Source organism: Nycticebus coucang, chromosome 8, assembly GCF_027406575.1.
Source record: "Nycticebus coucang isolate mNycCou1 chromosome 8, mNycCou1.pri, whole genome shotgun sequence".
Classification (NCBI taxonomy): Eukaryota; Metazoa; Chordata; class Mammalia; order Primates; family Lorisidae; genus Nycticebus; species Nycticebus coucang.
Window position 1 is genome coordinate 10,924,999 of NC_069787.1, and position 71,002 is coordinate 10,996,000.

The 71,002-nt window shown below is 47.9% G+C and overlaps 2 protein-coding genes across 2 annotated transcripts; one reads left to right on the plus strand and one right to left on the minus strand.

The window, feature by feature from the left end:
• The first annotated feature begins 8,810 nt into the window (after positions 1-8,810).
• On the plus strand, positions 8,811-28,471 carry OXTR (oxytocin receptor). Its single transcript, XM_053599345.1, has 3 exons — positions 8,811-9,458; positions 10,281-11,348; positions 27,546-28,471. The coding sequence occupies exons 2-3, from the start codon at positions 10,427-10,429 to the stop codon at positions 27,791-27,793; spliced, it is 1,170 nt and encodes a 389-aa protein (XP_053455320.1). The 5' UTR covers positions 8,811-9,458; positions 10,281-10,426; the 3' UTR covers positions 27,794-28,471.
• A 6,340-nt stretch (positions 28,472-34,811) lies between these two features.
• Positions 34,812-49,166, minus strand: CAV3 (caveolin 3). Its single transcript, XM_053599346.1, has 2 exons — positions 48,963-49,166; positions 34,812-35,561 (listed from the first exon to the last, which is right to left on the minus strand). Exons 1-2 carry the CDS (start codon positions 49,074-49,076, stop codon positions 35,220-35,222), a joined length of 456 nt encoding a protein of 151 aa, XP_053455321.1. The 5' UTR covers positions 49,077-49,166; the 3' UTR covers positions 34,812-35,219.
• Positions 49,167-71,002: the final 21,836 nt, after the last annotated feature.

Consider the following 71,002-nt stretch of genomic DNA (forward strand, 5'->3'; position numbering starts at 1 on the left):
CTGTGTCTCCCTGTTTCTGACTCTATCTCTGGCTCTGTCTGTCTCTCTGTCTCAATGCTTGGCTTTGGAATCCAGCCACCATCTTCTGAGGCAGCCTGGGAACCCAAATATAGGCATTCTGACCTGCAGCCCCAGCTGAGGTGCCATGGCCATCTGTGTGGGAGGTCAGCCTCACAAGCCATACGGTGATTTCAAATCCTCCAGACTTTGTGTTGTACCAGCTGATGTTGAATGCAGCATAGATGATCTGTCCCTGCCATGGCTGGACCCACATCATAGTTTCATGAACAAAATAAATGTTGAAAACACTATACTTTGTTATGTAGCCATGGTGACTGAAACCCATGAGTAATATTATCCCCATTTGTTAGTTGGGTTAACCGAGGCACGGTGAGGCTGGTGCCATTGTTCAAGATGACACTGTTAGCGTGTGGCAGTGTCAAGATTTACATCCAGGCTGTAAGACTCTTCCATGCAATGCTGACTCCAGGGGCTGTGTGTTTATTCAAGGTGAGCTTGCAAGAGCCAATTCACCGAATCCTCCTCTGCTGTCCTTGAACTTTAAGGGGTCTCCAAAGGTAGGAGTAAAGAGGCCCTAAGAAAAGCCAGATTTCAGGAATCAACCACTTTGGAGGGAGCACAGAGAATGTCTATTCCAAAATTCCAGAAATGACAGTTCTCAGAGAAAGAGCAATCAGTTAGGAGGGGAGTCAGAGATCTGGTCTGATACCAGTCATGCAACTTAGGCAAATTGTGAGCCTCAGTTTCTCCATCGGTGGACAAAGTATGAATGTGATAGTTTGAGAGATGAGCTGGAGATCATTCCCAGTAGGGAGAATGAGCTAAGTGTGGGTGTGGAGATGGAGCACTCCGGAGCCTTGGGGTCCTGCAAGTGGAGCCCAGCCTGGCACAGAAGGAGAGTGGTCTGGGTAGAAAGAGGCAGATCTGGGTGGGCAGAGCACAGAAGGGGCTGCGCAGGGGAATTAAGAAGAGTCTGCTAAGGTTGAGGAGCTGGGTTTGCATGGTATTGGAGAGGCAGCTCGGGCCACATTCTGAGACCCCACTTGCTGTGGGTTCTTCATGTGTGAGATGAACGCGGACTGTGTGTTCCTTGTGGTCCTGGTGTTCAGCTTCCTGGGGTCCCTGCCCTTCAGCCCATGTGGCAGGGTGTACCTTACTCCCTCAGGAATCCTGCACTAGCTTTTGGATGTCATGCACTTGAGGAAGGGCTCTGCACTTTCCCCCTCTATTTTTTGTAGAGATGGGGTCTTGCTATGTTGCTCAGGCAGGTCTTAAACTCCTGGCCTCAACCATCCTCCTGCCTGAGCAGGGCTGGGATTGCAGATATGAGCCACTGGACCCAGCCTGCTCCTATACTTTTAACTGCCCCAAGCACACAGGATGCCTCTTGGCTGTTCTGGCTTTGCTTGGTTTATGTTGTGTGGACAATATTGCTGGAACTGGGTATCTTTCATGTGAAACTGTTGATGAAGTATCACAAGCACCCTAAAAATGGAGAGAAAGCACCATGTGTGTAGCAACTGTGGGAAGAGTTGGGGGTAGGAAAGCTTGCGCCAGGACCGCTGGGGATCTGTGCCATCCTTCACAGATGGGGGGGTTGCTGCCTGGCTGGCTGCCCATCTCAATTAGCAAAGCCCCTGTTTGTAACCACTCCAGCCCAGCTGGCTGAGAACTCCTGGGTACACTCAAAGGCAACACACCCCCTCCGTTGTCCTGGGGGACAGCACATAGCCGGGCAGGGCAGGAAGTGGAGGTTGGAGAGCTCCTGCTGGTTTGGGATGAGGCATTTTAGAAACAGATTCTTCCTTTTCATATTGCCAAAATAATCTGTATTCACTATGGAACATCAGAAAATGCAGATCATACAAATATGTATAATGTCCATAACCCTACCATCTAAAAAGAATTGCTGTTTATTTGTTTGTAATATCTTTCTCCAACATCCTCTATGTGGATTTCTTTTTCTTTTTAAATACTGTATTTCTTTCTTTCTTTTTTTTTTTGGATTTTGGCCGGGGCTAGGTTTGAACCCACCACCTCTGGCATCTGGGACCGGAGCCCAACTCCTTGAGCCACAGGCGCCGCCCCTCCATGTGGATTTCTAAAAATGGCATCATTCTATCTACCCCGTTGTGCAGTTGCTCTTTCTGCTTCTGTCTCTCAGACACAGAGACACCTGTTTGTTCATGTTGATCAACACAGATCTATCCCGTCATTTACAACCCCTATCTAGCTTTTCACAGTATGTACATAACAAACACTCTTGATCTGCTGTCTTTCCCTGCTGTCGACAATGCTTGATGAACATCTGTATACATATATCTTTGCATTTTTGCCCAATTAGTTCCTTAAGTTACATCATTAAACAAGTTAATTATGCTGTGTCGAAAGACATGCACCTTTTTAAGTCTTTTGATACATATGGTTGCATTTCCTCCTTCAAAGGAGGCTTTTCCAAAATGCATTCCCATCAGCAATGTGTAAGAGCGCTGGATTCCCCTAAGGGTCTTTCCTTTTTCCATTTTCTCCTGTCTGACGGGTGAGAAATGACATCTCAGTTGTTTAAAACTCACCCTCTTGGCAGAGGCCTTCTGCCCTTCCCGTGCATGCTTACTCTTCCCACTACAGTTTATTGTGTACACACCATGTGCTGTGCCGAGGAGGGTGCTGGGTCAGACGGTCTGTCTTAGGCTCGCCGCTTTGTTGTGTGTGCTTTGCTTCCCAGATGTAGAGAATGACAGAACGTTAGAGCAGAAGGATCTTGGAGATTGTCTAATATCCTCATTTCGAGGAGGGAAACTGAGGCCTAGGGGACTCGGCCATGGTCACCCAGGGCAGCACATGCACAGTGGAACTGCAACTCTGGCAACAGGGATTTTGGCTGTCTGCTTATTTTAACTTTCTCACTCAGCTTATGAGCACTGGTTGGTCAAGTTCACCTCTAAACTATTATAATAGCACAGGCTTTCTATGCCCTGAATCAGGGGGCAGACCATTCCACGTAGTAGGTACTTTAGAACATATTTACTGAGTGAATGTTGATGTGTAACAGATCTGAAGAAATAGTACATTCTGTCAAAATGTGCTCAATATTCCAAGAAAAGAGGCAGACTTCTGTGGGGTGCCCTTCTGGGAAGAAATGCCTCATTTATCTTAAATGAAAAAGGAGTGGGCCCTTGGAATTGGTGGAGGAGGAGAGACGGGCTGCCTGGGGCTTAAGGCAATGTGTTTGGAGCTGTCCGTCGCTGGAATTTCCCTGAGGTGCCTTCTTCTACCGGAGATGGGCTGATAGAACCAGGGCAAGGGCTGTTGAGAGAAGAGAGCTTTGTTTTTCTCAAGTGTTCTGGTATGAACCAGACTGACCTCTCAATTTCAGAGGACGGTCTTCAGTCATTGCTATTACTCTCTTTGTTCAGTTCACTCCCTCTTTCTCTCCACTTCACCAAAAATTCTTTCCAGCTTTATCTCAAGCAACATTTTCCATGCTGCTCAGGCCTTTCATGACAGAGGAGGTGGCTGGGTCCATGGAAACATGTTACTTGAAGGGTCTAGCTTTGCTTCTGATTGCAGTGGGACTTTGGGCAAGTCTCCCGTCCTTGCTGTGCCGGCTCTGGCACTGCCCCGTCAGATTCACACCACTCTTACGTGGATGTCCGTGATGGCCTTTTAATTGTTTTTCCTTCCAATTCGTGCCCTGCCTGATGCCCTGCCTCATGTCATCAGTTATGGCTTCTTCACTTAAAATCCCTCAAAGCTTCCAGCCCTCTTAGAGGAGAGAGCAGAGTCCCTTACACGTCTACCAGGACTGGCCTTGGGCAAGTGTCCTGCCCTTTCTGGACCTCAGCTCCCTAATCTTTAAAATACACATCACACTAATCCCAATCATTCTACTCATTAGCAGGTTAACAGCCACATTTAAATTACTCTCAACTCTTCTAGACCCTACTTCTCCAAAAGGAGTTACAAATTCCAAAGATCCAGATTCTCAATAAACCTTTTCTTCTGAGGAAGAACAGCCTGCTTTTGTTCCAAGCTCTATTGTTACTCAAGCAAGTAACATAAGCAAGCTTTTTGTCTCTAGTTGTGCCATGGTACACCTTCCCTTGCCCAACAGTGTCTATGCATTGAGAATGCAATTATTTCAGCCAATTCATTAATGGGGATTGTGTTGTCACATCCATTGTCAACTGACAACATGTTTGAGGAATGAGAAGCCTGGAGCTTTATCTCGGTCATCACTTCCTCTTGGGAAAAACGGCACACAGGCAGGAATAACAGACTTTCTCACGTAAAGCCCTCCTTCAGCCTGATGTCCACAAAAATATTGTTCCTGGAAGAAAGGGCCTGACCCCAGTGGTCATTTTGTGAAGGGAAGTAACCCATTAGTAATTTGCTTGATGTATTTTTATTGATTGGTGTGTAGGCTAGGAAAGGTGATGGGTAAATACCTAAAGGACTGTGATGTTTGGGACTAATTCTAGACACTTATAACTAATCAGGGAGACTGAGTGCATCTTCAGCCATGCTGGAAAGCTCAGAAAGTGATGAATTCATAGTGGGCCTGAAAATGAGGAAAGGCCTCTCAGAAGAGGTGAAGGTTGAGTATTCCCATCATACCAGTTAGGGTTCAAAGGAGTTACCTTCCTTGGCACAGTGACTTGGCCCCCCACCCCCAAACACATGTGGTTTGTCTAATTGAATTGAAAAGATATATGAGCTCAACACAGGAAGACTAATGAAATTGAGGTTGAGTAGATGAGACAGTGTTTTCATGGGGTGGTACTGGGGGATTGGGAGAACCATGTCAGCGTGGGAAGAGGATTCAGCTGTGCAGTACATAGCTGGTTGTTTGCAAAGCACTCCTCATGGGCATGGGGTCTGGTTTACTCACACAGCCCTGTGAGGTCAGCACCTGGGAAACGGAGTCTAATAGAGGTTTAGTGCCTTGGCCACACAGGCAGTAGGTGAACAAAGCCAGACACTGGGACTGACGGCTGCAAAGTTCAGAGCTCTCTCCAGTATGAAAGCAGGTTTTTTTCTCTTTCTCCACCTTCCAAGTAACACAGGAATGGACATATAGGCCAAGAAGGAGTGCTACATGCTGCGAGCTAGCAGGGGCGCATGAGAGTTATCAAGTCAGCATCCTGCCACAGCACCCTGGACCAGCCACATGCCTTGATGTTCCTGCCTCTGCACAGGACAGTAACTGGACGAAGGCTGTTTGCCTGCAGCAAGATTCATGGTACAGGATTATTAGTACAATGTGTTCTCAGAGCTTAAGCTTGAATGTGTCAGTGATCCCTCTCCTGGAGCTAGATGACCAAGCAGAGACTGAGAAGTTATTTGGGGGTTTACTGGGGTGTAATGTCAGGGAGGGAGGAAACTGGGTGTGCTTATAATTAATTTCCACCCTGACTATATGATGAACCACCTGGGCTTGACCCAGGTCTAAATAGGTGTAATGGAACTGGAGAATGCTCAAGGACCCAGTAGGAGCAGGTATGAAAACTGGTCAACTGCTGGGCAGGATGCCTTCCCCAGGTGGCTGGTTCTGTGTCCAAGAGAGCAAAAGTGCCCATGGGGACATTTCCTTATATTTCTTCTCTCCTCTTCTCCCTTTCATCCTTCCGTATGTAGTAAATACCTATCAAGTGCCCATTCTACTGTGTCCTATGCCTTTTCAGGTACAGGTATAGACAACACTGGCCCTACTGTCCAGATGCCTAGCTGCTCAGACAGATGGGGAAATCTGTAAAACAGCAATTGCTGAGTCTCCTTCTGTGATGGTTCATTTTATGTGTTAACTTGGCTGGGCCATGGTGACCAGATATTTAGTCAAACATTATTCCATATGTGTTTTCTGAGGGTGTTTTTGGATGAGATTGACATTTCCATCAGTGGACCTAGAGTAGATTTCCCGCCATAATGTGGGTGGGCCTCATCCAATCAGCTGAAGGTCTATAAAGAACAAAAGACTAAGTTCTCCTGAGCAAGAAGAAGTCTACAGCAGATGAACTTTGGGCTTGAACAATAACATCAGCTCTTCTCTGGGTCTCTGGCCTGCCAGCCCACACTGGAGACTTTGAACTTACCAGTCTCTATAACACATGAGCCAATTCCATACATAAATATCTTTCTGTACACATAGTTCTGTTTCTTTGGAGGATCCTGGTTAAGATGCCCTCCAAGGTCACCTTGTGGTCTATGCCTATAACTCTTGCTTAGACCACCAAAGCTCTCCCAGTTTCTCCTTGTCATCTTTCCCGTGGCTACCAGGGCTTTCTCACTACAGCACAGACATGATACTCTTCTGCTTCCAGCCCTTCCACTTGATCCTCCTTCTCCATCAATGCCTCCCAAACCTCAATCATCCTTACACCACAACCTTTGTGAGTTTCGTTATACCAGACTCTCCTTTTGCTGAAATCAAAAGGAGAGAAATAGAACGGAATAAGATCTAAATTTCCTCCCTATGTTCAATATTACTCAAATTATTCAGTATTACTCAAACTAAATCCACATCTTAAGTACAATAAGTGAAAGTATTCCATCCCACATGTCAGGGAAGGTTGAGTTATAGAATAAAATCGATTCTCCTTTGCATGACCTTCAAGTTTCTTCAGCATTAATAAGTACACTCCTGTCTCTGTAAAGGCGGGGGATTGCTTTCAAAAGCCCTTGTAGATACCAAAATCCATAGATGCTCAAGTCCCTTATATAAAATGGAGTAATATTTGCATATAACCTATGGACTGCCTCTAATATACTTTAAATCATCTGTAGGTTACTTATAATACCTAAAACAATGTGTGTGCATTGCTTCATTTGCATAAATTCAATGTACAGGGTGTCCCCAAAGTTGGCATACACAGGCAAATGGAAAAGTGCAGCTAAATGTATCTTTATTTACAAAATCTCACAACGTATGGTGACTTCTGGGACACCCTGTAGTACCTGGGATATGGAAAAGTCTAGTTTTCCTTTTTGGAACTTTGTGGAATTATTTTTTCCTGAATGTTTTTGATCAACATTGGTTGAATCCATTGATGCAGAGCCCACAAGTAAAGGCAGCCTACTGTATTTCTTAAATGCTAGCCATGTGCCAGGCACTGAACAATTCATCCCAAGTACACAGAATTATGAATTTAATACATTTTAAAGAGCCCTGCTCACTTCTGAAGCCTTGGCCTCTTTTTCGTGCCTAACATCTTGGCCACTGTAAATTACTTCAAAAAATGATTTTAGACTAGAAAAGGCCATGGAGGTATAGAACTTGTCTTTAATATTTCACCCTACCCCCAAATGCCACAAATATCCTGTACCACTTTCTGAGAAAGTACATCTTTTTTCCTTGCTTCCTGGAGAGCTCATTCTTGAGTCCCTAAAGCCAGCTATCTTCTTTGTGAAACTGTCCCCCAAATACTCTCTCAGCCACCCCCCACCGCCCAGCACTTTGCTGCCTGCCTTTCCTAGCATTCATCATCACCACCCGACAAGTATGTAAGTGCTTTTCTTCCTGGCTAGAGCTCAAGGGAGTGGACGCTTGTCTTAATCACTGTCAGGAGTTTTCAACGGGCACTCCCTCTTTCTTGCCTGGTTTCTGCACACACTGAAAATAAAACCAAAGAGAGAAAATAGGGATCACACTATCATTTTTTAAAGATGAAAGCCAAATTAGAGACTTTAACTTCTCAGGAAACTAAATGGCCTTGCTAAATGAATCCAGAATTAGGTGGCCTCACCTGCCACATAAGGATGGCAGAGGACTGGCAAGCCTCCCCATCCCAGTGGGAAGAAGAGCCTGTCCCCGGAGAAGTGGCCCAGGGGCACAGTAAACTTGCTCTTTGAAGGCAGTTCTCTTGCAGGACAAAGAGGGACAGGTTGGGTTCTACAGGCCCATCATTTTTCTTTCCAAATTTATCAACCAGGGGTTCTCAGGAAAATTCCCCTTCCCCCAGCCATGGAGTGGGGCAGAGGGGTTTTACCTGTTCTTAGATCTCAAAGATCATAAAATTTCAGAAAACCAGAGAGATAGCAACTCAGACATTAGCTATCTTGACTAGCCCTCTCATTTTACATGTGGGGAAAGTGAGGCCAGTTGATTCTCAACTGAGCGTTCTGTGGATTTAATTTATAATTTGTATGGTAGATCTATACTACTGATTAACATTAATTAGTATTGCCTCCCACAACCTTGGCAATGCTGCTGGAATCCCCAGGCTGACTGCTTTCTCCAGGAGAACCCTGGGAGCAGGGCTGCTGTAAGGGTCTACCCCCAGTATAAATTGGCACAGGGCTGCAATTGTGGATCCAGCAAACCCTCCTTGGCTAACTCAATTCTCTCCACATAATTAAAAGAGGGAGAAGTGGAGAAATGTCAGCAGGAAATACGCATTTAATACATTTTAAATCCTGCCCTTTTTTCCCCTGCCTTAATTCTTGGCCACTGTAAATTACTTCAAAAAACAATTTTCGAATAGAAAACGGGCAAAGGGGTACAGAAACTGTCTTTAACATTTCCTCTTTGGCATCATTTAGGAATTTAATTCTGAAGCACAGCAAGGAGGCAGAACCCGCTGCAGGCCACAGACAGCACTTTAAATGAAGATAGGATTAATTTTTGCTTGAGATATTCCCCTACCTGGACAAAGAAAACTTCTCCCAAGGCTACTTAGAATAGAGGGCCTTTCTAATTCCTCGTTAAAGAAAAGAATTCCAAAGCAGGCACTTTCTTGAGTTCACTGCTGAATTCACTACAGCAAGCTGGGTCGGGTGGGTGGGGGCTGGAAAGCAAGGAAATTAACCTCAAGTTTGGGAAACATCAGTTAAATGCTTTTGTGACTTCATCACCATCTACTCAGGGAAGAACATTACTATTCAAGCCTCTTGTTCGTCTGAGACTCAGGAACTTCTAAACCAAGAAAGGAAGAAACCAAGCGGGTTATTTACGAGTTTCTTCCCTCTCGTGGTTTTAAACCACTGCAAAATAAACTCGTTTGTTACAGCCCAACCACTGCAAAATAAACTCGTTTGTTACAGCCCCGGGGACCAAGCCTGGGCGACTTAACCCGGCTTCTCAGGGTCTGCGCGGCCGGCCTCCCGCGCCCCCTAGCGGACTTGCGTGACAGTGCGGCCCGGGTCCCCGGCGGCAAAAAAACCGGCCACCTGCAGACAGCGCCTCAGCCAGACGCCGTCGGTTCGCACAGCCTGGGCGGCGCTCCCCTCTCGCCTTCTGTAAGCATCCAGCCACCACCAGCGAGGCTGCTGCGGGGCGAAGAGATTCCAACCGAGAGCCAGAGACCAAGCACAGTGTCAGATTAGGTGTCGCCCGCAGCCATCCCAACCAGGGCGGGGAGCGCACGCGAATTTGGGGCGGTCAGCGGACGTGCAACTTCTCCGCGGAGCCAATTTGAGGCTCACCTGCGGACTCGGTGCAGGTAGCTGGGTCCTGAGCAGAGTGGACGTGATGGTTAGGGGTAGTGGGACGTCGGAACCCGAGTGGCGGTGGTGAGGTGCCTTGCGCTCCCGATTCCTAGGGGCGCCGGGTGCTCTGAGAATTGTGAAGTGACTGCTCAGGGCAGCACTGGGACGCAGAGCCATTGACTGTCAGCGTCCAAGACGCGAGTCCTGGGCTTCTGAGCCTTCGAGGCTGGGGAGGATTCCCGCCGGAGAGGCCTGGACCAGGGGCTCTGGGGACAGAGGTTGCGCGTTTTTTGAGACAGGAGTCCTCCAGTAGGGACTGCTGGACCGGGGTTCCATGGAAGCTGCTATTTGGGAAGTTCAGGGAGTGCGGGCTGAGAGTCGTAGGAAGGGGAGGTTGGAGGCGGATGGTTTTGAGCAGGGGTTTCTGTTCAGGGTTTCCTGGGCAAGTACATAGTCTGAGGTTTAACTAGGAGAGGGGCTAGTTTGGGGGTCCCGCGGGAGGTGGATGTGTGAGGGTGCTGGAGGTGGGGGATAGGTAGTTTGGGGATCCCTTGGGGAGGCGGAGGGTTTTTGATCCCAGTCCTGGAGGAAAGGGGCTGATTCTGACGCTCCTTCAGTGGCAGCTGCGGAGTCACTTGAGGGAGCAGAACTGGCGCTCGCGCGGACGATTCCCACTCATTTGCAGCGGCTCAGAGTGGGTACCTCAAATGGGGACTTCTGGGGTGGCGCTGAGCAACCCGTGGCCGGAGGTTGCGGTCCCAGGAAGGTGACAAGTGCGCCCCACGCGCGGTAGAAGTAACACCGCGGTCTTCTCACGCCCTCCTGGTTTGTTGCAGGCTCGGTCCCAGCAGGCGCGTCTGCGGAGTCTCGGCGGCAGCTCCAGGTGCCCCCGCGGCCCGCCCTGCCCGTGGGTTCGGCCCCGCCCCGCGGAGCCTCACCTTAAAGAGCTCCGAGGCCAGGGCGCGCCGCTGCGGCCGGGGGCATGGAGGGCGCGCTCGCCGCCAACTGGAGCGCCGAGGCGGTGAACGCGAGCGCGGCGCTGCCGGGGGCCGAAGGCAACCGCACCGCCGGGCCGCCGCGGCGCAACGAGGCCCTGGCGCGCGTGGAGGTGGCGGTGCTGTGCCTCATCCTCTTCTTGGCTCTGAGCGGCAACGCGTGCGTGCTGCTGGCGCTGCGCACCACGCGCCACAAGCACTCGCGCCTCTTCTTCTTCATGAAGCACCTGAGCATCGCTGACCTGGTGGTGGCCGTGTTCCAGGTGCTGCCGCAGCTGCTGTGGGACATCACCTTCCGCTTCTACGGGCCGGACTTGCTGTGCCGCCTGGTCAAGTACCTGCAGGTGGTGGGCATGTTCGCCTCCACCTACATGCTGCTGCTCATGTCGCTCGACCGCTGCCTGGCCATCTGCCAGCCGCTGCGCACGCTGCGCCGCCGCACCGACCGCCTGGCGGTGCTCGCCACGTGGCTGGGCTGCCTAGTGGCCAGCGCGCCGCAGGTGCACATCTTCTCGCTGCGCGAGGTGGCCGACGGCGTCTTCGACTGCTGGGCGGTCTTCATCCAGCCCTGGGGGCCCAAGGCCTACATCACGTGGATCACGCTGGCCGTCTACATCGTGCCGGTCATCGTGCTAGCCGCCTGCTACGGCCTGATCAGCTTCAAGATTTGGCAGAACCTGCGCCTCAAGACGGCTGCAGCCGCCGCGGCGGAGGCCCCCGAGGGCGCAGCCGGGGGCGGCGGAGGTCGGGTGGCTCTGGCTCGCGTCAGCAGCGTCAAGCTCATCTCCAAGGCCAAGATCCGAACGGTCAAGATGACCTTCATCATCGTGCTGGCTTTCATCGTGTGCTGGACGCCTTTCTTCTTCGTGCAGATGTGGAGCGTCTGGGATGCCGAGGCACCCAAGGAAGGTAGGGAGGGCTGGGAACCGCGCGGAGGGAGTGTGGAGCGGGGCTCCCCCTGCCGCCTCTGCGCGTCCAGGGTTCTAGCGGATTTGTGGGGAGTGAGCTGGTTTGGAATCCCACAGAGCTGGACTTGAGTCACTGCGCCATCATCCCTGAGCCAAGTGGCTTTGGGCAAGTAACCTACCTGAGCTTTGATTTTCTCTTTTGTAAAATAGCAGTAATGATAAAAAGTGCCAACTCTCTCCAGCGGGTAGGGGAGTGAAATGAGAAACCGCACATTAAGTCCTTAGCACCGTCCTTGGGCTGCCTGCGGGGCTGGTTGTCGTGGACCAGGAAGCAGAGTCAAGTGGCTTCCTTTCCCCACGTGGTTACTGAGTGGCGGAGGTAAGTTTCAAACTCCAGCTCAAGCTCCTTCATTTTAAATTGAACTTCTGCTTTAAGTTCAAGACTCTGCTTGAAGCCCAGAGGTCTGGTTTGGATCAGGGCTGCCTTGGGGAGATGGGTGGTTTTGCCTCACCAAGTGCCTGGTAGTTTCTCAGTGGGCTGTTAAGGGGGAGGTGAAGACAATCCCCTACCCCTCATCCAGCGGAGTTGATGAGCATACAGGGGGTTGGGGGCTAGGACACAGCTCTGGGTCTGAGGACTGAGACTTTGCTTCCAGGTGAGGAAAAGAGAAGAGAGCTGGGACTCAGGCATTTGCTTTTGATCTGGAGGCTGGTGATTTCTATGGGAAAGGAGGCACACCTTCCAGATTGGAGGACTGTTGAGGATGGGGCTGTTGTTCCTTCTTGGCCTGGTTCAGAAGGCTGGGAGGAGGAGGAAGGAGGGAGTGACCCAGAGGAGGGAGCTTAGGCACCTAGGACTCTCCTCACTCCCCCAGTTCCAGTAGCTCATTTGGAAAAGGCAGGAGGGGTAGCCATTGGTGGCCAATGGCTTCTATCTTTTTGTTTGAAGGTAAGCACGTAACATATGCTGGGTGCTGGGGTCATCAAATGCGTGTAAAAGAAGACCAAGGGATTTGCTTTCACCCTTACTGGGCTCCAAACACTGCAATGTCCTGTTTCTGGATATAATCTCTGCTGCTCCCAGCAATCTCAAATATGGGCATCCTGTGTGTGAGGCCTGAGAGCTGCCTTCATTCAGTCTGATAACTTTCCTTTGGTCCTTTCCAGAAACCACAGACTCCTGGCTTTACTGAGCCCTCCCAAATAGCTCCATCTTTGCCTTAATGGCCAGGATACTTATCATTCAATATTTACTGGACACCTGTGATATGCCAGCCCCCTGGTGCGGTATAGGTTGAGGATGGCTCTGGGGACTCAGTAAGGCCAGTTTGACTCCATCCTGAAGCCCCCAGTTACTTGCAACCAAGTCACACAGCAAGTCAGAGGCAGAGCAGCAGCTAGAGCTTGGGACCCTGTGCCAGGCTTCTTATGAAGGGCAGGTGACTGGGAGTTGAGCTGTGTAGAAGCTGGTGGTGGAAGTTTTTAAATAAGGCATCAGGTCACACCTGTTTCCTGGGCAGGAGCTGCAGAGACCAGCCCCAGGTCTTGACCTCTAACACCAAGCATTGGGGAGGAAAGACTAGCGTGGCCTTGGAGTAGGTACTGGGAGACTTGAGGTCTAGTCCTCCTGCTAGCCCTTACAGGCTGGGGACATTGGGAGAGGGATCTCTTTGTACCCCTTGAGCCTTAATGTCTTACTTTTAGAAAGAGGACATTTCAGCATTCAGTTCAGTCACTGAGTGTGCATTCTTCCTCCTTTTTCTTTGGGGTCCCCTTCCCCCTCCATTCATTTCTTGAGTCCCTGCTGACTTTTCTCTCCCCTTCTCCTGCTATACCTCTCCTCTGTGGACCCCTCGCCTGCACCCCTCTTTCTCACTTGGTCTCCTCCTAAAGAATAAACAACAAAGGTATATGCTCAACACACAGGTCATAATCACAGAGCGAAGTATAGATCCTTTCTACAATCACATCAACACTCTTTTTCTGTGTTAAAAACAAAATAGAGTGTGTGTGAGAGAGAGAGAAAGCGACATATCCTAGCTAATGTGGAGGCCAGAGGCCTTTTGGGTATGTGTGGTCCTCTGTGGTCCTTTCAGAACATCAGGTTCCAGTTCCTCATGTATCTTTGGTTCCTTATGAATTCACAGGAAAGGGTGGGTGTCACGTGGAAACCCAGGCCTTCTCTTGGTCCTCCTCAGCATTCTGCCCAGGTGCTGAGCAGAGTCCAAATGCAGACCCATGGGGAATGGTGCCACTGCAGCTGGTGTCCCCTGCCCACCCCAAGCTTATGGCCAGGGACTCAGTCCAGAGGTGAGAGTCTTATTCATCACAGAGCTGAAGAATTGGTCTTTGGCCACCAGCCTGCCCAAATTGTGCCAAGGTCTCAGGGCTGCAGGGGTCAGAGTGAACGTGTGCTCAGCTGGGATGTACGCGCTGTGCCCACTTGGCCTTAATTTTGGTAAGTGCAAGTAGCAATCAGAAATGATGGTGTTTGCAATCACTTTGAAGATACCACTCAATCAAGAGGCCATCAGCAAGTGTTGAGGAGGGAATCAAAGAGAAACACACTTGAGCTACTTGAGAAATTTTGATCAAAAAAGTAGAATTAATGCACAGCCTGCACTTTCCTTTCCAAGAAGAACAGAATTTACAAGACGTGGAAGACTGTTTAGATCGGGGGCCTTACACTGCTCATCCTGGGGAGACAGAACTTGGAAGTGCAGGGAGCCCACTGGCTAACAGCGTTATGTCATTCAGGGCAGAGCAGGGAGCGGGGAAGGGGAGGGGGAGGCGAGACAAGTGGGGTCTGTGCTTGCTTCACCCCAGAAACCTTGAGGGGGGATAGGGAGGTCAGCAGATGGTCCCTAGTCAAGCCTAGCAGAGTGAGTGGGGACAGACTTGTTGGAGCAAAACTGATAATGATACTTTTACCACTACTACTAATAATGAAGTCTCCATGTGTGTAAGTTAGCTACACATGTGGTTCCTTTTCCCAGGAATCAAGGCAAAGAGAATAGCTTCTAATTTTAATATTTCCATTGCTCAGAAATAAAAAGAGGAGCATCTGGGTTGCCGAATGAGGTCCACTCCTTCAAGTGCTGTTGGGCCCTGATTTGGTGAAGCTGGTGGGACCCGATGCCTCATGCAGGTTTTGACAAACCCTGGGTGTATTCCGCAGCAGAGATGGGGCACTGTCTTTCCCGTGAACCCAGTGGAATCTGCTCCACTGCCGATCCCAAGGATTTGGATCTTCTGAGAGAGGATTAGGGTGGGAAGAGGTCTGGCCCATGGCACCTAGGGGCCTCGTGATCAATGGCACTCTTTTCTCCCCACCCCACTCTACCTTTTAAAAGTTTTGCTTGAATTCTTGCTGTTGACTTTGAGAATCTCAGCAGTTAACTCCTGATGGAGGAGATGGAGGTTCTTCTCTTGAGCCTGGGTGGAGCGGGGTGAGGGTGGAAACAGACACAGTCTAGGGGACAATAGGCAGTGACCAGGGAGGTTGACATGTGGAGAAGAAGCTTGTGAAGGCTTGAGAGGTGGACTGTGCGCCCCCCTCACAGCAGGGCCACTGCCTGTCCTGTTCACTGATGTGTGCCCAGTGTCCAGCTTGTCAAATCTGTGGAAGATGGGAGAAGGAAGTGCAGGTGACAGGCTGGACTCAGGAGTAATTGGGGCTTTCCAAATAGCTCTCCGACAGTAGAACTAGCCACCTGGGGAGGAGGTGAGCACCCTGTTACTGGAGGCAATCAAACATCTATCAAGGGGTCAGAGCAGGAGGAGGGTTGAGATGCACAGAGGGCCTGGTTGTGTTTTCCTGTCCGGAAGAATGAGCTTCCGAGCCCCTCCCTGTTACCGGGGAACTGAGGACCCTCCAACATGTGGTGGGCCCTCCTATCCTTCTTATGGACACTATGCCTAAGGTCACAGACACCTTGCGGGGCTTATTCTTTAGGTGACCCAGTGATGTGGAACCCATGGGGGAGAGGGGACAGGAGGAACTTGGACAGGTTATTCACTCTGGGCCAATAAGAGCGCTCAAGCGTGGCCCTTGGGGGAATTAATTGTAATTAGCCAAATTATGGCCACACTCTTGTCTGATTGAGCAATTGTGAGTTCTTTTATGTTCTTGGCTAAGGCTAATGTTTTTCTTTTGGGTTTCAGTCCCAAGGTGACATCACTTCCCTATCCCACCCCCACCCAGAAGGTTGGATATTTATGGACAGTAAAAAGAAAAGTCTTGTTTGGTGAGGCTTTGCTACATATTTTTCTGTTTGATGGCTGTCTGGGTGGGTTGGGGGAGCGGTGAAGAGGGGAAGAAGGGGTTGTGGAGGCCTCAGATCAGGAGAGCCGAGGTGATCTCAGCTCTCTGAGAGGCTGGGTTTGGTCTGTGACCAGGTTTGGATATGTCATGTGTGGTCTGAGGGGCTGGACCACCAGGTGACCCCACCACCCTGCCCTGGCAACTCCTGAAAGCAAAGGGAACTCCACAGGGCTCACTCCAGGGGCTGGGTTTAGGGTTCACCTATATTCCGCCAGACCTGACGTATCAGGCCCCACTGCCGGGGCTCATGACCTGGGGGACAGCCTTGAGGAGTAGAGTCCCCTCAGAGTCCTGGTCTTGTTGTCATCTGTGATTTGGGGCCTGCCTCTTGCTTGTCTCTGGGCCTTTATCAGCCTTGTCTGTGCAGTGGGGCCAGCCTCTCCTGATGGAGCTCGACACCCTGTTTGGGTGTCAGAGGAGCTGGATTGGTTCTTGCTACAGCTACCCTGGGATGAACTTGCCTTGTACGCCCCCAGCTAGGTCAGTGACTTGCCACTTCCCACAAGTTCCTGTGAGCAGCCCTCACGCAGGTAAGGGGCAACACACCTATTATATTAGAGGAGAAACTGAGGCTCAGAATGGCATGCCTGCTCAGGGCCACCATGGAGTGAGTAGTGGAGCTGGGATGCGAACCCAGGCCATCTCGCACTGGAGACTGACGTGGTGTTGCCCTTCTCTCCCCAGGCCAGGGATTTTCCAACAGTTGTCCACACCTTGGCACTCGGGCCTCCTGAGGCACTTGTTGGAAAGCTGGTTCCTGGGCCCAGACCCGCTGAATCAGAGCCCTCCCCTCTCTTTCTGGCCCCAGTGTCCTGACAGCTCAGGCTCTTCCTGCAACACCCCTGCCCGGCGACACTGCCCTCTCTACTCTGGGTTTAGTGCCATATCCCTCGGACTTCTCTCCGTGTCCACCACGGATTCCATCATCTTAGCACCAACACATGCCCCGTGTTGGCACTCTGCTTTCTCTTTCCATAGTCTCCTTCTTTGTTTACAGCATGATTTTGCAACACTGGCATTATTGACATTTTGGGCAGAGAAATTGGATGTGTGTGTGTGTGTGTGTGTTGGGGCGGGGACTGTTCTGTGCGTTGTAGGATGTTTAATAGCATCCCTGACCTCTTTTGCTGCATGTCACTAGCCCCTTCTTGTCTGTTGTGGCCACCAACAATGTCCCCAGACATTGCCCACCATTCCCTAAGGGGCATAATTGCTACAGTTCAGAGCTACTGGTTTAGACCACTGTATAGGCCTGGCCTGAACCAATACCCCAAATACGAGTGCCCGTTGTTACCTCTGCCCTGGGCTCTGGCCAACTTGCCTTGTGTACCCTCAGCTGGGTCGATGACTTGCCACTTCCCACAGGTTCCTCTGACTTTGCTACCTCTGCACCCCACACTAACCCTGTTGCTGCCTCAGGAATGCTCACCACAGTCTCTTCTGTGGGGAGGCATCCCAACTTCAGAGCATGGGCTGCTTTGTGACAAAACTCCAGGGGATGCCTTTTCCCTCAGGGTCTGTGAGAATGGTGCTTCTAGGAGTTACACTGGACGTGGCTGCCCCATCCGGCACCCCTTTCATGAAGCCCTTCTTTTTTCCCTGGTCAGGGGGTCTCCTTCCTTCTCTGATGCTGTGCATTCCTTCTACAGATCTTTACTGCCTCTCAGAGGGTCCTGTCCAGGAAACCTCTGCTTTGACTTGTCAGTCCTCCAGCGAGGAGAGTTGGCAAGGAGCCCTCCCCAGTCGCTTAGCCACTGGTGTGGGTAAACATGGCATGGTCCAGCCACAGTTGATCCCAGAGCTCTGAGAGACACACACACAGACCTCTAGGAGAGACACTCCAAGTTTCTGCCAGGCTGTGACAGGCTTTTATGTCCCCTGTGTGTTCAAGTGGACCAGCAGCACTGACTCTGTGCTGACCCTGCCCACGGCTCAGTTTTCTGGGGCTCAGAATAGGGCTTAGGTTGTGTGGAGGGTGGAAAGCGCCCTGTGCAGGGCCTGGCACACAGTGAGTGCCTAAGAAGATATTTGCTTTTAAAAAGAGAAAGACATGTGAATACCTGTCAGGGTCCTGGGGCAAGGCAGTGAGGCTGGGGGTGTGCAGGGGCTGTTCTGAGCACAGGACTAGTGGATTAGCAAAGGGGCTGCAGTTTCAAGTGGGGGTGGTGCCCCATGGAGCCGGGAGCGAGAGCGGTAAGAGAAAGAAACAAACCTGAGAGGCTGTGGGGGGAGAGGGGAGGTTCTGGCTCGCTTTGGAGGTGCCCTGTGGGTAGGGTGGTGGTGCAGAGGAGGTGTGATCGGATTCTGTTCAGTGTCCTGATTCCTGTTCCTGTGCTCCGAGACTTTCTGGCCGCTGAGGGAGGCCTCTGTAGGTGTCTCCTGAGCTCTGCCAGGAGCAGGCGCTTCCTGCCAGATGCTTCGGGGTCCATCTTCGGCCCACACTCAGGCCTTCCCGGTCACTCTTGCTTATTCTGTTTTTCTCCCTTTCTCTCCACCTGACCTTGATATCTCAGGGTGAACTTAATTTTCCTAGAGGGAATTATTGCATTTGAGTCCAGTCACCTTGTTAGGAGGCTGTACCCTGTTGCCGAGCAGGGAAATTGTCATTTTGCCTTTCTAGTGTGCTGGTGATGGTGGCTGATTTATCAGGACTCCCTGTCTGCTAATTTCAAGCTTTGGTTCCATTCGAACTCTTCCTGCTTTCCCGTCTCTCTTCTGGTAGCCAGGGACCGAGCTACAAATGAGACACAGTCCCCAGCCTAGGAGTATAAAAACAGTAACAACAATATAACAGGATAATGCTATCACAGAAGTATTTGTTTTCAAGTACTTTTAATCCCTGAGGAGGCATTACTTCATCCTGTCTCCCTAGGGAAAATTCAGGAGGGTTTTAGAGAGGAAGTAACCTTTGAAAAGGGTTTTGAAGGATGAGTAGGAGCTTGCTGCCTGAAAAAGCAGATACAAATTCCACGATGAGATTGTTGGACAGTTACTTTATTATCTTCCCCATGTTCTCTATCTATACGATTTGAGCCCGTTGGACAGATGGTTCTCAAACTTTTGACATGCATATGAGTCACCTGGGGACCTTGTTAAAATGCAGATTCTCATTTAGGAGGTCTGGAGTGGGGCACCAGGAGTCGGTATTTTTGACCAGTACACGTGGTGCCCTGCAGCTTGCCTTATTAAATGTACTTTGTATAGTAAAGTTGTAACTTATTATCTCTTTTACCAAACCCCACTGTTGTGCCTTTACACATGTGGCCCAAATTGGCTGAAGGACCTGTTGTTCCTTGAAGGGTGGAGAGGGCTGGTCAGTTACAGGTAGTCCCTGGCTTGCATTCTGTCAGAGTGTGGTTATTCCCCGGCCAGTGAGTCCTGCACACGCACCAGACTGGAGCAGTGCCATCGTAGAAGCCCAGTATCTACTCTGTAGCCCACAAATTTGTCCCCCATCCAGACCTGCACAGGGTAATAAATCACATTGATAAAATAGGGTTTTTTTTCAAAGAAGGCACCTGTAGTAAATGTTGGGACTCAATCATTCTATCAGCATACATTCAATAATCATGTTTTTTTGGGGGGTTTTCCATAGACTGGCTCCCAAGTGCCTACACAGTCCTGTAGGAATAAGAGACTCACCCCTGGATTCTTGGCACTCCAAGGGAGGCCTCCGACAGAGAGATTGGCGTTCTGAGTGAGGGCCTCTTACCCAAGTTCATGGGCTTGATTTGACCCAGATGGGGCCAGCCGCATACTTCTGAGTTGTATGTGGAGCATGTCAATTGCTGCAGGAAGAACACAGCCTCAAGAGGCCATGGCCAGCTGCCCAGCCACCAGCTGTTCTGAGCTAATCTAGACTTTTAGCTCTGGGCGGGGGCAGTGCCAGGAAACCTGCACCAGGGAGCTGTTGGAGCTCAAGCAAGGCCAGGCTGGGAAGGCTGGAATGTTGGGGCCTGGAGTCCTCTGTTATGGCTCTCTGTGAATCATGGTGCCCATGGGAAATACAGAGTTGATTCTGCATCCCAGGGGCAGAACCACCCAGCAGGTGACATTTGCTTTTGGGGTGTGGCTGTTTCTGCCTGTGCCCATCAGCCCTTCCCCCAAACACCCCTGCACCCCAGTCTAACATTGAACTAGCCTTTTACGCCTCTCTTTCTTTCTTTCTTTTTTTTTTTTTATTAAACCATAGCTGTGTACATTAGTATGATCGTGGGGCACCATACACTTGGTTCATAGATCGTTTGACACATTTTCATCACATTAGTTAACATAGCTTTTGTAGCATTTTCTTAGTTATTTTGCTAAGACCTTTACATTCCACATTTACTAGGATTCACATATACCCTTGTAAGATGCACCGCAGGTGTAATCCCATTAGTCCCCCTCCTTCCCCCTCCCTCCCCCCTCCCTCCCCTCCCTTTCCCCTTTCTCCCTATTCTTAGGTTATAACTGGGATATAGCTTTCATGTGAAGGTCCTACATTAGTTTCATAATAAGGGTGAGTACATAGGGTACTTTTTCTTCCATTCTTGAGACACTTTACTAAGAAGAATATGTTCCAGCTCCATCCATGTAAACATAAAAGAGGTAAAGTCTCCATCTTTCTTTAAGGCTGCATAATATTCCATGGTGTACATATACCACAATTTATTGATCCATTCGTGGATCAATGGGCACTTCTCACCTTGAGTTTGGAAATCCCTTGAGGGCAGGGATTTGATGGGTTCACTTAGTACCTACTCAGTGGATTTCCAAGGGGAGGATGGATGAATGTCTGACCTGTTCTTCTTCTAAGGAATGCTTGAGGCCAGCAGTCCCAGCAAGGATCAAAGAGAGCAGGTTTGCAATCCAGGCACATACTCAGGGCTGTGTCACACCGGGAGGTGTGATTTTTATGGCAGGTAAGTGGAAGAGATGTGATCAAAGCTGGCTCTTCCAGGGAGGACCCTAAAATCCTGCTCCTGCCCACCATTGCAGTAACCTTCTCTTTGGATTTCTTAAATCACTGGCAGAATAATTTTTCCCAAAATGGACTATCTGGAGTTCCTTTCTTGTTAGGTAAGGCAGTCTCAGGGCTCTGAATTTTTATTTTATTTTGTTTTATCTTATCTTATTATTTTTTTTTCTAAAAAAAAAAAGATAAGGTCTTGCTCTGTTGTGGAGGCTGGGGTGAAGTGGTGTCATCATTGCTCACTGCAACCTTGAACTCCCGAACTCAAGCCATTGTTCTGCCCCAGCCTCCTGAGTAGCTGGGACGACAGGTGTGCACCACTACACCAGCTAATTTTTAAGATGTTTCATAGAGATGGGGGTCTCACCACATTGCCCAGGCTGTTCCGGCCTCAAAACAATTCTTCCACCTTGGCCTCCTAAAGTGCTGAGATTATAAGTGGGAACCACTGGGACCAGCATTGTTTTTCTTTGTTTTAAATTTTTGCGCAATGCAGTAGAAAGGGGCCAAGGAAAATGTCTTTAATTGACCTAAGATCAGGAATCTCCACCTTTAGGCTTTAAAAAATTAGTGTAGTTGATTGTATTGCATCTTCTTTAATAGTAATATTGATACCAATCACATGAATAAACACCTTACTCTTCACGAGGCCCTTTTACCCTATCCCTTTATGGATTTTCCATTTTCTCCATGTTCCCTCCATTTTACAGATCAGGAAACTGAGGCTCAGCCAGTAGATGTGGGTCAGAGAGTGATGGGGGATCTAGGCCCTGGGGGTCTGCGCCTGGATCCTGAGTGCCTAGCTTCTCCTTGCTACCCTGGAGCCAGTGCTTTTCCGGGCTGGAGGCTCCCAGTGCAAACAAGTTTCTGTCTCTCTGCCCTCAGGGAAGGTGCTAGCTGCAGACTCAGCCTTTCTGGGCCAGCTCCATGCTGGTTTCTGGGTCTTCTTTTTCTCTGCACTGACTTCACTGTGGCTCCAGCAGTAAAGCTGGCAGGAGGCCAGTCTTTCAGGGAGCTTGGGAGCTGCTATGGCCCTTCAGAGGAGCCTGAATGAAAGCAGGGGCCTGGCCCTCAGTGCACCCGCTGAGTGGTCCCTGGTGGCAGCTCCCTCTGGCCAAAGGCAGTGTTGGGAGAGCAGCTCTCTGACAGCTGGGGGCACACAGCACCCACCGAGATGAAGGCAGTGATGTGTCTAATTTCCCTTTTCAACCAGTGCCCCTTGAGGACTACCTACCGGGTGGTAGGTGTGATTTGGATGAAAACAGTAACATGCTAAGGCTTTCAGGCTGGAAGAACACCATGAATGTGGCGAGGCTCTAGAACTTCGAGCTGGCATTCTGGTGAGCAGGAAGGAGAGAGGACAATTTCATGGCTGTTGGGGGCAGCAACAGACCTCAGTGGTCAGCCTCTGACTCAGTATCTCAAATCTGCAGCGCAATAGAAGATATATATTATACAGAATGAGACAAGGGCATTCTTTTTTTCTTTCTTTATTTTTCTTATGTATTTATTTATTTATTTATTTTTTATTGTTGGGGATTCATTGAGGGTACAATAAGCCGGGTTACACTGATTGCATTTGTTAGGTAAAGTCCCTCTTGCAATCATGTCTTGCCCCCAGAAGGTGTGGCACACACCAAGGCCCCACCCCACTCCCTCCTTCCCTCTCTCTGCTTTTCCTTCCTCCCCTCCCCCCGCCCATAACCCTTTCTTTTTTTTTGAGACAGAACTCAGTCTGTCGCCCTGGATAGAGTGCCATCATGGTGTTATCCTAGCTTAAACTCTGGGGCTCAAGAGATCCCCTCACCTGAGTCTTCTGAATAGCTGAGTCTCCAGGTACCTGCCACAATGCCTGGCTAGTTTTTGCTATTTTTACTAGAGACAGACCAGATCTTGCTCAGACAGGTCTCAAACTCTGGAGCTCAAGCAGTGCCCCTGCCTTGGCTTCCTGAGTGGTAGGGTTACCCGTGAGCCACTGCACCCTGCAAACAAGGGCATTCGTATCAAAGCCTCTTCTGTTATTTGTTTCAGCCTCCTGCTGACTTTGTGGAGCCCCAACACACTCCCACCCTCCCCAAAGATGGCCTTTCAGTCTCTTTAAACCCATCAGAAAATCATAAGAGGGCTGAGAAGGGAGGATCTGTGCTAAAGGCTACACTGGTAGTGTGGGGCCTTTTGAGCCAGCACAAGAATCTGCAAATAAGTTGACCTTCCTGGGTCTGCAGTCTGCCCCAGGAGCCATGCTAGACAGACACTGCCATATAGCAGAGAATCTCCTGGAAGTACCACCAGTGGGACCTGTGTTTTATGCCCCACCCTGGGCTGCTTCACATTCTAAGACACACCCTAGCTTGGAAGCAGCATCTCCCCTTTGTTACACACACACACACACACACACACACGGTACTATCTCTCTGATTGGTTAGAAAGATAACATAACACATTTGCACATCATGTGGTGGTGAAGACAGTAGCTAAACTGTATTAAAGGCTTCCTGTCATGAGCGCCAGGAATCCCGAACAGCACTTGGTATCCTATCGAGGTAAGTAAACCTTGCAACACTTCTGTGAAGAAGCTCTTTTTATTCCCATTTCACAGATGGAGAAACTGAGGTTTAAGAGAGGGTAGGTGACTTGCCCAAGAATACATAGCTGAAAGTGGAAGAGTCAGGATTTGTGTCCAGGTGTGGGTGACTCAAAAGCAAAGGCACCACCAATTCTGCTGATTGTACTAGGTGGTGAACTGAGCTTGTCCTGTGGATCTGCCCTTCTCTTTCTCTTCTCTTTCTGCCCTTCTCTTTCCTTTCACACATTGCTTATGTTATTATTATTATTTATATAATGAACATAAATCTCTTTATTTTCTTCTTTGCCCAAGCCTACTTCAGGGGCACTTGCTTTTTAATGGCTGGGGCTCTTACAGCCATCTAGATCAAGGATTGGCTAACTTCTTTTGTAACGGGACTGGCAGTAAATAGTTCAGGCTTAGAGAGTATATAAGGTCTCTGTCATGACTACTCAAATCTGCCCTTGTAGTGCAAAAACTGCCATAGACGTACATGAATGAATGGGCACAGCTGTGTTGCAATAAAACTTTATTAGCAAAGTGGCAGCTAGCAATGTTTGGCCAGTGGGATGTAGTTTGCTGATCCCTGGTCTAGATTAGGAGGCATTTCTGGCAAGGAAAGATAATCTCCCAGGAGGTACTGTGTCCCCTCCCGGGTATACCTGGATTGCAAAGATCATCACCGGGGAGTGGGCAGTGCCTGCTCCCAGTGAGGGCCTACATTTGCTTTGGGAGCAGGAAGTTGCTCTCTGCCCCACAAATCCTATCATGAAGGTAATTGCCCAGCTAGCCTGTGTCTTTGCTTTGGGGTTGAGAGGCTCCACTATTTGTAACCAATGTGACATGGGAGAAGACTAAGCAATTTTTAAAAGGAATCAGATTCCATTGCTTTCTTTTTTAAATTTTGGGTTAATATAAGGGTACATACAATTAGTTTACATTGTTTGGAAAAGTCTGAGTTGTGTGCCACATACCCTTACATTAGATAGGAACACAGGGTGACTTGCTGTGTGCCCCTTGGGAAGTTGCCCTCTCTCTCTCTCTGAGCTTCACTTTCCTCATCTATAAAATGAAGACAAGGTTGTTTTGAAGACTGTTCTGTTCTGGACACGCTTGGGTAGTGATTATGATGGTCAACACTGCAGACCTTGTCACATGCTGCCTTGGAAATAGCATTGTGAAATGCAAGGACACTATTTCCCACGCTTTGTTCTGTTCTGGCTCCTCTGCAATTCTGTGAAGCATTTCTAGTCACCAAAAGGGGCAATGTGTGACCTAAACATACAATAAGCTCAGAAAGCACGTTAAGGTGCAATCACTCACTCACCTGCTCCAAAACCATCAATGGCTCTCCATTACCCATTAAGTGCAGACTCAACCTGAATTCAAGATTCTTTCCAGTCTCATTCTAAATTATCTTTCCAGTCTTTTTTCTCATGAAACTCCCCTTCCCACCTGTTGTGCTCCTGGCAGTCCCCAAGTGATCTTGGCCGTTTTCTACCACAATCCTTATCCCTGCTGTTTCCTCTGTTTGAAACATCCTCCCCAGGGGGCTTTTAATGCCCCAATATTTCTCCTCCCTGCTGACAGGAAAGCCTTGAAATCCCTAGTCTTTGGATCACCAGGATATCAGCCAAAGGCGCCTTTAGTGCTGGTAGTGCACAAGCAAGTCCAGCTTACAGAGGATCCTTTATCCCCCAGGAGCCAGGCCAGGCTGGTCATTTGTGTCTGTGGCCGCCAGGTGGGAGCAGAGATGCTGGCCAGACTCCTCCTACCCGACTAGCCTCTTAGAGGCAGAAAGCCTTCTGGGTTACTTAGGAATTCATTAACTATTTACTTTTTTTTGTGTGTTGACATTTCTGTAGTTTTTAAAAAATTTAAAGTAGGATAAAAAATTTAAAAGATCCAGTTGTAAAGAGTGAGACAAATGCTGAAATGACCAGCTAAGGTTCCACCATATACCGTCTACAGCAAGATAAAGTGTGCCTTTCTGTCAGAGGGTGAACTTTGTTCCTGGTTTTTCTTCCTGTCCCACTGTGTAGCTTTATACCAAATGCATGCTTCCTTTGTGGCTGATGTTAAATTCTTGATGCCTTCTTAAAATTTGACTTTTATATGTTGATTTTGCCTCTTTTATGATTTTGGAGACATTCTATCTTAGTCTTGTGGGTGATTTTTTTTTTTGGAGACAGAGTCTCACTTTGTCCCCCTGGGTAGAGTTCCGGGGTGTCACAGCTCACAGCAACCTCACACACGCTCTTGGGCTCAAGTGATTCTCTTGCCTCAGCCTCCTGAGTAGCTGGGACTATAGGCGTCCACCATGATGCGTAGCTATTTTTAGAGATGGGGTCCTGCTCTTGCTCAGGCTGGTCTCGAACTCCTGAGCTCAGGCAATCCACCTGTCTCAGAGTCCCAGAGTGGTAGGATTACAGGTGTGAGCCACTGTGCCCAGCCCTGTGGGTGATTTTATTTTTGTTGGTGAAATATTTCACCAGAATTTCTAAACTTAAATTCAATCTTCTTATCCATTCAAATCAAAGCATTAAAAGAATTCTTTATTAAAAGCAAGGAATTCAGTAGTATTGGCTTTTTTTCTTCTGCTTTTCCTCTTTTCCATTCTTTATTTTGGTTGTAAGGATCAGACTCCCTTCGCTTTCAAATATACTCTTTTGCAAGAATCGTGTTTTTCGTCTGTTGTAACTTGCTTTTGTTACAACAAAATAGCTGCACCAATTAATTAGACCCGTGGTTCTTAAACTTGAGGGTGCGTCAGCATGTCAACAGATTCCTGAGCCCTGTCGCCACCACCACCAGAGAGTCTGAATCAGCCATTCTAGGGTGGGGCCTAAGAATTTGCATTTCCAATAAGTTCCCAGGTGATACTGCTGCTCTGGTGACCCCACTTTGAGAACCACTCCCTTAGATGAACCAACAACTGCCCTTCTCCCCGTGTTGTTTGGAGACTTTGCTGGTAGACGTCTCTGTTCTCATCCTCGATGGACACATCTATATCTTACATCCCTAGGGAAGAGTCTCTTTACTTGTTCCCCTAGGGGAGAGTCCTTCCCTGTATTGAGCTCTTGAATTCTGGAGTTATTTTTTGAAACATTTTGCAGGAAAGACAGAAGGCGAGTGTGTTTTCCCAGCCTTCACTGATAAGGATATGGCGAACAGGATTCTTGGTTATGTTGTTTTCCTTGTGGGTTTCTGGGGATGCTGCCTGGCCTCATCTGTCAGCAGATGTCCAGTTGTTCAGATTTAAGGCCATTGAAAGAAACCCAGCTTGTTTTCCCTGTGCTTGGAGGTACCTAGGGTTCAGACGTTTTTATTTCCCCTTGAAACTTGAATGTGTGTCAAGCAGTGTTTTGAGGTTGACTCCTGGTCATTAATTTTGCCTGGGACTCCATGAGTGCTTAGAGTCATAGCTTTGACCTGGCTAATTGGAGTGTCACAATTTCCCCCCAACAATAAGTCTTACTGTCATACTGAAGCAGTGCTCTTGTGAGTGGCTTCGCAGAAGTGCTTTCAGTTTTATCAGCCATGAAGATATTACCCACTTTCCTGACATCACACCTTTGACTGTACCATCTCGTCTGCCTGAACCATCCTTCTTCCTTCTCTGCCTGGAAAACCCACTAGCATCTTTAGGAACCAGCTCAAAGCTCCTTTGTGTGGGGCTGGTCTCGATGCTCAGAGTGGTACCTCCCTTGTGTGTTCGCACCTAACTCCCACATTGTGGCGTTTCTCATTATGTTTGTTTTGGGGTCCTCGGGTGTTTACCCTGGTGCCTGGCACATGATCATGAGAGCAGCCACCATTTATTGGGCGCTTACAGTATACCAAGCACTCTTTAATCCTTGTTGCATTCCTGGGAGTTTTGGGTACTCTCATTATCTCCATTTAAGGATTAGGAAACTCAGGGGTCTTGGGAGTTCTAGTTGGCTGCTGGTGGGACTACAATGCAAGCTGGGTGTGGCAGCTTCCAGATGCTGTGCTGTTCCACACTTGAAGTCACAGGCACTTAGCACTGGCTGGGTGACTGATGCCTGAACAGGTGGCCATGATGTGTCCTGATCCTGCTGAGGGAGGTGGCCAGCGGGTCAGCTTTGGTGAGAGAAAGGGAGGGACGATTCCGGAGCTGGGCTGAGCCTGGGCGGGCTTTGGGGACAGGCTGAGGACATACTCAGGGTGGAGGGCAGGCAAGCTTTGCCTTGTTAGTACCTCTTCTTGTGACCCAGGGCGTGGTACCTGGACAAAGCTGTTGCTCAGGACACCATGGCTGGGCTGGACAGGTCTGGGAGCTGCTCTGGTAGTGATGCCCTGTTGCTTCTCTCCCACCCCCGCCCACCCCCAGCCTCAGCCTTCATCATCGCCATGCTCCTGGCCAGCCTGAATAGCTGCTGCAACCCCTGGATCTACATGCTCTTCACGGGCCACCTCTTCCACGAACTTGTGCAGCGCTTCCTCTGCTGCTCCTCCAGCGACCTGAAGGGCAACCGACCTGGAGAGACCAGCTTCAGCAAAAAGAGCAATTCATCTTCCTTCGTCCTGAGCCGCCGCAGCTCCAGCCAGAGGAGCTGCTCCCAGCCATCCATGGCATGACCCACTGGCCCGGGCCAGGGCTGCCTCTGCCCCCAGGCTCCAGTTGTGCTGACTGGGGTGGTCCGTGCCTTGGTGGTCGTGTATGTACGTGTGCAAGATACCTATCAGTTTGTATCCCTCCACACCTGAGGGTGGTTTGAGTAGAGTGGCCAGTGGTTTCCATGGCAGAGGATGGCAGGAGACTCAACCAGCACATAACCCTCCCGGGGTCCCTGGGCTCCCACACATACCTTGTTTCCTCGAAAATAAGACATCCTCCGAAAATAAGACCTACTTATAGGAAAGATAAGATGTCCCCTGAAAATAAGACCTAGCGCATCTTTGGGAGCACACCTTAAAATAAGACACTGTCTTATTTTCGGGGAAACAGGGTACTTCCGTCTACCTGTGACCCCACTGCTCCCCTGGGCAATGGGTGGGTTATTCTTTCCCCTTGGGACCTATAATGTCACTCCACTATCTTTTTACTATTTTATTCTGGGATCTTGTGAAAGGAGGTAAAATAAGATTTGTGATCAACTGGGTCAGGAATCTCAGTATTCTGGGCTTGGGGTAAAGAGTGGAAATGGGGCCCCAGCTGGGAAGGATGGTGTGTTTGCCTTTGAGTGGGCAAATCCTAGTGTCCTTGGGAACTAGCTTATTCCCTAGGAAGAGAGGATTATCCTACAAGACTGTCTGGCACAGGAAGCCATTAGAAGTTTGGTTAAAAAATGTTTAAGAAGCATTTGGAAAAACAAAAGAAATAAAAAGCATTCGGATTGGAAAGACTTAAATACAACTATTGGCAGATGGCATTGTTTTGTATATAGAAAATTCTAAGGAGTTCACACATACACACTTAGACATGCACACCCTCTTATTAGAAGTAATAAGTAAGTTCAGCAAGGTTCTAGGACATAGAAGATCCATGTACAAAAATCAGTTGTATTTCTTTATCTTAGCAATGAATAATCTGAGAATGAAATTAAGAAACAATTCCATTTATAATAGCATCAGAAAGACCAGAATAGGAATAAATTTAACAAAAGAAGTGCAAGACGCAAGTGAAAATTATGACATATTATTGAAAGAAATTAAAGAAGACTTAAATACATGGAAAGACATCCTGTGTTCATGGGTTAGAGATTTAATATTGCTAAGATGGCAATACAATCCTAATTGATGCATGGATTCAGTGCCATCCTTATTAAAATTCTGGCTGTCTTTGCAGAAGTTGATGAGCTGACCCTAAAATTTATAAGGAAATGCAAGGGATCCAGAATAGCCAGATAAAACTTTAAAAAGAACAAAGTTTATGGATTCATACTTCCTGATTTCAAAACTTATTACAAAGCTACAATATTCAAAACAGCATGGCTTAAAGACAGCAGTGGAATAGGATTAAGACTACTGATGTGAACACTTAGATTCATGGTCAGTTGATTTTTTGGCATGGCACAAAGATGATTCAGTAGGGGAAAGAATAGTCTTTTCAACTAATGGTGCCAGGACAATTGGATTTGCACATGCAAAAGAATGAAGTTAAAGCCTTATACCATATGCAAAAATTAGCTCAAATGCATCAAAGGCATTTAGATGTAAGAGCAAAAACTAAAATTCTTAGAAGAAACATAGTCATAAGTCTTTGTAACCTTAAGGTAGGGAGTGATTTCTTAGATGACATCACAGACACAACCAAAGGAAAAATACATAAATTCGACTTAATCAAAATCTAAAGCTATAGTGACTCAAAAGCTACTATCAGGAAAATGGAAAGGCAACCCACTGAAGGAGAAAAGAAGTTTGTAAATTATGTATCTAAAAAGAGATTTGTATTCAGGATATATAAATAACTCTTATGACAATAAAAAGAAAAATAAACCAATTAAAAATGGGCTAAAGATTTAAATAGACATGTTTTTGAAGAAGGTATACAAATGGCAAGTTAGCACATGAAAAGATGCTTAACATTATAATTCACTAGGAAATGCAAATTACAATCACAATGAAATTCCACTTTATTCCCAGTAGGATGGCTACAATAAAAAAAGGTAGGCAGTAACAAGTGTTGATGGGAATTGCTGGTGGGAAGTAAATGGTACAGCCTTTTGGAAAACAGTTTGACAGTTCCTCAAAATGTTCAATATGGATTGCCATATGACCCAGAAATGCCACTCCTGAGTATTTACCCAAGATCATGACAATATACACATACACAAAAACACGTACATGATGGTCATAGCACTATTACTTATAATAGCCCCAAAGTGGAAACAACCCAAATGTCTATCAACTGATGAATGGAAAACAAAATGTGTTACAACCATAACATGCAACATCGTTCAGCTATAACAACATGAGGAACTAACATGTGTTACAACGTGGATGAACCTTGAAGACATCATGCTAAGCTAAGGGAGCCGGATGGAAAAGGCCACATGTGGTCCGATTCCATTTATATGAAATGTCCAGAATAGACACATCTTTAGGGACAGAATGTAGTTAGTATTTACCAGGATCTGGGAGCTGTTGGAAATGAGTTATGACTACTGACAACATGGGGTTTCTTTTTTGAATGATGAAAATGTTCTGGATTTAGTGGTGATGGTGCACGCTTTTGAGAATACAAAGAAACTCTGAATTGTACACTTTAAAAAAGTTCAGTGGGTGAATTCTGAGAAAGCCAGCTTGACGGATGAATTCCTTGGACTCTCTTACCGCCCAGGGCTGTTGTTTGTTTCTGACTCACCACGTCAGAGGGATTCTATGGTTTTCTTACTTCGCTTTCCCACAAGAGACAGTATTTCCATTTTGGACAAAAGTAACAGCAGGGGTGCTATCCCCGTCTTGCTTTAGTGAAGGCACCAATGATAATCTAGGAGCTGGAGACGCCAAGGTTTTATCTAGGTTTTATTTAGCATAGCGATTCACCACGGGGCTTGAAGGTTTTTCCTGGTAAACAGCCTTGAGGGTAGGACAGAACTGTCTAAGAAATACCTTTAGTCATTAAATCTAGGACACTGTTGATCAGAGGTTTTTTTGTCAGGGACTGGCCACTCTGGGGCACCTTTTAAATTTCCGGACACATTTTTGGACTTTCTGAGATATAGCAAGAGCATTTCTCAAAATCCACAGGTCCACTAGCTGTCTTTAGAACATGCTTTCTTCCTTCTCATGCATGTGCATGAGTGCACGGGTACACACGCACACACACAGGCGCACAGGTGCACACACACAGGCACACGCGTGCACACAGGTGGACTTGCGCGTGCACGAATGAGCTAGCGTGGTCTGGATGTTCTGGGAGAAAGAGATGTGCACTGAATTTAGTACAAGGTCTTCAGTGTTAACAATGTTAACAAAGAAGACAATGTCACATCTTTGGATTCAGATACTCTACATCAGTGATTTTCAACCAGTGTGCCACAGCAGTCCACACTGGTGTGCTGTAAGAGGTTCTTAGGTGTGCTATGAAAAATTGTAAAGATAATTAATTAAATTATTTTTGAAATAAGTTCAAATCACAATAAGTGCATATTCTTTTTTTTTAGGGGATCGACATCATTTAAGTGTGCCATGGAAACTTAACCATAGATTTAAGAGTGACATCAGATAGAAAGTTTGTAAAACACTGCTTTACACAGCCTTGGTGGGACGTGCACTTACCGTGTCAACACCAGCCAGTCCTTGCTCTCTGGGAAGCTACGAGGATGCTGGTTTGGGATCTTTGTGCTCATGTACTGGACCACCAGGGCCCTCTGGGTACAAATGCAGGGGTGATGGGCTCTACTCACCAACCAGAGATGCCCAGGTCTCTGCTGTTCTCAGAGAAGTTGCCATCCTAGCAACTTCTAAGGGAAGCCAACAGAGGCCAGTAGGGACGGAGGGACAGAACTCATGTTAGGTTTTCTGGCCAGGGACATAGCCTTCCTGGGAACGCTGCAGTTGTGAGGCCCTTGAGCCATCCAAACTAACTGGGCCACATCTATCATTCTTTTCATGTGAAAGCTTGGGCTGGTACTTTGGGTCTTATTATGGCCCAGGAGTCTGTGTTTTATGGCAAATGACATTTGATTTCAACGGCACCTCTGGATATCTATGCCCCTTACCTCTCCATCTCTGTCCTGGTAGTATCTTCACTTTAGACTTTTTCAAAAAAAAATTTCAGGTTAATTTGAGGGTACAAAGAATTAGATTACAACGTTTGCGTTTGTTGGGTGTAGTCCCTGTGGTAGTTGTGTTCTGCCCCCAGATGGTGCGCCACCTACCCTCACATTGTGACCATTAAGTGGGCGCACACCACTTCGAGTGTCCCCAGTGCAAACTTGTAAGAAGGCGTGCAGGGCTCAAAACACTACCCAGAGCTCTGTGGCTTCTGGCCTCCTCCCCCAGACCCCGCAGCTGAGGTTGCTACCACCTTGCCCGACAGCGCCATACACATACACATGGCTGGAGGTGCCAATAAGTTAGCGCAGGCAGGCGGTTCTTCTGGAATATTTCATTGTTCTGATCACCAAACGTGACTGTAGACTCAGAGCCTTATTTCTTTAGGCTCCCTCCCCCCAAAGTTGCCACATACTTTTGTCTCCTTTAGGAATGAGTCTGTGTGTTGCCACGTCAGGAAAGAGGATGGTGCAGGCTGTTACGAAGAGCCTGGTTTTAACGGGCTTTACCTGGTTTGTATTCAATGGCAACAAAACACCGCTTAACACAAAATGTGATCCCCTTGATTTTGTTCTACAGCGGTGACTCTCTGTGATGCCCTCTATGTACTGTGCCACTTGGTGAATGATGTGGCCAACCACGAGCTGTTTCTTCGTGGGCTGCTTGATACAAGGTGCACTTAATAAACACGTCTTTCCATGCATTGCTTTGCCCTCACTCTCCCTTCCAGGAACAGGGACCGTACCTGGTGGTTTTCAGAGCTCCCTTGCCCTGCCGGGCTTCAGAGTTATTTGCTTGATTATGAAGGCACGTGAACTATGATGGGGGCAAGAAAGGGACCTGGTCCCATCCTCTGTATTCACAGCTGCATTCATTTTTCAGAGCTCTGTGGGAAGATGCATTAAAATTCCCGGGATTTCATATAATGTGCTTAAACCCACTATATACTGTGCTCTAATTCTGTAGATAATAGGTTTCCAGACTGTTACCTTGAAGGAAAGGGTATTTGGGGGCCACTCCCAAGATCACAAATGAATTCTGTTAAAATAGATTCCTGGGCCCCACTATTGAGTCAGACTTGGGAGCTGGAGCCCAGAACCTGCCTTGTAACTGGGCGTCCCTGGTGACCTGTATGGGCTGAATGGGAGGCAGTGGAGCTCCGTCCTCCTGCCCTGGGCCCATTCTCATGACTCCGCAATGTGCTTTCCTGTGTGCTGCTTCTCAAGGGGATTCCCAGAGGGAGCAGAACTCCTCGGCTATCTTGCATCTCAAATATGTGTCCTATCTCCAGTTCTATGAACCTCATGGGTAACTGAGCACCTGCCAGGGTCTGCCCTTAGGGAAAAAGCATGAGCTTGGAAAGTCAGAGTTGTAGTTAACATCCAGTTCCAGCAAATAGGCAGAGCATGAAAATCTCTGCAGAACCCGAGATTCCAAGCCTGAAATGGATGTCCTAAAGATTTAAAGAGATGTTTGAGAAGGGAAGCCTTTGCAGAGGAGGTAAGTAACACTGGCCTTAATCCTTCTCAGCAGGAGGAGCCTGGGCCCCCCGAGTCCACTTGAGAATGGAGACAGAGCCTCTGGGATAGAAGGGCAGTGGGCTAAAGCCGTAGCACTGACATGGTGCTGGGTGCCTTTTGGCGAGTCTGCTGAACTCTCTGGGCTGAAACTTTCTCATCTGTAAAAACAGTGATGAAAGAAGTTTTTAGGGGTAAAATGTACTGACACCTGCAATGTATTTGGAAATGAATAAAGAAAGACGAGATTGGTGGAGAGAGGGATGGATAGGTCAGTGGAGATGTGAAAAAGCAGAGTGGGGAAATGTTCATTGTAGAACCCAGATGGTAAGCATATATTAACTGGTGTTCACTGCAAACCTTTTCAACTGTTCTGTGTTTGAAATTTACATAAGATATTAGAAAAAGACAAAATGAGTAAGATTTCAGAGCTGGAATGGTCATTAGAGGCCATTTTATGGATGACCATAAATTATGGCAGAGGACGCAAACCAGGGCTGCCCGTGTCCTGGCCCCCTGTCCATGTGTGGTCCAGTCATCACTCTGCCCTGCAAGGCTGGAAGCCCAGTGATACTTGATGCTTCTGAACACCCCAAAAGTGCTGTGCACTCTTAATTATATGAGACTTAAATGGATGTTGCATGAAAAAAAAAAAAAAGAGAGAGAGAGAGAGAGAAAAGGTAAAATAGGATTGGAAGTATTGGTCTAAATAGGGTTTCCAGGTTTCTCTGCTGCAGGACTTGGCCAAGCCTTTAATGTGCCATTATCTATTGAGAAACCTTTCCCAACACAAGAGTCCTGGGTTGTTTTGTACACGTGTGTGCACGCGTGTGTATGTGTGTGTGTTTGGAGGAGGTAGGAGGTGGCACACGCCTTTTCTAGTGCTTTTTATTTCCATAGCCAGTCCACACATGCACACATTAGAGCTCATGTCCTCATCACATCTCTTAAGGCTGAAGGTGTACACGTGCCAAGTGGCAGGGCCAGGCATGCTGGGGCCTTGATGTCAGGGAGGTTTGAACCCAGGCCCTGCCCTCTGTGGTACCCAGGGAGGGTCCCTGCCCCTGCCCCTGCCAGCCCAATGGCAGTTTTCCTCTGTTGGGGCCCATTGCCCTCAGGGGCAGCAGAAGTCAGTGGGATGTAATCGCCCAAGGAACATGGGGGAACAGATACCCCAAACAAGTTAAATGCCCAGGACAGACAAACTCTGTTCCGGTCCTTGTATTTGACGAAGTGAAGAGGCACCCAGCTTTTCCTGTTTCTGGTTCTCAGGACAGTGAAATGTGTTTTTGGAGCTGGTCAGGATGCATACCAACCTTTCCAACACACACACACACAAAAACACAACATTCTCCAGTGCAGCCGAAACCCTTTATTGGAGCCACCTCCCTAATGCCAATAGTCACTGGCCGCTCTCCTGGGTGCGTGTGGACGGGTCGACCCCGGGTGGGGACTGCGTGCCGGTTTATGTCGTTACAGTACAAGTGGACGCAAAGATTTGCAATAGCTGCCTCTTAGCCGTGACCTTCGCTCACACCCGCTCACGGGGGCCTCATGGTGGGACCGGGGCAGAGAGAAGGGCCACTGTGCTCATGCGGCTGGGCTGTCTGTTCTTTCTGGCTTTTCATGTCGTCTGCTCTCATCTTTGGGGGAAACTAGGCAGTTCCTAAAGAGAAAGAGCTCTCCGGTGGCCCCATGAGCAGTAGCAGGAGGTCAGAGCGGCCTGACGCCCCTGCCCTGCGGCCCCCTTGCCCCCCCACCCCGCCTTAGACTTCTTTTCGCAGCATGACCTTGATGCTGCTGCACATCTGGCCCAGGGCGGCAAAGAGCGGGTTGCAGAAGGTGCGGATGCAGAGCGAGTAGATGTGGCTGATGCATTGGATCTCGATCAGGTAGCTCTTGATGCAGGGCACCACCGCCCAGATGTGGCAGAAAGAGATACAGGCGAACAGGAAGCCCCAGAGCAGGGCCAGCGGGACGCCCAGCAGCGTGGACAGCAGGCGGTAACACCAGTACTTGGACACGGTGAAGGTGGTGTAGCTCACCTTCCACACCCCGTCGAAGCTGTAGGTGCCCACGGGCTCCGCGATCACGTCTTCGAAATCCACCTGCAGGGGCGGGATGGGGAATCCTCAACTCACAGCATCTACCCACTTCCAAGAATCTCCTGGAGGGCTTGCTACAGCCTGGAGGCTGGACCGGGCTCCTGGGACTCTGACCCCGCAGGTGTGGGGGTGGGGGGATGAGGCTGTGCGTTTCTAACAGGCTGCCCAGCAACACCGCTGCTTCCCGGGTGGCACTGACCAGCATAATAGTGAGCCTGTCCCACCCTCATCTTACAGATGGACAAACAGGCCCAGGAAGATGAGCGATTTGCTTAAAGCCAGCAGTAAGTTAGAGGCAGCACTAGAGCCACGGCTCTTAAGTGCTCTTTTTCTGATCCTCGGGGTGCTGGACAATTATATCCATCTTGTGGAGACTTACTGGGCACCTGTGGGTACGACAGTGGACAGCACAGGCTCTACCCTCACGGGGTGGATGGCAGGTGCTCCTGCTACACTGAAAGTGTCAGTGAAGGTGAGAACGAGGGCTGTGTGCACCCCTGTACCCCAGAAAGTAGAGACCTGGGATTACAGAAACTTCCTTGGAGAAGAGACATCTAGCTCAGCTGATACCTGAAAGCAGCCAGTGGAGGGTTGGGTTGTGGGCCAGGAAAGCCACCAGGGCAGAAGCAGTGACTGCCAAGAACTGGTGGGAGGGATGGCATGGTCTGAGGGACACACAGGTGCTTCTGGAAGGCTGAGTGTGCACCCGGAGTGCCCAGGGTGAGGCTGGAAAGGGGAGGCTGACCAGCTCCAGTGCCATTTGCCCTCAGACACTCTTGCACGGAGCGGCTCAGTGAGAGCTGGGTTTTGAGCAGCTTGTTCTGGCTGTTGCAGGTGGGGTGGTGGCCGGGCTGGAAGTGAGGACAGTGTGGGACCAGCGGGGAGCCGTTGTGGATGGCGCCTGGTCCACGGTGATGGTGGTGAGATGGAGAGAGGTGCACAGGTCGGGCAGCTCGTGTGGCACGTGGTAAAGTGAGGTCCGTGTAGTCCCTGGGATGAAGTTCCCCGGCCAGCAAGGCTGCCTGGTGTCTTGAGTGTGGCCAAGCAGCCCCACAGAACCTCCTGGAGGAAGCCAGATCTTACCCTAGTCCTGCAGGGACCTCAGCCCTTCCTCTCCCGCTTCCCACCCGAGTCACTCCTACCTCCTTTGCTGCCTGGTGACTCTGGTTCACACATCCCACCGATCAGGTGACTGAAGCCCCATTCGGGGAGTGGGAATAATCCGTGGCCCCGTCCCTTACCTAACCTTCCCTGAGTCCCTGCCGTGCAGTTAGCATTGCCATAGCTGCCTGCTCACAGGCAGTGTCCCCTCGCGTCACTGAGTCTGAGCTCTGTCTGTGAAATGGAAGCAATGACCATCCTCCAGGGAGTCTGTGGGAATGAAAGGAAGGAAGGCCAGAAAGTCCACCGGACAACCGAAAAGCACTGAGCAGACGTCCAGGCTCCAGGACGGGTCTCCCCGGGATCATTACCAGGAGGGCCTAACCCCTTCTTTCTAGCAGTGCTCCTGGGCCATTTAAATGAAAGGTGATTGAATGAGAAAGCACAGCCTAGTCGGACCAACAGGAGGGGCATGTGGGGGCCCCAGGGACCAGAACCCAAACGTCGCTCTCCCAGGCCTTTTCCCACTTCAGTTGTGGGGAGGAGTTCCCTTCCTCGATGTGTGTAGTTATTACTAAAATTACTTCTCATTACGAAAAACATAGCCACATCACAGAAAATTAATAGAAAAAAAGAAAGCAGATGAGGTCCAAGCTTGCATTTTTCTAACATTCAAGATCACACTTTGGTGGGTTGCTTTCCCTTTGGAGGTTTCAGTGAGCCCCGGACCTGGGTGGGGCCAATTGAGGTGTCCTGACCTCTGTGGTCTGCCCACCCCCATCAGGGCCGATGTCCAGCCTATGCCTCCTGGCTCACAGCCTGGCTTCTAGAGACACTCTGTGGCCTCAGGAGCTTTTGCCGGCACAGGGCAGTGTTTGGGCAGAGGGTGGCCTCTCTGCCTTTGTCCCAGCAGGCCCTCTCCCTTCTTCCCTCTCCTGCTCAGGGCCTCCCCTGCCTCTCCTGCAGCTGTTCCTTAGGACCAGGTCTTCCCACTCAAGGTCACCCAGTCTGACCTCCTCACCTGCAGGTGAGTGGTGACCCTGACTGGGACCCTCACAGGGTCCAGGCTGAATCCAGGCGTCCTGACTCGGATCCAGTGCTCCCCCTGCTGCCCCAGCTGGGTCAGACCCTGCAATGGACGCTGGCTGTGCTGTGGCTATCCCCTCCCAGGTCTGGCCCTTGTCAGCCAGAGACTTGCCCCAGGGGAGGGTCATGGTCACCCAGCCAGCTCTGAGAGCCAGCGACTTCTCCAGCTCTGTGGCAGCCCCACTGCTTTGTCCATTTATCCTAAATATTCCTTCATTCTTTGACTATTTGTGCTTATCCTCTCCGAGGCCACAGAGGGGAGGACAGCCTTGGCTCTGAAGTCACACCACTGAGGTTTGAGTCCATGACTCCTTATTGGCAGGCTGAACTTGACCAAGTCATGTACCTTTTCTGTGCCTCGTTTTCCTAGCTTTGTCTCCTTAATTTACTTAAACCTCCTAGGTTGTCTAAGAATTAAATAAATTAAGATGTAAATACTCAAAACAGCATCTGGCACATAGTACCTGGCTAATAATTGCTAGCTGTCATTGGTAACTTTTACGGAGTGCTTTCTTTAACAGAAGCTAGAGTCCCAAGATGGGTTTGCATACAAGGGCAGTTGCTGACCAGAGGGGCGACTTCCACAAATCTTTGGGAAGCCCTCTGAGCTTCATTTACTCATGTGTAAAATGGGGCTGCTGTGAGGAACAGGGCCAATTTTTCTTGCATTTATCCATCTAGCCATCCATAGCCCACCACCCAGCCACCTACCCACACATTCATCTACCCGGAAGTCACCTACCCAGCTGCCCTCCTGCCGTCCATCACCATCCAAACAAATCTTCACTGAGCGCTCACGTTGTGCGAGGCGCACCAGCTCTTGGGCAGTGCTTAGCCCAATACCTGGCATGTGGTAGGGCGATTATTTGTTTATATGCTCTGAAATTCCTATGAAAACATATCTCAGAAATTCTGTGGGCACCCCAGCTCATCCCCCAGCCCACCTAGTTATAAATATGTGCACATGGGTCTCAGTCTACGCTGATGAGATAAATGGAGTTCTCCTTCCCCTCAATTTCGCTTATTGTAATAGTCCCAGCCTCAATACTTTCTCTATTATGTTTTTTAATTGTTATTATTATTATTACTTTTCTGCAGAAGCCATTGGTGCTGATTGAATTATTTCTGGAATATTCTTCAGGTGCTGTGTGTGGGGTGACTTCTCTGTTTTCTGTGCGTTGGAAAACCTGCTATCAGAAGGCTGGGTAAGGCTGGGTGGAGGCAGCTGTCCCCCTAACTCGGATTTGAGCATTAAGAGAGTGTGCTGGTTTGGGGAGATATTTATAAAAGCCAACTCAGGAGCCTCTAGGCAGCGTCTCTAGGCAGCTGTGCAGCACATCAGAAGTGCACAATGACTTCATTTCTTAATTTGTTTCTAGAAGTGGGGGAGACATGACTCTTTCTTGCAGGGTGATGGGCTGGGGGCCGTTCCCACCGGCTGAGCCTCAGGGTGCTGTGTGCTGCTGGAGAAAGGGGCTGGAGGGCGGAGAGGAGGGAACGATGACAGTGGCTCATTTGGTAGTGCCCATTTTCTGGCGTATTTATTTTTGGAACAGTAAGAGAGCCAGTTGATTAATCGGAACCAGCCAGCACAGCCCCCGCAGTGTCTGAGACGGCGACAGCAGAGCCAGCCATTGCCTGAGGATGCAGGGAGGCCAGTGGCCACCCCCTGTCAGAAATACCTCCCTAAGTCCTCCATGACTCAGTCCTTGGACATCCAGACCCTGGACAGTTCAGATAGGATGTCTGTGGGTGGGGAAATAGCTCTAGCAGCGGGTAGGCAAACAGTTCCAGTCTCAAATTGGCCACTGAATTACTGTGTGACTTGGGGCTTGGGGCTTTCCTTCTCCAGGCTTTGGATTGTTTTTCCTCAACTCTACACAGAGAGGATTGGGAAGGATCCCTACTGACATGGAGTTAGCTTTGGAGTCAGAGGACCAGAGCGAGTGGCTTGGCTTTGCTGGGCCCCAGTTTACTAAGTGTTGCCTTGCTACCTAAAGGGCAGTCCATAGTCAGCAAACCGCCATCCCTAACCCAATGAGGAAATTATAGAAATTGACAGTGAGCACTTAGAGACATTCGTAGCAATTCGATGCAGTTGTTTTTTGACTATTGAATCTAATAATAAAAATTGAAGCCTTGATTTGCATGCCTGTTTTTCATTTCATTCCTCTAGTGATTCATTTTTATTGTGTTTTACAACAGTATTGGTGTACAACAGATTGGCAGAATAGTAATACAACTGGCCTTTTACTGAGATAGTTTGAAAAGCATTAGCCCATAAAATAAGAAACCAAAATGAAGTGACAGCTGCAAAAATAGTTTAAAAATGACAATATTTGGAAATATTGGAAATATTGGAATATTTCCAATAATGGAAATATTGGAATATTTCCAATAATGGAAATATTGGAATATTTCCAATAATGGAAATATTTGGGAGTATACCTAACAAAGGACATGAAAGATCTCTACAAAGAGAATGATGAAACTTTAAGAAAAGAAATAGCTGAAGATGTTAACAAATGGGAAAACATACCGTGCTCATGGCTGGGAAGAATCAACATTGTTAAAATGTCCACACTGCCCAAAGCAATATATAATTTTAATGCAATTCCTATTAAAGTTCCATTGTCATATTTTAAAGATCTTGAAAAAATAATACTTCATTTTATATGGAATCAGAAAAAACCTCGAATAGCCAAAACATTACTCAGCAATAAAAACACAGCAGGAGGAATCACGCTACCAGACCTGAGACTGTACTATAAATCCATAGTGATCAAAACAGCATGGTACTGGCACAAAAGCAGAGAAGTAGATGTCTGGAACAGAATAGAGAACCAAGAGATGAATCCAGCTACTTACCATTATCTGATCTTTGACAAGCCAATTAAAAACATTCAGTGGGGAAAAGATTCCCTATTTAACAAATGGTGCTGGGTGAACTGGCTGGCAACCCATAGAAGGTTGAAACTGGACCCACACCTTTCACCATTAACTAATATAGACTTTCACTGGATAAAAGATTTAAACTTAAGACATGAAACTATAAAAATACTTGAAGAAAGTGCAGGGAAAACTCTTGAAGGAATCGGCCTGGGTGAATATTTTATGAGGAGGACTCCCCAGGCAATTGAAGCAGTATCAAAAATACTGGGACCTGATTAAACTAAAAAGCTTCTGCACAGCCAAGAACATAGTAAGAAAGCAAGCAGACAGCCCTCAGAATGGGAGAAAATATTTGCAGGTTATACCTCCAATAAAGGTCTAATAACCAGAATCCACAGAGAATTCAAACGTATTAACAAGAAAAGAACACGTGTCCCCATCTCAGGGTGGGCAAGGGACTTGAAGAGAAACTTCTCTAAAGAAGACAGACACACAATCTACAAACACATGAAAAAAAGCTCATCATCCTTAATCATCAGAGAAATGCAAATCAAAACTACTCTGAGATATCACCTAACCCCAGTAAGAGTAGCCTACATAATAAAATCCCCAAACCAGAAATGTTGGCGTGGATGTGGAGGAAAGGGCACACTTCTACACTGCTGGTGGGAATGCACACTAATACGTCCCTTCTGGAAGGATGTTTGGAGAATACTTAGAGATCTAAAAATAGACCTGCCATTCTATCCTATAATTCCTTTACTAGGTGTATACCCAGAAGACCAAAAATCACAATATAACAAAGATATCTGTACCAGAATTTTTATTGCAGCCCAATTCATAATTGCTAAGTCATAGAAGAAGCCAAGTGCCCATCGATCTACGAATGGACTAGCAAATTGTGGTACATGTATACCATGGAATATTATGCAGCCTTAAAGAAAGATGGAGACTTTACCTCTTTCATGTTTACATGGATGGAGCTGGAACATATTCTTCCTAGCAAAGTATCTCAGGAATGAAAGAAAAAGTATCCAATGTACTCAGCCCTACTATGAAGCTAATTTATAGCTTTCACATGAAGGCTATAACCCAACTATAGCACAAGACTATGGGGAAAGGGCCAAGGAAGGGTAAGGGTAAGGGATGGGGGAGGCCAGGGTGGAGGGAGGGTAATAGGTGGGGCCACACCTATGGTGCATCTTAGAATGGGTACAGGCGAAACTTACTAAAGGCAGAATACAAATGTCTACATACAATAACTAAGAAAATGCCATGAAGGCTACATTGAACAGTTTGATGAGAATATTTCAGATTGTCTATGAAACCAGCACATTGTACCCCTTGATTGCACTGATGTACACAGCTATGATTTAACAATAAAAAATAAATTAAATAAATTAAAATTGTGTCTTAAGAATTTAAAAAAAATGGCAATGCTTTGCTACTTTTATTTTTAATAACTGGTATTATTCTATAATAATAATGGAATTCTATACAATCAAGGATTTGTATTAGGTCCTTGTGGGTGTCAGTTTTGGGCCATGTATCTTGTATCTGTTATTTGATATGGCATGTAAGGGACTGCCAGAGCAAAGCTCGAGTTGGCCTGACATCAGATGGTGCATCTGAATCCCCTGACATCAGACGGTGCATCTGAATCCCCTGACATCAGACAGTGCATCTGAATCCCCTGACATCAGAGGGTGCGTCTGAATTCCCTGACATCAGACGGTGCATCTGAATCCCCTGACATCAGACGGTGCGTCTGAATCCCCTGACATCAGACGGTGCATCTGAATCCCCTCTACAGTCTCCTTCCAGAGGGTCATCACAGGGACCAGGTTCCCCAGCAGCAGCTGAAGCACAGAACACAGCACAGGCTGGTTCTGATGAGGGGAGGACATGGCCAGGCAACAGGGGCTTGGGGTCAAGAGAATTCTAAAGAGGGGATCTAGGACACCTGATCTAGAACATAAAGGGATTTGAGGTCATGTAAAGAAGCTGGGGAGATGGGCAGCGCCTGTGGCTCAAAGGAGTAGGGCACCAGCCCCATACGCTGGAGGTGGTGGGTTCAAACCCAGCCCTGGCCAAAAACTGCAAAAAAAAAAAATAAAAAGAAAAAAGAAGCTGGGTAGAGACCAAGATAACAGAGAACTACAAGAAAGGGAGAGCATCCTGCCAGAGGAACGCCCTCAGAATCTGTGAGCCCTGGACTTTGCCTGCCTGCTCACTCAGCCTCTGCCCTCAGGAAGGTTGTGCATTTTGAAATGGGTAGAAATGAGTGGTAGAAATAACCTGGGTGGAGGGCTAGGCTTGGCTGTACACCAGCTTTCAGCAGATGGTTAGCTAGTCTCCTCTCAGCATCTATGCCCTTGGGTGGTCTCAGCCCATTTTGGGTCTGGGCTTTCCTCGGATTCACTTTCTCCATGACAGTGTGGCAGCAAGAATGCTATGCCAGTCCCAGAATTAAGCTTTGCAAGACCTGGCAGCTTCTGTTTTGGAGGCCCCTGACCCCACCATGTTAGAAGTCCACTTTTATACTCCGCTCTTGAGACCAGTGAAGTTAGACATCCTCACTGCTGTACCTGCTCTAGAGACTGGTGGAGAGGCCATGTGAATGGGGAGGTCTGAAATTACATGCATAGAGTCCTAACCACCTCAGCATCCCTGCTGAGCCTTGCCTTCCATCTATCTCCACCAATACTCCAGGCATATGAGTGAGCCATCTTGGATGTTCCACCTCGGTAGAGCCCCAGCTGACTGCCTCTGAGTGCAGCTGCATAAAAGGCCTCCAGTGAGGGACCTGTAGAATCGCCCAGCTGAGCCTTGTCAACCCACAGAACTATGAAAGATCATAAAATAGTTGTTGCTTTCAGCCAGCGGTTCTCAACCTGTGGGTTGCGACCCCTTTGGGGGTCAAATGACCCTTTCACAGGGGTTGCCTAAGACCATCCTGCATAGCAGATAATTTACATTATGATTCATAACAGTAGCAAAATTACAAGTATGAAATAGCAACGAAAATAATTTTATGGTTGGAGGGTCACCACAACATGAGGAACTGTATTAAAGGGTTGCGGCATTAGGAAGGTTGAGAACCACTGCTTTAAGCCATTAAGTTTTGGGATGATTTTTTACATAGAAATTTGTAATGACACAGTAATCTTTGGGGAAGATAAGTGACAACTCTGAACTCCAGGTTTGTTTTCTATATGTCAGAATCTGACATGTTTGAATGTGGGATTTTCATGCTCAAACATCACCAGCTCAGCAAGATAAGAACTTCTGCTGGTATGAACCGGGAATCTGCATTTTAACAAGCTCTCCGAGAAAGTGGACCACATTTTGAGAAACTCTAAGAACTTGATAACCCAGAAGTCTCCATAACACCAAGTCATGATACCCTACCATGAATTAGTCTGATGTGGTCCTTCTTAGAGGTCATTGACAGAAGGAAAGACATTTCCAAAAGGGAGGAATTGACAATGAGGAATGACTGGGGGGTTGGAGGACCCTCCATGATCCAGCCTTAACCTTCCTTTTTGCCTTTTCTCCCACAAATTCCCTTTTGGATGTTCTGTACTAATCCCATCTGACAGGTCATTCTTCTGCAGAAAAAGAAGAAAAGAGGTTTCATCTGTTGTGCCAAGTCTAACTAACTGATGGGGTGTGGCTTCCTGAAAGAGTGTGGTGATCCATTGGTAATGTCTGCATGAACAGGAGAAGGGTAGTGGTAGCATCTGCTCCTTACATTTGCAACTCTATCCCACATTCTTCCCAGTGTTGTGAAAAAAAAAAATCCATAACTTTTTTATTCTGTTTCTTCCTCTTGGAAAGCTTTGTCCCTCCATCTCACATTATAAGTTTTTCTCATTTTTATTATGCACCTTCCCATAAAGCTGGATCCTGATTTTCCTCCATAAAAGTAACTTCTTCCTCCCCTGACTTCCCAAGACACTTCACCTGCCATTAATTTGCGACTGTATTCTGCACATTTTCATTACTCTGGTCTTGTCTGTTAGGTTGGATTCATTTTCAAGGGGAAAGGAACCATAATCAGTTTCATTTTGTGCAACTAGGTGTCCCACATGGGCCCAAATTAGGAGCAGGCCTTGGCAGAACTGGTCCCCTGGGTGTTCACTGGCCTGAGCTGATCAGCAAGAGGGTATTTGTTTTTCTGAAAGAGGCACGTGTTTTATGGACAAGGTGGGTGCAGACGGAGCTAGCATATTAGAGGTATGCTGGGGAAGCTGGGATGCCATCTGTCTGCCTGCCCCAACTTGGAGCACCTGAGGAGATAGGAGCTGAAGTCCAAAGCAGAGGACCTGTGTGACACTCGGGCACAACCATTACTGCTTCAGGGCCTGGGAACCTGAGTGTGAGCTGGGAGAAAGGACGAGGGCTGTCAGTGAGTCAGCCCCTGAGACCTCTCAGAAACAACTTGGGAGGACTTTTGGGTGGGGCTGGGTCCTGAGGCAGGCATGGGGCTGGACTTGAGCCTTCCCAACTTGGTTCTGAAGAGAGAAGTGTTGTCAGGTTCTGCTGGCCAGTGGAGAGCCCCGAGACCTTTGGCAGCCCCAGCCTGGTGGGACTTGCACACAGTGGGTCTGTCCTTCTCATTACCGTGTCCTCTGGGACAGCACAGTGCATGGCACACTGTAGGTGCTCTGTCATGATTAGTGGCATTGATGTTGGACAGGAGGGTGAGTGACAAAGGAAACGGGGTGTGCCTTCCTCCTCAGCTCTAAGCTCCATGACCTTCCACACTGCCCTTGGAGCACAAGGCTGGGGTGCACAGGGGTCTTGCTCTGCCTTTGCTCTTGTTTTCTAGCCTAAGTTGAAGGGCAGCACCCAAAGGGGGTGCCTCCCCTCTGCGGGGGTCAGAGCCCTACCCACAATGGGCCTGTCTCCTGCTCTTCATGCTCCTTGGCTTTATGTGTGAAACCCGAGCAGATGGTGGCAAAGGGGACAAGGTCTCCCTCTTTTCCACTCAACCTCTATCTATACCAAAGATTCAGGCTCAGAGAGGGAAAGGGATTTTTTCCAGAGTCACACAGAAAGCTAGGGTCAGGACTGTGACCAGAACTCAAGGCTCTGTGGCAGGGTCCCACCTCAGTGTTCTTTCCATGTCACTCATTTTAGCTGTGGAAGGAGCTCCCTGACTCCCTGCCCTGGGAGCCCGTCCCGACAGGGGCTGCATGGGCCCCGCCAGGGCCTATGAGTCTTCCCGTTGGCCTCCGTCTTGCTTCTCTGTGTCTCTCTGTCTCCCTCACTCCCTCTGCCTTCCTGTCCCTCTTTCTCGTCTTTTCCCCGGTTGATGATGAACTCCAGGTGATGTGGGGGCTGCCCTGTTCAGACAGGCCGCCCGTGTCCCTCCCTTTCTTCCTGCCCTTCATTCCTTAACCGACTGTGACACAAATCTGGCATCTACTTGAGTTGGACTGTGGTATTTATCTGACTGTTTTATGATCCTTGTTCTATAGCTCTAAACTTTTCCATTTCTCAATTACTAAAGACAAGAGAAAGAAAAAATCAACTTCCCCAACTAGAGAATGTCCAAAAAAGCCAAGTAACAATCTGCTCTGGTGAGAATTATTTGCGGTCCTCTTGTTTGGCTGCGGAGGCAGTTTTTCTGGGGCTCAGGGCCTCTGGGAGAGCTTGCCTCACCCTGTTGCCCTGTCCCACCCTGCCATGTTGTCACATGTAGGCCCGGGGCCTGGAGTCGCTCCCTCCTGGCCCAGCAGCACCTGAAAGCCCCTTCTATGCTCCTCAGCTGTTCTGGGTGTCCTTTAGAAGCCATATTCTCCCATGGGGTCCCCTTCCCCAGCCCACTGCAGCCCACCAGGGCCCACCAGATGGTCCCCTGAGCATGGCTCTGGCTCCTGGCTTAGTTCTCTTGTCCGACAGACTTCAAGCTCCTCAAGGCCTCTCTTCAGCTCACATTTGTTACGCTCTTGCTCAGGACTGTGTTAGACACTTTCAAACCCCTCATCTCATTTACTCTCTACCCTGTATTTCTATGGTATGTCTCTGCTCTGAGATTCATTTTCCTGGTGGAGGTAAATGATATTATCCCCATTTCACAGGTAGAAACTGAGGCTCAGAAAGCCGAGGTGCCTTGTCCAGTGTTATCAATTTTAGGAAAAAGGGCATGGATTTCAAATCAGGTCTGTTAAAGTCAAGTCTGGGATTATTCCTATTGAATCTCGCTGTAGAAGCCACGACTGGTTATATCTTACATTTGTTTAGTGCTTTATTGCTTGTGGAACTTGTTCCCAATTTCCCCATGGCTGTGTTCACACTGAGCTATGATACACACATGTCCTAGCTCAATCGCTAGTGATTTATAGACATACCATATACAGCACAGTGTGAGGTGTTATGGAAGAACGCCCTGAGTAAGGAAGGACACGGAGGAGGGAACCCCTGAGTGCTTGGGGGAGTCAGGGAAGGCTTTCTGAAGGAGGAGCCATTTGAGCTGGGCCCTGAAGGCTGAAAGGGGCATTGGCCGTGCGGAGGAGAGGAAGAGGGCATTCCTAGCAAAAGCACAGGGGTGTGTATTGGTGGGAGCAAATCAGGCACAAGAAGCAGGTTAGGACCAGGCTGCGTTAGCTTAGGGAAGCCACCTGGAGAGATTAGGCTTTATGCAGCGAGACAGGTGTCCCATTGAAGGATGGCAAGCCAGGATAGGACAAGCCCTTAGCCACACCATCTAATATAGGGCTTTGAGCCTTCGGCACTTAAAAGGTGGCTAATGCAACTAAAGAATTATAAAGTGTGTTCAACTTTAGTTAAAAGATAGACTGGTACTTGATTCCATTTTTGGAAAACTTTGGAGAATGTTTGGAACAACTTGAGCATGTGAATTGATTTTCACCTGGACGTTTTATGCATTCTACATACAGTACAGAGCAAGTATTTCTGATGGAAATTTACAGCTCAAACATAGATGTACTGTAAGTATAAGATACACCTTGGATTTTAGAAGATGAAGAAAAACTATACAATAGCTCATTACTCTTTTTATATCAATATATTGAAATGATACTATTTTAGATACATATAGTTAAATGAAAACAACCATGAAAATTAATTTACCTGTTTGCTTTTACTTCTTTAAATGTGGCTATTAGAAAACTTAAAATTCCAAGGGGTAACCATATCGCTACTGGACTGTATCCAGCACACTCAGCCGGACCCAGGAGGCCCCAGCACCTGCCCCCTTAATAGCTCTGGCAGTAACTCTGATGGTGACTGAGACCCTGCTTTGAGGAGTTCTGCTTTTATTTTATTTATTTATTTTTATTATTATAATTTTTTTAGAGTCAGAGTCTCACTTTATCACCCTCGGTAGAGTGCCGTGGCGTCACAGCTCCCAGCAACCTCCAACTCCTAGGTTTAGGCAATTCTCTTGCCTCAGCCTCCCGAGTAGCTGGGACTACAGGCGCCTGCCATGATGTTGGGCTATTTTTTGTTGCAGTTTGGCCGGGGCCCGGTTTGAACCCGTCACTCTCAGTATATGGGGCTGGTGCCCTACCCACCGAGCCACAGGCACCACCCCGGAGTTCCACTTTTAAAAGATCCCTCTGGGTACCAGATGGAGGTTGGATTAAAGATGTGGGCCTGGAGGAAGCCGGGCTGCTAATGTCACCAGGCACAAAAAGAGGCCCAACCTCAGGGGCCATGGGGAGACTCTCTGGAGGCTGGACAACTCTTAGCATTCTCTTTTCAGGAACCTAGGTGCCCTCTGAATGGCCTTCGTCCTGTCCGGGCTATTGGACCTGGAGTGAGCAGGACCTGAGGGAAGGACTGGGGTACGTCCCCCAGCCGTGGGGGACAGAGGCTGGGCAGTGGGAGAGTGCAGGGAGTGGGGGCACCTCCAGGGGCTGCCAGCCCTGCTGGAAGCTGCCCTCTGGGGATTAACCCCACACTTACTGAGGAGACCACAGAAATGGCTCCTGGCACGGAATAGAGCCCAACTGGGCCACCCGTTCCTGTTCCTTCGCCGATGAGGGCCAGGCGTGGGTGGCGAGAGCCCCAGAGCAGTAAGGAGGGGTTTTCTTTGTGACTTGCCTTCCCTGCCCCGACCAACTCTTGAACCATGTGTATGTGGCTAATTTTCTGCTCTTGATTATGCTAATGGTCCTCTGGGAGTTTATAAACCTTTTTTTCTCTAAAGGGGAGATTTGGAGAAGACAGAGCAAAACAAGGTCTCTTTGTAGGGAACCCATTGTGCCTGCAGCAGAAATCCTCCCCTGCTGAGCACCGAGGGGGCCAAAACTGACCCCCTCAGAGTTGCTGGGACAGGCCCGCAGAACCTACCTTGACTATGTCTTCGTTAATGTTCTTGGGGTCTCGGTTCACCAGATCAATCTCCTTGAAGTGAATGTCCTTGACGATCTGGGCCTCGAGGTCTGTGCGCTCTTCAGCCATCATCTCAGAGCTGGGGCAGGAGGAGAGCTGAGCAGTGTGGCCAGCGGGGGCTGAAAGTACTGGGGGCAGAGAGACCAGTTCGGTGTCCCGAGACTTGTGTCCCTGCAGGCTAAATAGGCCCCACCCAGTATGCCGGCTGACAGCTGTCCCACATAACTTCAGCCTGCCTCTGGCTAAAGCCTACTGTGGCAGGCCTCCAAGCTAAAATTAAGACTGGAGCTCTTCTGGAAGGCTGAGCACTCCTTAAAGGGGGCCGCTGCGGGGTGCTGGGCTTCAGGAGAGGAAGCAGAGGGCCTGGCGGCACCTGCGTGCTACCAAGGTGGCCAGGCTATTGCCATGGGGCCCCTGGAATTTGTCCCACGGTGGTCAGACTTTGGGCTCCTCTGTAGAGCAGCTGTCCAAGGAAGGCTATGAGGTTGGCCCTAGCTCTGGCGGGCCATGTGGTCTTGGACACACTTCACCTCTCTGGGTTACTATGCCCCCATCTGTAAAATGGGTACGTGATGATAATGGCTGGGACTCTTCCTACCTTTGTGGAGAGGAGATGAGCTTGCGTGTGGGGGGATGGCTTCAGGAGCTGGAAATGCTGTCTGTCTAGCAGGGGCTCTCGTACGACTGTTAGCTCCTGGCCCTGCGCTTTGATGATCTTGAGCAGGTCTGAGGTTTCCCCGTTTCTGGGGCTTTCCCCTGAGATGTGGGGTGGGGCTGGGGATGAGACCCCATATAGGGTAGCTCCTCTTCTGCCTTCTTGATGCCTGGGTGAAGGGGCGGGGGGGAAGTCCATGGTTACGTGCCCTTTACCCTGCCCTAATGACAGCTCCTGGGATCTTACCAGGCTGCAGACACCCCGCATGCACTAACGGGGTAAACCTCTCTTACACGTCTGCTCAGTTTTTCTGTGCCCTCATCCATTCATCTGTCACCTGGGCACCAGCAGTGTGGAAAATGAAGATTCTACGTCCCCGCAGGCCAGGGTCTGGGCATCCATTTATCTGTCCTTCATTCAGAATTTGCCAATGGCTGGGGGTAAACAGACCAGGAAGGCTCTGGCTCTGCTTTGAGGACCCCTCAGTCTAGGGGGACATCAATTAAAAAATAATAAATGATTATAAATACAGTGTGGCAAGTGCTACAAATCAGAAATATTCTACAAAGAGCTTGCCTCAGAAGTCCATAGGTGGCAATGGCTTCCTCTGAGGGCCTTGGGGAAGGTTTCCTACAGGAGGGAGCTCTTGAGTTAAGTATTGAAGGACAAGCAGGGGCTTGACCCCCTAGGACACTCCAGGTTGCGGGATGGTAGACTTGGGGAGTAGTACAGGGTGGAAGGTTGGGGTGTCTGGGGTTGAGGGTGATGCGGGAAGGAGACGTGGCTCAGTTTGGGCTTGAGTGTGAACTACCCCAAACAGCATGCTAAAGAGTATGGGTTTTATCAAGGTGCCAGAAAGCCCTTGAAGGCTCCAGAGCATGAGAGGATCATTATCAGATATGTGTGGGATTTCTGATGAGTCTGTGGTTATTTCGTCTTTGTTGTTTCTGATTGATGATATTAGAGATTTTACTCTTTTTTTCCTGATTAGGTTGGCCAGAGGTTTATCTATTTTATTGACCTTTTCAAAAAACCAGCTGTTTGATTTATTGATCTGTTGTATTATTCTTTTGTTTTCAATTTCATTTAATTCTGCTCTAATTTTGGTTATTTCTTTTCTACTACTGGGTTTGGGGTTGGAATGTTCTTCCTTTTCCAGTTGCGTGAGATGTCCCATTAAGTTGTTAACTTCCTCTCTTTCCGTTCTCTTGAGGAAGGCTTGCAGTGCTATAAATTTCCCTCTTAGAACTGCCTTTGCGGTGTCCCAGAGGTTCTGATAGTTTGTGTCTTCATTGTCGTTTTGTTCCAAAAGATTGGCGATTTCTTTCTTAATCTCATCTCTGACCCAGCTATCATTCAGCATAAGGTTATTTAACTTCCATGTTTTTGTATGGGTATGCAGATTCCTGTTGTTACTCAATTCAAGTTTTATTCCATGATGGTCTGAGAAGATGCATGGAATAATTTCTATTCCTTTAAATTTACTGAGGTTAGACTTGTGACCTAAAATGTGGTCAATTTTGGAGTAAGTTCCGTGGGCTGATGAGAAGTATGTGTATTCAGTTTTGTTGGGATGAAATGTTCTGTAGATGTCTGCTAAATCTAAATATTGGATGGTTAGGTTTAAATCTAAGATTTCTTTGCTCAGCTTCTTGCTGGAGGATCGATCCAACACTGCCAAGGGAGTGTTGAAATCTCCGACGATTATGGAGCTGGAGGAAATCAAGTTGCTCATGTCTGTTAGAGTTTCTCTTATAAATTGAGGTGCATTCTGGTTGGGTGCATAGATATTAATAATTGAGATCTCATCATATTGAGTATTACCCTTAACAAATATGAAGTGACCATTCTTGTCCTTCCTTGCTTTTGATGGTTTAAAGCCTACTGTATCTGCAAATAAAATTGCAACACCTGCTTTTTTCTGATTACCATTTGCCTGAAATATGGATGACCATCCTTTCACCCTGAGTCTGTATTTGTCTTTTAAGTTGAGATGTGACTCTTGCATGCAACAAATATCTGGCTTGAGTTTTTGTATCCAGTCAGCTAACTTATGCCTCTTTAGAGGACAGTTTAAGCCATTCACATTGATGGAGAGTATTGATAAGTCTGGTGGAATTTTGGGTATCGAGTTTTTCAAAGGTCCAGTGGACATTTTTAATCCTTTCGCCAGTGTGGAAGTTGGAGTTTGATCCGAAGTTTCTGAGTGAGTTTACTTTTGTGGTATAGGATTGGGTTGGTCATTGTGGAGGATAGGTCTGAGAATATCCTGAAGAGCTAGGATCCCATCGCAGGCTGGGCAAGGGATTTGAAGAGAAACTTCTCTGAAGAAGACAGGCGCACGGCCTTCAGACATATCAAAAAATGCTCATCATCTTTAATCATCAGAGAAATGCAAATCAAAACTACTTTGAGATATCATCTAACTCCAGTGAGACTAGCCTATATCACAAAATCTCAAGACCAGAGATGTTGGCGTGGATGCGGAGAAAAGGGAACACTTCTGCACTGCTGGTGGGAATGCAAATTAATACATTCCTTTTGGAAAGATATATGGAGAACACTCAGAGATCTAAAAATAGATCTGCCATTCAATCCTGTAATTCCTCTGCTGGGCATATACCCAGAAGACCAAAAATCACAACATAACAAAGATATTTGTACCAGAATGTTTATTGCAGCCCAATTCATAATAGCTAAGTCATGGAAAAAGCCCAAGTGCCCATCGATCCACGAATGGATTAATAAATTGTGGTATATGTACACCATGGAATATTATGCAGCCTTAAAGAAAGATGGAGACTTTACCTCTTTCATGTTTACATGGATGGAGCTGGAACATATTCTTCTTAGTAAAGTATCCCAAGAATGGAAGAAAAAGTACCCAATGTACTCAGCCCTACTATGAGACTAATTTGGGACTCTCACATGAAAGCTATAACCCAGCTACAACTTAACAATAGGGGGAAGTGGGAAAGGGGGGGGTGGGTAGAGGGAGGGGGATCGGTGGGATCACACCTGTGGTGCATCTTACAGGGGTATTTGCGAAACTTGGTAAATGTAGAATGTAAATGTTTTGGCACAGTAACTGAGATAATGCCGGAAAGGCTATGTTAACCACTGTGATAAAAATGTGTCAAATGGTTTATGAAGTGAGTGTATGATGCCCCATGATCATATCAATGTATACAGTTATGATTTAATAAAAAAAAGAACAAAACAAAACAAAACAAAAAAAAGTAAATTATCTAGAGATGATTTAAAGTAAAAAAAAAAAAAAAAGATATGTGTGGGAGGAGGCTCCCTGGTGGGGAGCAGGGTCAAATTCGAGATAGGAAGGCTAATCAGAAAGCTGATGGTAATAAAGCCTCTTTGTAGTGGTGCTAATAATACGGATGCAAAAATAATGTGTTTTGAACAAGGTAGAGACTTTTTTCCCCTCTCTCACTTTACTCAACTAGGTTCTTTAGAAGTGCTCTAGTGGTTCTGTGACATCCTCAGGCATCCAGACCCCCATCCTTCCATTCTGCTGGTCTCAAAGCCACCTCACAGGCACAAGATGGCTGCTGCTCCTCCGGTCATCACATCTGAGTGTGGACAAGAAGAAAGAGGAAGGGGCAGAGGCAGGGGCGGGAAAAGGTATCTGTGAGCTGAGTCAGCTTTGTTACAAAGCTTTCCCAGAAGTCCCGCCGACAACTTCTGTTTGTAGCTCATTAGTTATCCCTGTTGGCAAAGGAGGATCGAATTGTAGGTTTTTAATCTAAGCACATTGTCAGCCCCCACAATGTTATTAGAGATAAATGATAGACAGCTAGAAAACTCTGTTGCTAAGTTTCTTAGGAGTTGTTGCTGTGTGTATTTTTTTCCCATTGCCCTGTCTGGGTCTCCAGATCTCCCTAGTCCTAGGTACATATATCTTATCCTATAAGGTGATTAAATGGTCAAAGAAAGAACGTTGCTGCTTCTTTTCATGTGGGAATACAGCAGGGATCTGAGCCTGAAACTGGCAAGACCAAATGTGTCTGGAGAAAAGGTGTCACAGTAGTACTGTGACAAGGGATGCCGCCTGGAAGAGACTCCTGCTAAACCGGAAGTAAGAGTAAGATAATAATAATGACGACAGAAGGTCATGATTCCCAAAGATTCCACATCTATGCTCTTACAGTGGACTTGAAACTCCTTCTGCCAAGAAGTAGAATCCAGATTCCTTCCCCTGCCAGATTCCCGGCCTTCTCCTCTGAAGCTTCCTGCCGTTGGAACTCAGCCACCATCTTGTGAGGAAGCCCACACTAGCCAGGTGGAGAGACCACCTGTGGAGGAACTGAGCCCCCAGCCGTCAGCACACATCACCATCAGGACTGAGAGCAAATAATGCTTCAGGTAACCCCAGCCCCCAGTCTCAGTCACCACCAATCTCCACACTTTCCAGCTGAAGCTCCAGACACCATGGAACAGAGACCAGGTGCTCTCTGAGCCCTGTCGGAATGCCCATGAACACCATAATTTTCCTTTTTATATCACTGAATTTTCAGGTAGCTTGTTTCACAATTGTGGTTACTCGAACGATGAGTGATAATTGAACACAACAGTAACTACCACCAGTTGAGATTTGCTGTGTGCCTGGTTCCATGCTGCGGCACCCTGGGAGTGCAAATTGGCTTATTTGTCACACAAAAGGGTCACTGCTGCCTCTGGCTGGTGATCAGTGCTGAGTGCCGCTGGAGTGGGACAACCAATACACATTCTGAATTTCAGAGGAAGAACGTGTACTTTGTTGAGCCGGAAGGATGATTGGAATCAGAGAAGCAGAGAGGAAAGGCCAGACGATGCCAGAGGCAGAGAAAGCATCTCTCACTTCCTTAATAACAGTCCTATTTCCAAGACAATGCGAGGGAAAGAGCACTCAAGCGAGGGCCATTAGTCTTTTCTCTCTCGGCCCAGTCACTAAGGGGATTTGTGACCTCTCAGCGCCTCCATGTTCTCACTGGTCAGGTGTGGGTGGTAAGGCCTGCAGAGTCCCTCACGTGTGAGTCTGTGCCCCAAGCCAAGGCCCAGGGAACCTGGGGCAAAAATGTTAGGAAGAAAACTTATCAAGTCAACCTTGGGGTGATGCATCTAATAAGAGAACACAATTAAGGAGAGTGATTTTCCAAGCCCATTTTGTGTCTGTGATTTTATGGAGGACTTTGTGTTCTTATTTTAAGGGCATTTTGTTGTTGTTTTTGTTGTTTGCCTTGGGAGGGAAAAGACAGAGGAAAACATTTTGAAAATGAGATATGCAGGTAGACATAGATTCGTGAAATGGGAAAGGTGGAGGTGATGGGAAAGGGGAAGATTATATAGGCTGACTCTGATGGAGTCCCGGCACTTAGTGAGCGGTCAGATCAGGGCTGCCATTAACCAGCCAGCTTCATCCTTCATGCTAATGTTTCACAGCGGGCAGATCTACAAAAATCAGCAAGGAAGGAGACTCTGTTTGTTGAGGAGTTTGATATCTACGCTGAGGGCTTCTATTTTCTGCATGACTTGGCTTTTGGGGTCTGCATTTTAGAAGACAAATTACAGTATGCTAGAGCTGGAAGAGACCCAGCTTTCCCATTTTACAGGTAAAGAAATTGGGGGTCCAAAATTCTTGGTTCATAGAAGGGCGAGCCCATGAGCAGGGAATTCCTTTCCAAACTTAAGTTTACTCACTTATGTAATGATAGCAGCACCATCTTTTCCTTCCATCAGTGATTTTAAGATTTCTAGAATGGGTTCCCTTGCAAAAGACGATGTGAGCTCAGGATGCTAGAGTGGTGGAGGTGACTGTTCTGTGCACTGGTTAGATTATACTTGGAGCCTCCTTCAGGCTCTGTGTTTTAAGAGGGGTCTAGTTAAATTAGATCTTATCTAAGGAGAGTGAGTATGATGATGCGGGAACTTGAAACATGTCTTGTAAGAAACAGGAGAATCTGGGTTGGAGAAGAGAAGACTGAGGGGGAGGGGCAGAAGAACTTTACTCAAGTCTCTGAAGGTTTAAAGGATGAGGTTTACTCTGGGTGGTCCCAAGGGCTAGTCAGTAAGTGGCAGACTTTGGTTTGGCCCTGGAGCTCTGCTGCCCTCCTCGATAATGATAGCTGGTAGGATTACTGTTAAGGGTACCAGAAAGAAATGCATTGCAGTTTTCCAGAGATGTCATAATATGCTTCAGAAAGGGGCAGGTGTCTTGGGGCCAGAAGCGTTAAAGGTAGAGAAGTGAAAGGGAGCCCCACACTGGAAAACTGGAGGAATGAGCCAATAGTAGGGCCATAGAGTAAATATAATTTAGGCCAGTCTGGCTACATAAGTTGAGGGTCCAGGGTGAAAACAAAAAACCCTTTTTAAAAAGTAGTTAAAATTTTCAAGATGCTGAACCTAAACACCAGGCCCCAGGCTTGTAGGCTCATGAAGCTGGCCCTGGTCTCAGTCTCTGAGGGCCACATTTTCTCTGTCATGACCATTGAACTCTGTGCTCATAGCACAAAAGCAGCCAGAGACAACAGGGAAATGAAGGGGCATGGTTGGGTCCCAGTGAAACTTTACTTACAAAAATAAGTGGCAGCCACATCACCAAAATAGGATTTTGGCCTATGGGCCATAGTGTGCAAATCCTGTGCAGAGTCCTGGGTCATCAGAGCCATCTCTAGATGGTGCTGCCCTGAGCTTTGTCTGGCCCCAGGTTCATGTTCAAGCCAGCGCAGGTGTGTGCTCCTGACCTCCTCCACTGAGGAAGAACTGCTCTGACTTGAGCACACACCTCATCAGGTTCCTTCAGTCTTTGCTTTGTTTTTGTTTGTTTGTTTGTTTCAGATTGATATGAGGGTACAAATGTTTAGGTTACATTGTTTTCATTTCTCAGGTAAAGTTCAAGTTGTAGTTGAGCCTCCATTCAAGGGGCGTGCCGAACACCCTCCCATTCTCCCATTGTGCACGTTAGGTGAGATCCTGCCAATTGCCCTCCCTCTTATAGTTCTGGAGGCCACGAGTCCTAAAATCAAGGGGTGAGCAGGCTGGCATTCCTTTTGGAGGTTCTGGGAGACAATGTTTTCCTGCTTTTCTATCTTCGAGAGGCTGCCTTTATTCCTCAGTTTGTGGCTCCTTCTCCCACCTTTTAAGGGCATCCCTCACCCTCTGCTTCCAAACAGGAGCTGTGGTCCAGGATCTCACCTCCCCTCTGCCCTCCCTATACCCCCTCCCTGCCCCACCTCTGGTCCCCAGAAGTTCCTGTGTTTCCTGCCTATTGGCTTTTGAGCACCTGGATTTCACTGCTGTCTGCAGCCGCTGGTTCTGCGAGGGCTCCATGGGACCTCATCTCCAGGGCTGTCTTTCCAGACATTAAAGATAGCACTGGCCTCAACTGTGCAGAGCCTGCTGGTCAGCGAACTCTTCCCCTCCCTTTTTTTCTAGACGAACGTTATAGAAATCTGAAAAGCAGATTTGGGGCTTTGTATAAAGAGAGACTGTCCAACAGCCCGAGGTCTCTGGGAATCGACAGGGAAAGGTCCAGGGTTGGTCACCTGCAGGAGGCAGAATCCTGTAAGAGCTTAAGAGCGTGGGCTTCGGAGTCAATTGATCTGAGAGGATACACTAGCCAAAAGGCGTATGACTGAACCTCAGTTTCCTTACCTGTAAAATAGGAATGATAATAATAAGATGAAGGGAGGACCATGCCGGGGTCAAAAGCCGAAAGGCCCTCCAGGTAAATGAAGAACGCCGGCCAGGTGGAAGAAACACACGGCCTCCGTGGTCATCGCTTTTTTGATGGACCTGGGGGCAAGAAATACTCCTCTTCCCTTTGAGCTGTAGGTAAATGGACAGGGCAACCACAGTGATGAGAGCAAGGGGAGCTCAGCCTCAATGTGAGGAGACAGCAAGGAGAGGTGAGGAGTGTGGAAAATTAGAGATTGGGTGCCCAACTGACTCAGAGAGGAGTGGGATGTGAAAGCTCAGGGCTGGTGCTGAATGGCTCAGCCTGGGAGAGGACACAGAGTCTGGGGCTGTAAAGAATCCTAGTCCCCAGCCCACACACTAGACCAATTATGGTAGAATCTCTGAGTTAGAACCCACGCATCGGGAATCCTTAAATCTCCCAATGCTTCTGGAGTTAGAACCAGCATCTGGCTGCAGGAGGAGCCGACCATGGCCGCGGCGCCCCCTGGTGGTGGAGCCGAGGAAAGACTAAGGAAAGGAGAGAAGGTGGTGGGGGTTGGAGGGGTGATGGAGCGCCATCTGCCCCGCCTGTGTGGCCCCTCCTGTGACCTGTCCCCTCTTCATGAAGCTTCCCACGTCTAATGGTCCTGTTGTCATTGGATGGGGGAGGGGCTGAGTTTAGTGGCAAATGACATAAGGTTTGAACAGCTATTGTGAATAAGAGCAGCTGATTTACAGGGGACAAAAAGCCTGATATCTTTGTGACATTGCTTACCATGTGGTTGGTCTTTCATGGAGGACAGCATGACACTTAATCAGAACTTGAGCAAGAAAATTTTAAAATGTATATTTATGCCGAGAAAGAATCCCAATGGACCGGAAATCAGGAAAACAGAGTCTTTGGGAGTTACAGAGTAATCAGCTGATTTTAGGATTAGATTACAAGGTCAGCTGCCCAGGACTCAAAATGAAATAAAATGTCCCAACCACCACAAGCTTGGTAAACTCTAGCTTAAAATTTAAACCTGCCTCACAGGAGACAGATAGAACATGGAGGAGATGACTGTCAGACGTTTAACAAAGTTTTCATGCAAATGTAACCTTGATCACCACAAAAAACACTGAGATCTTCACTAGGACGATTATTAAATTGAGGCAGTGGAAGAAAATTGTTCATTAGGTCACATTTGTCTGATAAATTTGGCACCTCAGCGAGGTAAATACAAATCATTCTTAGGCAAACAGAACTTTGGTGGTTTGCTAATGGTCTTTATTTTGTTTTGCTTACACACATGAGAATATCTCTGCACTATTTCACTTGAACTTGCTGTAGAGCTGGCAGGGGGTTGTCAGGAGAAGTTTTAAATGTAGCTGACACGCATCTTTACCTCCACTATTGATTTCCCAGCGATAGCCTAGGAGGCATTTATTTTATGAGGGGAAATGCAATATCGTTTATCCTTATTAGAGGCCCAGGCAAAGAGTAGTCAAACTGGTTGGTTCCCTGGAGTCTAGGCGGTTGGGGAAGGAGGTGGCAGGATTGGAGGAAAGGAGCAAGTTTTAGGCATCTCTCTCGGCAGCGGTGTGGAGGAGAAAGTGGCTTTGCGCTGGGGCAGGAAGACCAAGGGATTGGAAGGAAGCAATATTGCTAAATGAGAAATGATGGTGGAGCCCAAACACTGGAGGAAGCATGGAGGGAGGCTTGGCCTAAAGGCGTGGATTTAGCAGAAGGGTTGGGACAAGGCACTCTTTTCTTTAATGCAGTTAGGTTTACTGGGAATAACTGAGCACGTGGGGTTTTCAAGGTTTCTGACCACGTGTTCTGAGGACTTAACACAAGTCTTTTCAGAGATCATAAAGGAACTTCTGGAAGAAACTGACTCACAGGCAATGAATAGCTGGGGATACGCTGTTGCTGAGAATTCAGCTGTTTGGAGAACAGTGCCTGGCACCCAGCAGAGACTCTATAGACACTTGCTGAGGGAATAAACAGAGGTAATATCACATTCATTCATAGCTGGGAAGAGAAGTGGGGCAGAAATGCCCAGCCCGAAAATTCTGTGAATGAAGGATGTTGGAAATAAATTGTGTCTTGTTACATACGTTCATTCGAGCTATTCAGCTTGGGGACCCCATGGAGGAAAGGATTGTGAATGGGGGTCCAGCTTCAATCAGGCAGGACGTCTGCTCCACGCGGAGGGTGGTACTGACTGCCAGTCACGCTTTTGCCTGTGCTGGCTCTTGGCTCTTTGGAAGCCATCAGGGGTGCCTGCTTCTCTGCCCTGTAATGACTCATGTCAGAGCTGAGGCCAGAATGCCAGCAGCTTTCAGCTGGATTCCGAGTACTTTTGAATTGATGTGGAAGGCCATTATCTTTAATTGCAAATGCAGAGAAGATTGACATTTGTGGTTTTGAAAAGACTGGATCTAAGTTGGTTTGTATAAATTAGAGTTCATCCTGGCTCTCCTACGTACTCAGTGTGACTTTAGGCAAGTTTCTTCATCGCACCATATCTTGCTTCCTCCTCAGTAAAATGGGGGTGATTATGTTTCTTAACTCACAGGACGAAGTGAGTGAATATGTGAGTAAATGTTTGTAAAGCATTTAGACAGTGCCTGGCACATGGCGAGGGCTCCATTTATTAGTCATCGTTGTTATTGTTTATCAGTGGTAGTAATATTTTTTTAAAGGAAGAGGTAACACTTGTTTGTTATGCGCTCTGAGGACTAAACACGTATCCACTGCCACTGCACTGCCACCATAGCCCTAAGAAGAAAGTTCAGAGAGGTGTCTAAGGCAGGTGTCCTCAAACTGCGGCCCACGGGCCACATGAAGCGGTGTGAATTGTATTCGTTCCCGTTTTGTTTTTTACTTCAAAATAAGATATGTGCAGTGTGCATAGCAATTTGTTCATAGCTTTTTTTTTTTTTAAACTATAGTCCGGCCCTCCAACGGTCTGAGGGACAGTGAATTGGCCCCCTGTTGAAAAAGTTTGAGGACGCCTGGTCTAAGGTAACACAGTTGCTAAATGGTGCTGGGATTCAATCTGAGTGATGCCAAATCTTGTCCCCAGGCCTCAGGCTAGTTCTGAAAGGGATCAGGATGACCTTCAGTTTGCAACTGAAGATGGCCTTTGGGTGGAGAGTGGGGATGAGCCTGTGCAGAGATGCTACACATGGGCTCTGGGTTAGAGGGGCCTCCTTTGGAGTGTGCAATTTGGCACCCTGGGTCTAATCATGGGAGCAGACTCTAGACGGCCACCTTGATGAATCAGTCCCCCTTGGCGGGTAGGGTGGGGGGTTGAAGCTGCAGCCTGGAGGGAAGTTGCTAGGAAGAGGGCCAGGTGGACAGAGCTGAGACCATCATGGTCAGGAGCATGGGTGGCTGGGAGCTGAGTCTGAGCTCCAGTGCATGAGACAAGTCAAGGAGGAGGGTGTAGTGGTGGAAGTTACAGCACCAGAATCAATTTTAAATAGTCAGGTGTCGGTTGACGGTAATATATATATATAGATTTTTTTAACCCAAGTGAGATCTCCTCTGGGGAGTACTGGAAATTTGGGATGGAGGTCAGGGTGGAGGAAGGGCTGGCATTCAGCAAAACCAGGCAATGTCAGAGAAACATGGTAGATATTATTGTCCCATTTCATGGATCAGGAAATAAAGGCCCTGAGAATTAAAGCAACCTGCCCAAGGTCAATCTGGGAGAAAGTAGAAGAACCTGCTTCATTTAATTCACGCCCCCGTATTCTTCCCATCATAGGAATTGGTTGTTAATCTACCCAGCGGGGCTGCAGGCTCAGATACAGATGTGGATCCAGGCAGGGTAGGGGGGCGGGGGTATGCAGGTGCCGTATTGAAATGCTGTACCCTGCCATGATCTGACTGCTTCTTCAGCAAAGCTCCCTGAGCTTCAGCAGGGGCAGGAGCTGGAAGCTGGAGGGGAGAGCTGTGAGTCTGTGTTTTCTACCTCATGCTCTGAGAGTTTGGGGCAAGGGAGGAGTGGACATGGCTCCCTGTCAGAGGCCTGGCTTCTCTGCTGGGAGCTCCTCTGGGGAGGTGGAGAAGTTCCGTAACAGTTCTTGGGGGTAGAGGCTGGGCCGGGGGGAAGGAGCCTCTGCGGGGGGCTCTGCCCCTTCTCTCCCGATACTTGCCCACCTCCCTGCCCCCTCAGTCGGCCAGGTGGCCTTCCTTGGTGCTGCATCAGACACTGAGCTTTCTGGTAAGCGCATGTTTGAAGAAAGACTTCCAGCTTCAGCCAACTTTAAACCGTTTGAAGGCTGAGATAGCAAAGCACATTACCCCTGGGGGGTGACACCTAGCAATGCACAAGGTCCCCAGCAGCCACTGGGCACAGTGAGCTGACAGCGTGGCGGGCGCTGTGTGTGCTCTGCCCACACTCCCGTGCCTTTACCTTGTTGGGTGCCCCAGCCGCTGGTACTCATGTTTCCCTGCCGAGATCTTCCCCGGGGCCCTGGGGCCTGCTTTGGCAATTATCACCCTGTAGGGGCAGCAGCCAGCAACCACTGACTGGCAGGAGTTGGTGTGTAAACACCCCTGCTCCTCACCCCTGGGGAGCCGGGGCTGAGGCCTGTGTACCCCTTAGGGGTCCCCAGCAGGATCCCATGTCAGTCAGCCACAGTGGCAGCTGGTTTGATCAGCCATTAGCCGCACCTGCCTCTCCCTGGACCAGTTTCCCGTCCCTGTCAGTCTTCTTTGCACCTCCCACATAGGCCACTTGTTCTAGAATCCTTGTCTCAGAGTGTCCTCCTGGGGCACCCAGCTAGGAAGCTATTTTAAGACCTGGCCACTCATTTACCTTTAGATGCCCTCTGGGCACTTATGTCCTTTCTTTATGACAGTAGATGTGTCAGAACTGTCCCTCACTGTTGACTTGGGGGCATGGATTATTTCTTCCTGGGCATCCTTACCAGCAGGTCATCCAGTTCCCCCAGGCAGCCCAGCACTGACTATTCCTATAGAAGAGTTCTGGGCCAGGAGCAATGTGGGGACATTGGCAATGTCTGGAGACACCTTTGCTTGTGGTGTGTGTGCTGCTGACACCTGGTATACAGGTTGGGACGCAGCTGAACATCCTCTGCACATGAGGCAGCCCCGGCCACAGAGCTCCCTCACAGTCAGTGGTGCTGAGGCTGAGAAAAGGCTTTCACAATGGGAGCCAGTCACCCTGGCAGGATTCTTGGCAGGAGGGAGTCCCAAGCCCCAGGACAGACCGTCAAGAGTCAGCCCTAGAGGCTCACTCGATGGCACTGGGCAAAAGGTGGGACACAGGAGACCCATTTCTTGGTGAGAACATACCAGCACCTTTGAAGTGTGAATGAATCAGCTGGAAGGAACCTTAGAGAAGCAGCATCAGACCAGGTTAAGTTTTGGATGTCTGATTGCCCAGGCGGGAGCGGCAAGTTCAAGAGATTATAAGTTATGCAAAGGAAACAGCGTGTTCTTGTGTGTAAACAGCGTGTTCTCGTCTGTAACGGAAGCAGAGAAGTAACTGCCGCCCCCAGTCTCAGGCATGGCCACAGAGGGGGCCTCCGCCATTTGCATTTTTATGAATCTGGAGTTTAAGTGGCCATGAAGGCCAGCCTGGACAGCAGGGTGCAGCCAGAGCCTGCAGAGCTATGGGAAGGGGAGCTGTTTTCTGCAGAAGCTGAGGTCGGGGGCACTCAGGGACTGGCTTTGTTTTCCTTCCCACCACCTTTCAATCCCTCTCTACCCCCTGTTGCCATCCTGGGCAGAGACTCCAGCCTCCATTTCTCTTTGGGGAATTACAACAGATTCACATTCAGGCTTAGTTAAGGAAGCCCACTCTTCTTTTTTTTTCTTTTTTTTTATTAAATCATAACTGTATACATTGATATGATCATGGGGCATCATACACTCGGGAAGCTCACTCTTCAGTGTCAACCAGAAAGGTCCCCAGGACCCGCTGGGAGCTGGGGGTGTGAGCAGTGCCCAGTGCAAGCTGCTGGGGCGTGTCCCCATGTAAGCAGGCCTGGAGCTGTGTGTGTATACCAAACCAGTGTCCTAAACCTTTGTGGGCATGTGACTCACCTGAGGTTTTTGTTTAAATGCAGATTCTGTCTCAGCAGGTCTGGGGTGGGGCCCAAGAATCTGCATTGCTGACAAGCTCCCAGTGACATAGATGCTTCATCTGGGACCACACTTTGGATGACAAAGCATCAGACCTCGTCTAAAAAAAAAAAAGAAAGGAAAGAAATCCCAGCCTATTATAGCTTTAATATCATTTTCAGCTCTAAGCTTCTTTTTCCCCTCTCCTCAGGCGAGGCCGCTGGGCCTAGAGTGAGCAGGGCCCTGGCCTGGTCCTTCACGCTCCAGTCTGCTCTGCCCTGCTCCTTCCATCCTGGAGTGGAACGTGGGCAGTTAGAGGGAAGGCTAAAAGGCGGTTCCACGGAGATAGTGCTGTCTGGAGCTGCTCTTTCTGGGTGGACGCCTGGCCGGCACACAAATACTAGCTCCCGCTAGAGAAGCTCTATGCGGCCACTGTCCAGCCCCCCAGACACTCTCAACCTGACCTTGGGTCCTGCCCTGGAGCTCACACCCTGACTCTTCCACAGAGTCAATCTTCTTGGTGTCTGGGGACGTGCAGGTGCCCTGGGTGCCTTACTTGGCTGGGCTGCTCTAACAAAATACCGTAGACCAGGTAGCTTAAATAGCAGGAAGTTTCCTCATTGTTCCGGAGGCTGAAGTCCAAGATCAGGGTGCTGTTTAAGGTGAGAGTCTCTTCCTGGCTTGCAAATAGCTCTCTCCTCACTGTGGCCTCACAGTGAAGGGCAGACACAGGGGAGGAGAGAAGAATGAACTCTCTGGCACTTTCTTTTACCAGGACACTAATTCTATTGGATCAGGTTATCACTTCCTTCTTTTTGAGACAGAGTCTTGCTCATTGCCCCAGGGTAGAGTGCCATGGCGTCAGCCTCGCTCACAGCAACCTCAAACTCCTAGGTTCAAGTGGTCCTCTTGCCTCAGCCTCCTGAGTAGCTGGGACTACAGGCACCTGCCACGATGTCTGGCTAGTGTTCTTCTATTTTTAGTAGAGATGGGGTCTCACTCTTGCTCAGATTGGTCTTGAACTCTTGAGTTCGAGGGATCCTTTTGCCTCAGCCTCCTAGAGTGCTAGGAGAGATAGGAGCCACTGTGCCTGGCAGGGTCTCACTTTCTCAGCCTCAGGCAAACTTCGTTATTTCCTTAGTCCAAACACAGTTACAATGGGAGTTAGGGCTTCAACACAAGAATCTAGGGATGGAAGCATTTTATTCCATGGTATTAGGCCCACCGTATGAGCTGCCTGGCCCTGCTGCTGCAGCATTAGGCATTAGGCATACCTTGCTTACCCCCCAATCTCTGGGCACTGCTGTTCAGTACTACCAAGATCTCCATGAACTCCATTAACACTTAAGGTGGCCTTTGAGACTTTGTACCTCAATAGAAATCCAGCCAGGGAGAGGAGCCTATGTCCTCGTCCTGCAAGCCCTCCCCAGCTCCCAAATGGCTGTCCTGGGCTTCTCCTCACGTGGCTTGGGAGGAGAGGAACGACCCCCTCTTCTCCACCTGTAGGGAAATGCCATAAGACCTGGTACCCCAAAAGAAATATCCCGTGGGGAGTGATGAGTTTGACAGACCAATATCCTATCTGACCAACTTTTAAATGCTTATAGAGCCCTTGCTAATGGCCAGAATTTGTTCTAAATGCTTTACTTATACTGTTACCTTATTCAATTCTCACCTACTCCTGTGAGATAGATATTTTACAGATGAGGAAACCAAGGCTCAGAGAGGTTAGGGATCTTGCTGAGAGTGACACAGCTTGTCTGTGGCAGAGCTAGGATATGAATCTCAACAGCCAGACTCTGACAGGGCCTCCAAACACCTCTCTCTGGGGCCTCTCAGAGGCCAGCATGGAGGTGCTCCCAGGAGGGAGGAAGATGAAGCTGCAGGCGGGAAAGGACATGGCCGAATTTCCACAGCCCCTGAGAGGCCAGCCCAGGTCTGACATGGGACTCGTGACACCAGGGTGGTGTCACGGCATGGACTGTTGTTAAACAGCTTTTCCTCACCTACTTGCCCCTGCTCTTTGGATTTTTGAAAACCTTTAAGTACCATTAAATGTAGAGAACAGAACGGCTCTTAACAGGCTGCAACTGCGCTTTCCTTAGGATAAAGGTCTCTGGGTATTTGGCAACAAATTCCTTGGGTAACTTCCAGAGGAACCAGCCCCAATTCTCCACCACCCTCTCCGTGTCCTAGAACAAGGACAAGCAGGGATTGGTCCTGTGTACGTGTCTCTGGAGCTCTTGTCAGAAAATAAGCGTGTTCAGAAGCCTGGAGCGCCCAGGCCACCTGAGTCCCCCTCACTCGCTCACGGCCCCGGCACTCACACCCTCCCAAAGTCTCAGAGCCCCCGGACAACTCTGGACCATGCCGTCCTCTGTGACCAGCACACCGCTGATAATAACAACACCAGCTGCTAACAACTAGCAGCAAAATCCCAGTTCGCCTGATTGGTAATTCAGACCCTTGCTTCTTCACTCTGCTGATCATTTTAAATTAAAATGAGGCAGGCTGATTGCCAGTTTCAACCCATTAAAGCATCAGCTCCTGCCTACAGGGGTTATATAACCTGGTAAATGCTCTGTAAATATTTCTGGAGGCAACAGGTAAATGAACTTCCCATGGACGCTTGAGGAGAGGATTATGGAAGAGGCTGAAGGCTTCCCTGGAGGAATTCATCCCGGCAGTGGCGTGCCAGTCACTGTGATGCCCCTTCCAGTCCCAGCACCTCTCCCACCTTTCAGGGTGGGGCAGCCCTAGGAGGAGGTGATCAGTGAAAGCACTTAGCACTGTGCTGGGCCGTGACAGCCTCTGCGGAAGGCCACTGGTTCCCTGCTCATAGGAGGGGTGGGGCGTGTCCTCTGTCCCTGGTACCAAACCAACACATCCAAAGCCCGCTTGCTCATTTCTTGGTGGCTGAAATCCAGATGGCCTGCCTCCCATCTGTGGCCATCATTGGCCATGTGTCCCCTCTATTCCCACATGACCCTCAATCCCCCACTTCCTCAATTTCCACACCCTCCAGTCTGCTAACATTGAGCACTCATGCTGAAAATCACCTTCATGGAAGTTGGTGGTGGAGGTGCAGGAGACGCAGGCTTCTCTGCAAGCCCACTGCCTTCCGCCTGCCTGCTTGATCCTCTTTCCTCATTGCACCCACTTTGGGGAGGGGAAGGATGCATCTTTCTCCTTGCAGAGCCATCTTGCCCCAAGTACGTCTTTACCCTCAAGCCTTTATGAGGCTTTCTGACCAGTGCTTGTCAAAGTGGGGGGCCCAGGCCGGCAGCATGAGCATTCCCTGGTCAGTCATGAGATTCTTGGGCCTCACCCCAGACCTACTGACTTGGATGCCCTCCACGTGATTCTGATGCATCCTCAAGATGGAGCAACCAATCTTGGGAAAAAGCCAGTGCTCGCTCCCTGGCGAGATTTCTGGCAAATCAAAATGTCTTCTCTTTGTTGTGAAGGCTTCAAGGGGAGCTGGACTTTGGGGAGGCAGCTCAGCTTCTCCCTATTAAGTCATCAGAGCATCAACTTTGGAGTTAGCAGTCCTGGGTTCTGATCTCATCTCTTCCCTGTACAGGCTGTGCAACCCTGGGGAGTGTAGTTTACCTCTCTGAGCCGCAGTTTCTTCCTCCAACAGTGTTCTCCATTCAACCCTCTCCTAGGATTCTTTTCAGTCTCGGAGGTTATCAAAGATATGGAGGCCCTTTGCAAACTGTAAACTGAGGGAATGTGGGCTTACCTCATGACTTTCAGGGATCCTCCCGGGGGAGGGTGTGAGGGTCTTGTGGTCTCTCTTTTTCTTCCTCTGGACAAATCTCTGAGTGCCAAAAGCCTGGGTCACCTGTTGAGCTGAACATGGCTACGTGTGGGGATGGAGCCTGCTGGAAACTTGGTTTGCAGACACAGCCGGCAGGGCATGGGCAGGGCTGGGCAGAGGCCACCCTCCACATCTGACCTTGGGCAACACGTGACTTCACTCCCGGCCCAGGCTCCTCAGGCAGCTGCCTGTCTGTAGGTCACACACTTCTAGAACCCTGAGCTGAAGAGAAAAGAGAAAAACATAGGCTGAGGCAACACCGTACAGGAAGATTCTGCCCATATATTATCTAATTAATACCCCCTGATTACATACAGAGAGAGAGAGATAACATACCACCCTAGATCCTTTGTGATGACTGAGGCAAAAAAAATCACTCGTTCTCTGTTACCCTACAGGTTATAGCACTTTTCATCATCCTGAGCTCATCATATTCTTGTACTCCTCCAGAATATAAATTTTCCATAATTAAAATTTCAACCTCTATACACTTTTTTTGCCACCACACTTATTAAAAACAGTTTCAAAGTTGTTACATAAGTCTTCAAAATTGTCATTTTAGATGGCTCCCAAATATTTCGTTAGGTGGACGTATTATGACTCATTGATCTGTTTCCATACTGTGGACACTAAACTTTTTTGAGGTGCCGTTAAATTATGCTGCAATGCCAACGTCTTTGGAAATTTGGCTTTCGGATTATTTTAGAAAAAATTATTGTTGCAATCATTGTTGGGTCACAGCATTATCAATCATTCTATGGCTCAAGAAACTTAACTTTCCAAATTACTTTCTGAAATACTCTGCCACGAGCAATATTTAAACTTACCAGTTTCCCTGAAACCTTGTTGCCTTGGGAATTATTGTTACTTTTGCTAATTTAGTAGCTATCCTGTGTCACATCAATGTACTTGCATTTCTTTAGTAATTACTAATGCCAAATATATACGATTTTTGTTGTTTGGGATTTATTGTGGCTCAGTCGGTAGGGCGCCGGCCCCATATACCGAGGGTGGCGGGTTCAAACCCGGCCCCGGCTGAACTGCAAACCAAAAAATAGCCGGGCGTTGTGGCAGGCGCCTGTAGTCCCAGCTACTCGGGAAGCTGAGGCAAGAGAATCGCTTAAGCCCAGGAGTTGGAGGTTGCTGTGAGCTGTGTGATGCCACGGCACTCTACCGAGGGCCATAAAGTGAGACTCTGTCTCTACAAAAAAAAAAAAAAAAAGAATTAGGTTATACTGACTGCATTTGTTAGATAAAGTCCCTCTTATAATTGTGTCCTCCTCCCAAGAGGTGTGCCATACACCGTGACCCTCATCCCCCTCCCTCTGTCCTTCTCCCACCTCCCCATGTGTTAACTCATCTGCTGCCTTCATGTTAGAATTGAGTACATTGGATTCTTGCTTCTCTGTTCTTGTGATGTTTTACTAAGAAGAATGTGTTCCACCTCCATCCAGGTTAATACAAAAGATGTAAAGTCTCCATCTTTTTTAGTGGCTGAATAGTATTCCATGGTGTACATACACCACAGCTTAGTAATCCATTCCTGGGTTGGTGGGTATTTAGGCCTTTTCCACATTTTGGCGATTGTAAATTGAGCTGCAATAAATAGTCTAGTCCAAATGTCCTTATGACAAAAGGAGTTTTTTCTTCTGGGTAGATGGCTACCAATGGGAATGTGGGATCAAATGGGAGGTCTAACTTGAGTTCTTTGAGGATTCTCCATACTTCCTTCCAAAAAGGCTGTATTAGTTTGCAGTCCCACCAGCAGTGTAAAAGTGTTCCCTTCTCTCCACATCCATGCCAGCATCTGCGGCTTTAAGACTTTGTGATGTCAGCTGTTTGCACTGGGGTTAGGTGATATCTCAGGGTAGTTTTGATTTGTATTTCTCTGTTGATTAGGGATAATGAGTATTTTTACATATGTTTGTTAGCCATTCGTCTGTCTTTTTTAGAGAAGGTTTGATTCATGTAGCTTGCCCAGTGATATGTGGGGTTGTTGGTTTTTTTGTTGTTGATTAATTCGAGTTCTCTATAGATCCTAGTTATGAAGGTCTTGACCGATTCATAATATGCAAATATCTTTTCCCATTCTGAAGGTTGTCTATTTGCTTTGGTTGTTGTTTCCTTAGTTGTACAGAAGCCTTTCAGTTTAAGTCTCATTTGTTTATTTTTATTATTGTTGCAGTCCTCTGTGGAGCCTGTAATCACTGTTGAGTCACAGCATATCAATTAATTTTTTGTTGGGAATTCTATGAATCTTCTTCATAAAATCTTTCCCTAGGCTGATATCCTCAAGTGTTTTCTCACACTTTCTTTGAGGATTTTTATTGTTTCATGCCTTAGATTTAAATCTTTTATACATCTTGAATCAATTTTTGTAAGTGATGAGAGGTACGGGTCCAGGTTTAGTCTTTTACATGTGGTTATCCAGTTCTCCCAACACCATATACTGAATAGAGATTTTCCCCCTTAATGTATGTTCTTGTTTGGTTTCTCAAAGATCAGGTGTCTTTAAGATGTTAGTTTCATCTCCTGGTTTTCTATTCAGTTCCAAAGGTCAATGTCTCTATTTTTGTGCCAATACCATGCTGTTTTGATTATTTTGACCTTGTAGTATAGACAAAAGTCTGGTAGGGTGATACATCCAGCTTTGTTTTTATTATTAAGAATTGCCTTGTCTATACAGGGTTTATTCTGGTTCCATACAAAACGAAGAATTATTTTTTCCAAACCTTGAAAGTATGATGATGGTATTTTAATGGGAATTGCACTGAATCTGTAGATTGCTTTGGGAAGTATAGACATTTTTGACAATGTTGCTTCTTCCCAGCCAGGAGCATGGTATGTTCTTCCATTTGTTAATATCTTCTGCTATTTCTTTATTCTTAGAGTTTTGTAATTTTCTTTGTAGAGGTTCTTCACCTCTTTTGTTATGTATATTCCTAGGTATTTCTTTCTTTCTTTTTTTTTTTAAATCTACCGTGAAGGAAATTGTGTTCTTGATTAGCTTCTTATCTTGGCTGTTCTTGGCATATACAAAGGCTACTGATTTGTGGACACTGATTTTACATCCTGAGACATAGCTGTATTTTTTTTTTTATCACTTCCAGGAGTCTTGTGGTTGAGTATTTGGGGTTCTCTATAAGATCATATTGTTGGCAAAGAGTGAGAGTTTGACCTCCTCTGTCCCCATTTGGATGCCGTTTATTTCCTTCTCTTGCACAATTGTATCGGCTAGAACTTCCAGCACTATATTGAATAATAGTGACGGTAGAGGAAAACGTTGTCTGGTTCCAGTTCTAAGTGGAAAAGCTTTCAGTTTTACTCCATTCTGTATTAGCTATGGGTTTGTCATAAATGGCTTTGACTGGACTCAGAAAGTGCCACCTGTGCTTATATTCTTAAGTGTTCTAATTAGAGAAGGATGCTGAATTTTAGTGAATGCTTTTTCTGCATCTATTGAGAGGATCACATGGTCTTTGTTTTTTTTCTGTTTGTATGGTGAATTATGTTTATGGACTTGTGTGTGTTAAACCAGCCTTGCATCCCTGGGATGAAACCTACTTAATTGTGATGAATGATTTTTTTAATGTGTAGCTGTAATCTATTAGCTAGGATTTTTTAAATTAAGTCTTTTGTACATAGATCATAAATACATTTATGCCATTTTCAGTGTGTTGATTATTTGTACAAATTGGAGTGCTTACATCATACTAATCAACATAGCTTTCACCTCATTTACCCAAGTATAGCATTAGGAC

Bases quoted from the DNA above. Each gene is read 5' to 3' on its own strand.
- CAV3 (XM_053599346.1), bottom strand. From the start codon at position 49,076: ATGATGGCTGAAGAGCGCACAGACCTCGAGGCCCAGATCGTCAAGGAC. The intron at 35,562-48,962 runs GTAGGTTCTGCG...CCGCCCCTGCAG, and splicing joins TTAACGAAGACATAGTCAAG to GTGGATTTCGAAGACGTGAT.
- OXTR (XM_053599345.1), top strand. From the start codon at position 10,427: ATGGAGGGCGCGCTCGCCGCCAACTGGAGCGCCGAGGCGGTGAACGCG. The intron at 11,349-27,545 runs GTAGGGAGGGCT...GCCCACCCCCAG, and splicing joins TGCCGAGGCACCCAAGGAAG to CCTCAGCCTTCATCATCGCC.